General features: G+C 38.8%; 1 protein-coding gene across 1 annotated transcript; it reads left to right on the top strand.

The window, feature by feature from the left end:
• The first annotated feature begins 18621 nt into the window (after positions 1-18621).
• Positions 18622-39568, top strand: CRLF2 (cytokine receptor-like factor 2). Its single transcript, XM_014960209.1, has 10 exons — positions 18622-18684; positions 19586-19650; positions 21518-21613; positions 27850-27961; positions 28738-28910; positions 30500-30639; positions 31355-31517; positions 33152-33266; positions 34291-34375; positions 37153-39568. The coding sequence occupies exons 2-10, from the start codon at positions 19647-19649 to the stop codon at positions 37423-37425; spliced, it is 1161 nt and encodes a 386-aa protein (XP_014815695.1). The 5' UTR covers positions 18622-18684; positions 19586-19646; the 3' UTR covers positions 37426-39568.
• Positions 39569-71116: the final 31548 nt, after the last annotated feature.

Raw genomic sequence — 71116 nt, 5'->3', positions numbered from 1 at the left:
TTCCAGGGCTCCATCACCCTCACCGTGAAAAAGTTCTTCCTCATATTCAAGTGGAACCCTTTATGTTCCAACTTGTGTCCTGAAAGCTATTCAGTTAAAACAACATATGTGGGTTTATAAGTGAGAGAGGTAGCCCAAAGGAGGAGCAGTGGAGGTGGGAAGCTTGTATTTATTGCTTCCAAATAACTTAAAGATAGAATTTGTTCCCTTTAGAAGTGCTTCTCATCAGTAATGCAAATTGATAGAAGTATGGTATTACCAGCCACTTCTGAGTGTATGGTCCCAGGAAGCCATTTTTACTTCATCTCTCCAAGACTAGTTTTTATGCCTACTCCATAGCACCAAGCACCTTCTATTGTAAGGATATAACTGAGACTGGGCAAGGGGATGGTTCAAACATTATTTCACTGCAGTTATCCCTGGATTGCTGAAATTCTCTGTAACCGAATGGAGAAAAGAAAAGCATGGAATATCACTATCTAGCTATGAAACGTCAACATAGCATGAAAACTACACTGCTTACTTTCATATGCACTGGGGATCTGTCATACTCAAACACTGAGTCAAAGGAGAAAATTTTCTGGGAAAGCAGATATAAATTTTAGCATGATTTTCCATAACTACCTTATTTCAAACTGAAATAAAGAAAAAATCGTCTTGAAAAGTTGTTCTTTAACAAAAGCAGAGTCCTCCTTTCCAGCCCCAAAACAATATGATCTATGAGCCCCCCCAGCTTCTAGTTGCCCTTTCCAGATTACTTTCTAAAAAACACTAAGAAAAAAAAAGAACCTAAATACACATTCTTCCCCTTTAGATCTAATTTGATAAAAGCTGCCACCCTCCATTCCCCATATGCCTGCTGGCCATGGCCATCACAAAGTTAATACTGTTACCAGAAATGAGCTTAACTTAACTCAAAACATGTGTTTGCCTGTACAACAGCATTTTAGAAAACTTTGCTTATGTTTCCCCATCCTCAACTTTTCTATGGTTTGTTTGTTTGAAAACAACATTTGAAATTCAATTACATTTACGGCAATTCTGAGAAGGGCCCCTGCTTCCTTTTTAAAACAACTCACAGAGAAAACAAAATGGGGACTGTCAAGAGAAAACCAAAGCTGCTGCTGGTGCAAAAGATTGTCTCTAGAGGCTGGTTTTCCCCTTCTTCCTTTAAGCAGATTTACCTATTTAAGAATATTGTGCATACCTCACTTCCAATTAGTCTTATACTGAAGAGTCCTCTCAGCAGTCAGTAGCAGCTGCAGCTGAATCACATGGTAACAAAGCAAGAAGATGACCTGACTGAAGACTCCCTTCTCCCAGCCCCAAAATAACATATATTTGTAAAAATATAGACAAAGATCTAACGTCCACCTAGACACGGTTGACCTAAGATGTCACACTGCTTTGACCATACAGTCCTCTTTTAGAGTATTTTTATATGATTGCTATCTATATGATAGATACAGGAAATCTTCAGTGTAACTAGTTTTTAAAAGGCACGAGAATTTTTTTTTTTTAATTAATAGCTCAGAAAGCAAAAAATGAACACCGTGAGGTACATTCCCTGATGCAAAATCCTCTTTCTTGAGGGCAGAGGATTACTAGATCTCCAGAGTCTAGAACTGCGTCTTTGTCGCCTTTACTGTAGGAACATCATCTACAGAAGATATAAATAAGTCTTTTAACTCTCACCTCCACATATAAGCAGTTGTCCCCTCAAGACCTGCTTTAAAGGTTCAGTACTACTTGAGGCTCAAATAACAGTAACAGAACAACTACCACCTGAAATTTGAGATTCTGATACAATTTTCCAAAAATACAGGTAAATTGGGGCCTGAGGGAGCATAAACCTCTTTAGCTCATTGTATGATGGGCAGCCGTTTGGTCAGTGCAAGGGAGTTTCATTTGTCTCCCTGCTTTCTTTGCCACCACAAAGTCTTCCACAGTTGCAAAGAGCTTAAGCTTTCCCCAGACCAATATATCTCATTCTGGTATACTAGACTAAGCTAATGGCAGGCCGGATAAAAGGCTTTCACAAAGTGTCCAGCAACATCTGTTGAGTATTGAGAGAGCATCACTCTTAGGGACATCCCAAAATTTCGGATAGATAAACATGTTTTGGTACTTCTTATTAAGGCATTACAGGTAGATTTGAGGAGTTTCAACTATACTAGAAATTCCCTTCTAATCAACATGAGAAAGAAAACCAAGAAATGAAATCTTCTGAAATGAAGTACTTTTAAAAAAGAGAAATAATTAAAACAATAGGCATAAAATGCGTGGCATAAAAACATATTGAATTATTTAAATTAAAAAAAAAATAAATTGTAGGATTGCGACCGCTTTTGACAATGGAAAGAAAAAATCTGCTTAGGAATAAAATTCTGATGTTGAATTTTCATCACATTTTTCTTCTTCTGATAAAGTTGAATTTTGCTATCACCAATGGAAGCAAACAAATAGTTCAGATTACAGTTGGTTAGGGTTTTTTTGTTCAAAACTCAAATCAAAAGAAAGACTGAATGAGTGAAGTTAACTTTCCTTTGCAATTTCATGTTCATAAACTTTTATATGGGTTCACTTGAGAACAGATGAAAGAAGTTGTAAAACACCACAAGACTGACATGAATCAACATAATTCTGCATCAACCAGTAGTGTGTAAAAGAGAAGTCTGAGGTTAGTGAAAGCTCAAGACACTGAAAAAAGTAAGTTTCACTATGCATTTATATTTTTGCTACTTTCCCTATAACTTGAAATAGTACTTTTTAACAATTTAAAACAAATTATAATATATGACAACAAAAAAATAGACAACACTAACCAGAGATCTTGATCAAGCAAAAGGCAGATGTTTACATATAATCCTCGAATATTTTTATGAAGGCAGCACTTCTGGGTAAACATAGACGCTGGAACTTCTATAACCAAAACCCGGTCTGGAAAAGCTGCCAAATGACAAAACCAAAAACTGTACATTGACTTACCAAAGTGGTAGTTTACAAGTGTTCAGAAGATTTACCTGAAATATGATCTTTCACATTTAAAACAATACTGTCTTTGTGAAAAACACATCAATGCAAAATGTTGTGGGGAAAAAAAAAAAAAAAAAAAGCCGTTTTAGATTTCATTTGTCATTTTTCTACAAGAAAAATAACAAAAAAATGGTAGTTACCCATGGAAAAAAAATATTTCTGTCATAGTACCATTTTGAATAGAATCTTTCGACATTAAAAATGCATCATTAGATCTATGCAGGAATATGCAGTGACAGAAGGTCTCTCAGGAAAGACATTGTCTTTTATGAAGGCAACTCATGGATCTGGAAAAAACACAGAGAAGCTTTTAAGCACACAAACCTTTTACAAGTCTGAAGTGGATGCAGGAATCCTAAGGCTGCACAAAGCTTGCAAGCAACTGCTATGGGTTTAGTGTAAGTACGCTTATCAGAAAGATGTAGTGAAAAGAGATGTATCACAGAAGGAAGTGTTAAGGTCTTAAATCCTGTCATAAAGAGAGGGAACTGATGTCAAATATGAACTTGAATGAATAAAACAGATTGACCGTTACAGAAACTCAAAATAGATGACTACTCTTCTCTGAAATCACAGTAAGCCTGGGTGAGTCCTTCTTTCCTTGACTTTGCATAGACGTGAAATCAGGATTTGAGTTAATCAGACCCAGTGTGTTTTCCTTTGGGGGTAGAGGAAAGGAAAGGAAAGAAGAGTGGTGGGTGGAGTGTTTGGAGGGTTTGGTTTTGTTTTGTTTCTCTTTGTTTTGATTTTAAAGAGAGAACTAGATTGTTTCCACATCCTTGGGAGCCCACCAGCATTACAAATATAATTGCATAACATGAAACTCAAGGGCTGAAACTCTGGAGCAAATGGTCCCTCTCCACACCTGGAGCAGAAAAGAGGACAGCTTAGGTGACATACTTCAGGCCTCCTCTGCTGAGCTTTCCATGGGGTCTAAAGGATTGATCCCAAATCCTTCCACCTTGTTAGTTATTCCAGGGAGTTAGTTTTTGCTAATATAGTCTCTTGGTTTTACAAACATTTAAAGTATAAGCTTCTAATAGCCCAAATAATTCAGTTATAATCAGGACCTCCAGGCAATTTTCTGAGTATGTGACTTGACTTACCCTTGTGACTTGCACACCCTCATAGCCTTACACACGCACGGAGTTCAATTGAAAGGAATGATACGTCCTCAGTGGGAAAAAAAAATATTGTGAGATTGAGTCTGGAAAATATATTTTACCAGTTCTGTGATCTTCATTTGAGAATTCTTTAAAGACTACTGAATTATTGATTTTATCACTTGGAATTGTTACAAATGTCTATAAAATATCTAGTTTATCCTTTGAAACAATTATAAAATAACTGTTTTTTAAAGTATGATCTATTAATAGGTTATAAATGTACAAAATATGTTGATCTGAGTCTTCTCTTTATGTAGACATCTCTGTTGAAGAATTATTAATATATAATTCACATTGGGACTACAGACACAGCCACCACCAGGAACAATTAAATACAAACTTTTTTTTTTTCCCCAAGTTAACAAATGCATATTATGGCTTCGTTTGCAGCAAATGCAGTAACAGAACTGAGGTTTTTATATATGCATGCCATTTTGAGAATTAGTAATCACTGATGAGTCTATACAGACCAGCCACTGGTCAACACACTCCGAGAGACTATGGATGATCCAGGAGCTACCACAACTGAGTGGGTGGTGTTGTGGCACCAGCTGACAGCATGTCTCAGACTGGTCATGAAAGTGCAGCCTGGTAGTCTCAAGCCAAAATCCAAAGGTAGAAAGCATCAGCCATCGCTCTGGCTAAAATTTTGGTTTCAGTGTGTTGGGTCTTCACTCCCTCCTCTGCCCTACAGCATGTGGGGACTGCTTAATCTGCCAGTGGGGCAACAAAAGTTCAGTAGAAAATTAAGAGCTCTCCACCGATAACTCTGCTTCCTCGAGATTTGCACAGAAAACTTGAGGAGTGCCAAAGTAATCCGAATGACCATTTATATGCTTAGCTAGGCACGTGCCTGATTTTACTGAGCTTATTTAATTTTCTAAATCACTTTGGGGCATAAGCTGGTATAAATGCAAAAAATTCATATAATGAAACTAGAATTTTATGCCTAGGAAAAATGCCAAGATTCATAACCATTCCCCCAGCTAAATTCTGCTTTGCCTGATTTTCTGAATTAAGTGGTGGTAATTATGTGCCTAATATGCATTCCTAGTTAACATGCTTGTCTCTATAAATTCAGTAATTGCTTATTCAAACAATGCAACAGGCATGTAACACATAATTGGCATGCACAATTACCTCATTTGCATCAGCAGTCACTGTAATTTCATGTCACACTGATTATGCATGAAATCATGAGTGCATTTTGGAAGACATTTGAAACCCAAACGCAAAACAGAGACACAAAATAAGTTTCTAAATCAATAATCATTTCCTCTCTTTAAAAATATTTTACTTCCACAGTGCTCTTCTTCATTTTTTGCATTTACTTGTGTTTAATTATTTATTTTTACTTTGCTTAGCTCACTGTCCTGTAATCAGGTCTGTAGAAGATTGTGAACAATTAGTTCCATGAAAAGCATAGAGCTCCTGGATCTGCCTGTGTCACTTAAATGGTGCTTATGTTCTTCCATGTATGTTCAAAGAGGCCTTATGTTTTCAATAAGCAAAGGCTGAAGCATTTCCATCCAGACGTGGTTACCTTCTGAAAAGTTTTCTTTAAACGTAGTTGATATTATTCATAACTATGTATTTGGCCTTTCCAATTATTGACATTCTTATTGGTATTTTTTGACTAAAAAACATTTGAGTATGTTATCGCAATTATAATTTAATTATTCATTTAATGAAATTGGAACTTGGAGAAATTACCATTTTAACTTCTAAAAGTTTTACAGTTGGTGATTTAAATACTTTAATAATTTGAATAGATATAAGTTTAAATAATTTTTTTTGTACAAATTTTGTTTGCTAATTTAATAAATATATTAAATTACTAAAAAAAATACTAAATCCCTTACTGAGTTAAAGGAAACTGTGCTCTGTTTTTCAGAGTGGAATGTAATATAGGGGGAAAGCAGAGCATTAGAGTAATTTAACAAGGTGAAACACAGGTAACTGTAACCTTGCTGGTGTCTCTAGGATGGGAGAGCAGGAGCCAATTCAGCTTTTTCAATGCCTGCACCTGGCTGTATCACATTTCTCAGCTCAGCATGAACTTAAATGATCAGTTTTTAAATTTAGTTGGGTTTCAACTTTTCAGTTACTCAGGCATTCAAGCCATTTTATTTCTCTGTATTCCCTCGAGCATCCCTGCTTGAGATCCACGAAGCTGCTACTCATTAGTCCAACATCTTAACTAGTGACAGCAGACTATTAACTTAAGTAGATGCTATTTTTTTCAGAAAAAGTCTGTTCAGGACTTTATCCTCATGTAGTTTGTGCCCGTTCTCACACTTGAAGATGTGTATTCAAATGGCTGTGTCCTCCTGTGGAACACACTGGTTGAAGCATGAGTGTGGAGCTGGAGCTCTTGCCACACCAAAGCTGCTCCTGGCCCCACACTGGACACGGTCCTGAGGTGCCGCTCAGGGATGGTGATGCCTCCCTGAGAGGACTTACTGGTACAATAAGTACCAGTGAGTCAGAACACTTTCCAGCTAGTGCTAACCATCTGGTTAAACCTAGGAAAAAATGTATTTTGATTTAGTCTCAATCTGTGATGCTTATGTTATGGAGTCAGTCATCTAAAGGCACCTCTGCGTAGACAGAAACTCCACCTGCTCTGTGAGTTCTCTCATTCTCTTTGTGCGTATAATTTATATGACGTAAACCAACCCCAACTTGGAGTGAGAAAGGAAAGCATGCTAATTGCTAGGTTAGTCTCCCTGGACAGTAGAGGGTATTGATTAAGCAATATTTTGAGGGGTGCACTGAAATCACTTTTAAAATCTGTTTTCATTAGATCCAGAAATAAGAACAACGCGTCTGATTCATCCCAGGGTAAAATACTAATGAGCGCATATATGTTCATATGTATTTATAGCAATAATTTTGTTATAGAATATGAATATGCAGGTATTTATGTATCTATTTATATAAAACCTATACATAAAGAGGAGGGTGTGCGTGTGCGTGCGCACACACACACACATGCTCAAGAGCATAAAAACGCCAGGAGACAATTAAAGGTCCTTGCAGTTAGAGTGACATGTAAATGTATGTTCTTTCCTCCTTGCTTGTGGCAGAGCTGCGGTGCGTGACTTGGAAGCTGCCACCACTTTGGCACGTTTTATTTCCCACAGTGATACATTTTTAGAGAGTGATTTCTTCTGTCAGCAGCTGACTTCCGTTCTGCTCTGTGCTGAAGCTGCTCAGCACCACACAGGTGATTGCCCACAAAAATTGAGCTTTCTATTGCCGTACGTAGGAGGTCAGGATGAACTACAATGCTGAAAGTGCAAAGTATGGTGTCTTACAGTTTATTATGACAGCAAGCTCTAGTCATAGGTTTTAGGACGCCGGCTAAAATCTTTAGTATGAGCTCTCCTATCACCTCAAAAAGAAAAGCCAATTTACAGTGGAATATATATTTACCAACATGAGATTCACATCTTAATTATATGATCTTCAGGGCTATGCATGGCTGGAGGAGTCAGATGCAGCTGCATGTTCATACTGAATAGTTGTTTTCCCAGGCTAGAGACACCTTTATGGCTCTAAATTCCTGCATTCCATCCCATTAAATAGTCCTTAATTCTTGGTTTTGTCCTGTGTTCATTAAGTTCCAAAGTGAGTACTGGAGCACTGTGGTCTGGGACCACAACTAAATAGGGAAAAAACAGGAAAATATATCTCCTATGCAGACAGAAAAGATGGAAAGAATAATATCAATAGCATTACAGAGTTACTTTACAAATATGAATAATGTAGAAAGGTAAGACTTAAAAGGAGGAGCAGTGAGAAAACTTTGAAATATAAAGGCATGTTCTTCTTGCTTCGCTAACTGCTATTATGGAGCACATTTGAATTATTTTTAATGAATTTTATTAGGTTTACTAACTGCATCCTTTATTCTTCTGAACAAAACTGCCACTTTAGTGTCTGGGAAACTCTAGTTTCTACTCTTTGATCTCAGGTGCAAAAGCCACAGTTCAGTTCATATGCCTTCTATATTTAAAGAATATTTATTGTTTATCCCAGCTGATTCTCACTTGGGCACCCAGGTACTCTGACTCAGAATATATTATTCTAGTATTAAAAGTGGTACAGTCGGTTTTAGGGTTGCTGATCACGTGCGTGCTCCAGCTCCTTATACAGGAGTCAGATGAAGGTTATAGGTCACAATGCTGACCTATAACCAGAAGAAGCTGCTGATGTGGAAGGTAGGAAAACATGGAGTGGCTTCACTGAAGGAGGAAATGGCCAGCAGTGCTCTCCGGCTGCTGCTGACACTCTGGCAGTTTCTTTTCTGGTGCACCCTGTCAAGAACATCAGATGGAAAAAACAGAAGAAAGCTTTAATTCTCACACCCTAGCCTTATTTTCATGCATTTAGGACATTTGGCACCCTTCTTTGCTCATGCTTATTACTGCAGAGTGACAAATACATGTGGAAGTGCAAACCTAATACCTCAAGAAACAGGCTGGGCAGGAACACAGGCTAAAGCCAGATGATACCATCAGCTTGTCCTTCATCTTGTGCTGACTGCAAGACACAAAAAACTTTATTTTGTGTGTTCATAATCAAAAAACTGCCTTGTCCCTGACACAATGTGGAAAGATGTGTGTGCTGTTTGGGATGCCTTAGAACATCTCATTTTTAACATAGAGGGGACAAAATTTCTTGGGGTAAGTTATAAAAAGTGTTCAATTTACATGTTTCTTTTGTGAAAATTAACAAATCTTACTCTTGATATTTCAGTTCATTTAGATCCAACCTGGCTGGCTTGTAAACCAAATTTTCAGAAGTTCTCTATTTATTAAAACTCCTTTGAGACACATCAGAATCCAAACCTGCTTCCATTTAGCTTTCCAAATGCTGGAAGCTTGCCTGGCTATTGCTCATCATTGAAAGACACGATTTCTCTTGATCCCTGCAGTGACAGCTCTGACACCAGCTTGCTCCTATAGAAGAGCCTCTGCTCCTCCTTGGATAGCCTCAAGCAATGCTTCAGAACTGGGCACTTGCTAGAGTGCCTTGAGTGCTCCTTTTGAGAATCACAGCAGGCTTGCGTGAAAACTGCTTGCTGTTAGTCAGATCAAAATTACCCTTCATTAAAGGCAAGTTAAGTTAAAGTGGAATTATGTCTGTTCTGGAGGATACAGATTCTTGTAAAAGAATTATAAGAAGTGAAGAAACTAAACAATATGGTCTTCCTAGAGTAAGCACAATACTTAAAGGTTTTCTTTATGTCTCTTTTCAAGTGACGTGCTGTAGGTGCCTTCCTAGCCTGTGAGATCAGGGCTCTCTGTTCCCTGCTTGCTGCTCGTTGCAGATAGCAATCTTCAGAGTGAATTCTTTCCTGATAAACACATTATCTTTTATAGCTAATCTATACCTTTGCTCAGAGTCCTCCAAAATTTAAGTATGATTCAATTCCTCTTCCCAAAGCTCATACTCTAGCAAAAGTCAGTAGCCTTCAAAGTCCTGGAAAACGGAGGACTGTTGCTCTCTGTAGCAAACACTACTAGTACAGCACAGGTGCTATTTGCGTGAAAGGATTTGTTCGTATTTCCTTGAATCAGTGTGGGGTACAAACTCACCACTGTGACCGAGGTGTATTTTTCTTTGGGTAGCAACATCAATATAAGGAGATTCTATTCCCTACAGATTCTGTTTCCCCTTCACGGTCCCCTGCTCTCGTGTTCTGATTCCTGCACTACCCTGTAACTGACCTAAATTCTCGTTGATTTTAATCTCAATTTAAATTAACTCAGTACCTGACTTCAATCAGATTTTGTGCCAGATTTAAACTTGAGAGCACTAAAATATATTCGAACAATAATTTCAGTCTGGAATATTTTTAAAACTGTGTCAACAACAAAAGTGGAATGTGGGAGTTTTCAGGAGTAGCGAGTTCAGTTGGTTATGAAAACTAGAATGAACTGCTCAGTGCATCACAAGTCCACAGGGCTCATTTCCAAGTACCAGCTTTGCAGATCTGTCTGTGATTGAATTTAGGTATGTTAAGGTGAAAAATGCTGATTCTCAGTCAAACTCTATGTGGAAAAAGAAATGTAACGATTTGAGAAAGCAAATAAAAATTCTCCAAAAGAAAGTACCAACACAGATCAGTTCTACTTCTGAATATAAAATCCTATGTTCCTAGAAGTCTTTGCTCAGTAGTTTCAGAAGAATGAAATAGTATGTTGTAATTTTTGGACATTTTATTTTTTTGAAGAGTTAATCTTACCTAAAAAAGGAAGACCCAATACAATAAACTGCCTGATGAATTAAATGTGTGGTACCTGCATCTTTCAAAAGAAATACCTGAGACAAGGACTAAAATGCTTTTCAAAGATAAGAATCTGCAGTCACCTCAGTACATCCTGAGATTACTGACTACTCAGTCTATCATTATTTCCCACTCATCAGTTGATTTAATTTTTTTTTTTTTTAATAAGTTTGGTTCTAGATACCACAGAAGTTTGCAGTTAACAGTTGAGCACAGGCAGTAATTGTGGAAAACATTCAGCCTGTTTCAACACACCCTCCACTGGCAAACTCTGGAAACACCAATAGCATTTCATATCAGCAATAGGTGAATCAGGCGGGGTTTGTTTTTTTCAAGGAAAGTCAGTGCATGTTGTAACTGGAGACCAATATCTTGAAATAAACTGCTAGCTGGAAAGTTATAAACACTCCTTTTGCTGTTGCTGCAGCTTGCACCATTGCAGCCACAGAAGATGCATCAGGAAGTATCTATCACTTGATGTTTTCTCATGAAAAGCACAAGCAACTGTAAACAACAAAACAGATCTATTTCATGAGTCTAATTTGACTCAGAGCATCAAATTTAGTACTTGGCAACAGAAAAATGCAACAACTGCATTTTGTCATAACGCCTGAAAACTACTACATTCATAAGAAGTTAAAAGTAGTATGGAAAAAAATAATTCTTAATGTTGTTATCTTAGTTTCAGTATCTCCTATACAACTGCATATGCAGATGCTTCTCCGGAAGAGCTCTTAAACTTTGTCCTTATCTCCTCCTCATCAATGTCTGCAACAGTGAAGGGAAGAGGGGGAGGGAAGCCAACTGGAAATTCCAGGGTGAGGGTGCTTGTCATGGAGTTTCCCACCCATTTAGGTCTCACTAGTATGCACAGGGGCCTGCAGTGCCTTATGAGAACACCCACATGAAATCAGTGCCTACCCTATGCTCATCTGGTGCCTATCTTCTCCATGCCCGAGTGACCACCTGCATATTGCAGGCAAAATCCACTTGCCCACTTTCCTAGCAGGCTCATCCCTCACACACCGCCCTATCACCATTGGGGATGATTATCTATTCTCTACGAACACCTAAGAAAATCAACACAAAATCTTATTCTTTTCCTCCCTTACCCTTGCTAACATCTTACCTTCCATTAAAGATATTTTTCACACAAATTGGCTAAATGAGAACCAAATGCCATTACGAGCTCCAGAAGCTGAAACCGTGACAGCGATAGTTATGAACCTCTGCAATAAGCCAATGCACAGTTTCCTCATGTGTGGGACATAAAAGTTTATTTTCAGAAAAAATGCTATTTCTCTCATGATTTGAAAGGCAGGGTAGGATCTCAGTACTGTATCCCCAGTCAGCAATACACAGAACTGGCTATGAACCGATCTTGAAATTGTTGTTTGACCCCCCCCAGGTCTTCTCTGTTCGTCCTATGCTTTCTAAGAGGTTTTCCACCACTTTGCCTTGCAAGTGTTGTTGAATGTGTTCCAAAATAGTTCAAACTCTGAAAGATTAAATAATGCCGTGATGTATTCCTGGCACAGTTTCCTGACTACTGCATGCAGCAGGTGAGGACTTGGGGAGAAATGAGATAGATGGCATGAAATAGTTGTTTGGTGGGAGAAGGAAAGATTACTCATTTTGCATTAGCTCCATTACTTGCTCCTTCTTTTTAGCAGAGGAAATACTGGTGGCTAGTTTGAGGATGCTTATTTTCTCCTCTGTTTTGCGGGGGGGGGGTTGATGTTTTGTTTTAAAATGCAGGGAAGGTGCAGAGAATAATACACTTTAGTAAAACATTTTTTCTTCCAGACTGCAACATATTATTTGCGTTTCTTCTCCTCTCCCATCTGCCATAATTTTCTACCTATTATTGGTTATGCATTTTTTAATAAGTCGGACCTTTGTGCCATATATATGTGTTGACTATCAGTTCAGGTTGCATTCCTCTCAGCTCCTTTACCCTGTTACGAAACAGAAATAAAGCCTCGTGACTGCAATGCAAGATTGTTTCAGGATGACAGGAGCTCTTCCTTTTATCAGGAAAGAGCAAGGGAAGCTGTGCTGGGTATTTTGGAAAAGAATGTGTCAGAGGATTGGAATTTTCAAAATAGTTCAAAATATTCAATTATGGGAGATGGAAGAAGCAGTGCTCTTCAAAGAAGAATAACTGAAAGTCCCAGAAATTATTTTTCACCTGAAATCTTTCCTAGCATTACATGACTGTAATCGCCTTATTGTGTAATTGCATTATTGTATTAATTATTATTATTTATGTATAAGGATCTTAATTTTGCATAATCTTAAGGATTATGCAGTCAAATGTTCATGACAAATGCACTTCTACATAATTATTGTGCCATCTTCTATAGTTTGTTTTAAAGATCATATGGTAAAATTTGCTTTGCCATCAGTTTAGATGTGGGACTAAGGCAATATTTCGACTTGTAGTTGAAGGCTACCACACATGACCTTAAACATAACTAGATGAGAAAAGAGAATGAGAATAGAACTATAACTGACTGCCAGGTGTCTATTTGATGCAAAATATTCCAAAAATTAAGGATGTCCCAAAAAGAGAAATAGGTTCAACTGAATTTCTGAATTTATAATTCTATTATTCTCTTCGACAGAAAATAAAAGCATAATACCATGAAAAAAATTGTACTGCTTATTACAAGTGTTTTTAAGGATACACATGACAAGGATGAAATGTAACAAAACAATATGGTGAAAAATTAAACATGCATTATTGACCGGAATAATGAAAAGACTTTTTCTAAATGAGAAGTATAATGCCTTCTAATAGGCAAATTGTTGTATATTACCCTTTAAAGTGTTTATAACTTGAACTGCTCATTTTTAATTTTTATGTTATGTTGTGTACTTTTTTGTGTATGATTTTTTTTTAAAGGTGGTTAGCTTCAGCCAGAATATTTATTTTTTCTTTTAATTTTTTTTCTTTGAAGGTTCACACTTGACATTGTGAAACATTTCTTTGCAGAAAGGGTGGTGAAACACTGAAACAGGCTTCCTGGAGAGGTGATTGATGAGCCAAATCTGTCAATGTTTAAAAGGGATTTGGACGATGACCTTAAAAATATGCTTTAATTTCTGCTCAGCCCTGAAGTAGTCAGGCAGCTGGACTACATGATCACTGTAGGTCCCTTCCAACTGAAATCTTCCCTTCCCTTCCCTTCCCTTCCCCTCCCTTCTTTGCCTTTTATAATAACTAAGTTTTTTAATTGCTGACATTGAAATATTTCATCTGATACATTTCTTTTTTTGCAATGGCCAAGCATGCTTATTCTTTTAGGCAAGGATTTGAAACTTATATGGGAACTGTTAACAGACCTTATCAAAGTTAAGAACTTCTAATGTGTAGACAAAGGTCCTGCACAGCACATGACTATTCTTATCGGGATACCCTCTTTATTTTTGTGGTGCCCAGATTCATTCAGCATATACCTTCTATATTCTTTAACACATAAAGAAAGGTCCTAAAAGACTCCTTCATGATCCAGGTGTGATCCATTCAAAAAGCAGCTTCTCTCTGCTGTCTGGACTCACCTCTCTGTGATTAAGTTGTATGCAGTGTGCAGACAAAAGGAGTTGAATAAAGAGTTTAGCTTATGCATCATTCTTTATTCTGACTTTGGGATACTTCACCTTGCAGCTCTAATAATGATCTCCTGAAATAATTTTGTGTGAGACAGCTTTACCTACTGGTGCAGTACATATGGAGTCTGGTTGAATGTCACCTTTCCCTTGGTACAGGTATTGTCACTGGTGGCAGCTAAATACCAGGCAGGTATGTGACAGTGCTGAATGAGAATGGCACTGGTACAAATGACTGCAGATGAGGCTTTTACACAGTGCTCTCTGCAGTATTTTTGGTGAGCTCAGTTTTGAATGCTTGCTTATTGACACTACTACTAGCTAATAGGCAATGCCTGAGAATGAATGAAAGAGCATTTTCCAATAAGTTCAGAACATAAGTATTGATGGGCAGATTGTAATGATAACATGCAAACGAGAGAAAAACAGCAGGAAACTTTCAGTCCTTTTTAGTGATAAAAGTCTGTAGTGCAATCACGTATGGGATCTGAAAGTAAGCTTACTTGCATTTTAAAGCTCGAAAGGTAATTTTCTTGCACACACACAAGATAATCGTTACTTCATCTAGAACATCCCCTGTTTTCCTGCTTCAGAGCAAGTTCCTGCAACAGAGAAATCAGCCTGCCAATTTAAAAGACTCAGATTTTAATTTGACTCTCTATACACATTGCTTGGATGTAACTGTTGCAGATCCATCCAAAGAAGGAAATATGTGAATATTTGTTGAACTTTAGACACTGAATATGCCCACGTTGCCAGTCCAGGATTTATGGGGTAAAACTGACTGTTTTTTTGTGCACTAAGAAGTCATATCTTTTAATAAAAATCAGAGACTCAAATATATTAATAAGTCCAACTTTGTGCAATTTGTTCCTCTTTCTTACCCATAGTGATTAAAATCTCAGGTTTCGGAGCATGCCTCTTCTGTTCATGTCAGATTCCATTTCTTCTGAACAAACAAGTGATATTTCTCTCTCTTTTCTCTTTCACCCACTGTTTATTGCCTCTTATTTCATGCTTACTGGCGTTGGCTGTGTCAGCATTCCTAGACCTACCAAAAATTTAGTATCTGCTGCCAAGATGCGACTTGCTCACTATGAAGCACACTCTACTATTTGAGAATATATTATCAGAAATAGTGTTATTTGATGGTTGTTCTAATCTTGATGCCTCCCTCATAATCTCATTTATTAGGTCAGGAATTCCCATGTTATGAGATAATGCAGACAGTCACTCCTTAGTTTCCATCTCATTATTCATGAACTTCTAGACCTTTATCAATTCTCCACTCTTCTCAAGTTGCAAAGCACCATTCTCTCAATTTTTCCTTCCTACAAATATTGCTCCCTGTTTCTGGTTGACTTTGCAGCTCTTCTCTCTCTTTTCTAACTTTACCACATTCTTGGAAAATGGGAGATAAGGAGGTACCAGAAGTCCAATAATTCAGATGTGTGAATGGAAAGTGGTGTGACATTTCCTGTTTCCTCAACACCACAGAACAGTTGAGGTTGGAAGGTAGCTGTCAAAACCATTGAGTCCAATCCCACTGTTCAAGCAGGGTCAAACAGAACCAGTTGCCCAGGACTGTGTATGCTTGGGTTTTGAATATTTCCACGGATGGAGACTCTGTAGCCTCCCTGGGCAACCTGGGCCAGTGCTCAGACATCCTCACAGTAAAAAGTGTTTTCCTGTGTTCAGGTTGAATTTCATTTTTTTAATTTCTGCCCATTGCCTTTTGTCCTGTCAGTGGACATTAGTGAGGAAATCTGGCTCCATCGTCTTTACTCCCTTCGACTACTTATACACATGGGTAAGATCCTCCTGAGCCCTGTCCAGTCTGTCAGCTTCTCTATAAAAGGTGCTCTGGTCTCCTAATTATCTTTATGGCCTTTCACTGGACTGACTCTACATCTTTCTTGTACTGGGGAGCCCAGCACTGGACCCAGCACTCCAGACAGGTCTCCCCAGGTCTGAGTAGAGAGGAAGACTCACATTCCTCAACTTGCTGGCAGTCCTTGCCTAATGCAGCCCAGGAGGCTGTTGACCTTCTTTGCTGCTACAGTGAGTTGCAGACCCATGTTCATCTTGTTATACATTGAGACACCAATGTCCTTTTCTGCAGAGCTGCCTTCCAGCCGGTCAGCCTTCAGCATGTACTGGAGCCGAGCATTCTAGCTCCCATGGAGGACTTTATTTCCTCTTCATGAGTTTCATGAGGTTCCTCTCTGCCCAACCCTCCAGCCTGTTGAGGTCCCTCTGAACAACTGCACAACCATCTGGTGTATCAGCCACTCCTCACAGTTTTTTTTATCATCTGTGAATTGGCTGAGAATGCACTTTGTCCCAGCATCCAGGTCATTAATGAAGATATTAATCTGCATTGGCCTCAGTATCAACCCCTGGAGTACACCACCAGTTGCTGACCCCCAACAGGAATTTGTGCCATGAATCACAACACTCTGGGGCTGATAGTGCAGCCAGTCAACTCAACTCCTATCTAATCTGTACCTTGTAAAATTTTCTGTGAGGATATTGTGGGAGACAATGTCAAAGGCCTCACTGAAGTCAAAGTAAACAGTATCCACTGCTTTTCCCCATCCACCAAGACAGTTGCCTTGTTTTAGAATGCTATCAAGTTGGCTGAGCATGATTTTGTGTATTTGGAAATGGTTTCAAGAATTAGTTGCTCCATTACTTTCCCAGGGATTGAGATAAGGCTGATCAGCCTGTAGTTTCCCAATCCTCTTTCTTTTCCTTTTTGAAGATAGGAGTCATGCTTGTTTTCTTCCACTTCTCAAGAATCTCTCCCATCTGCCAGCTCTGTCAGCAGTCATGGATGTATCTTGTGAAGCCAAATGGATTTACGTATGTCTGCTTTGTTAAAGTGCTCACCAAACTGGTCCTTCTCTGCTAAGGGTAAGCTCTTTGCTCCAGACTTTCCTTCTAGTCTCAGGAGCCTGAGATTTCTGAAGGCTGGTCTTCCTAGTAAAAACCGAAGCAAAGAAGGCATTGAGTACCTCAGCGTTTTCTGTGTCACTTGTCACCAAGTCCCCTGCTTCATTCTGAATGTTTTCCATAGTCTAACTGTGTTTTCCCATGTTTTCCTTAGTCTTACTTTTACTGTTTATGCAATTGCAGATCCCTTCTTGTTGCCCTTAACATCCCTTAATGAACTCAACTCCAGATTGGCCTAGACTTTTCTAACCCTGGTTAAAAAAGAGCAGCTGGTTAGACCAAAGAGCAGTCTTATGCTGCTAGGTTCCTGTTTCCACCTCTTCACCTCTTGTACACATCCTTTTCATGTCTGAGTTCAGATAGGAGCTTCTTGCTCATCCATGGTGACCTTCCATCTTTGCTTGTTTTTTTCCTTCCATTGCTTTTCTGCCATTCATAAAGAAGGCTGGGACAGGTCAAGCCATGGTGATATGAGGAAAGACCAACAAGTGACATGGCAGGATTGCATGAATTTTGGCATGATTGCATGAATTTTGTGAATGCCAGAGACCCTTGAGGATTAATCCTCTAAGCTTTATCCATGGGTAGAAATCCAAAAAGTACAGTAAAGTCTTTACACGTGCACTTTGCAGCATATTACAAAAGGGAATCAGGTTCTCCTATCAGAACAATGAGCTGTACTGACTCAAGTTGACTAAGCTGATTTGTCATGGAGTGATGGGACTCACTATTTTCCATATGTGTCGTTGTTCCCTTTATCCCACCCACTCAAAGCACACTGAAATCATTTCTTGTTAATGCTAAAAATTACAAGGGATCATCACCACAAAAAAAGAGATAATCTCTGCTATTTTGGGGGCTTTTTGTGGAGTCTGTTACTAAGGACATGAGTAAGTGAATAACATTAAATGGAAGTTACACACAGGCTGTTGTTTGTTTAGGTTCTAGATGAAAGAAGAAATAATCTAAGACAAACTGATTTGCTGAAATATGTGGTGATCAAAGACTCATTTTACACCACTTATGAAATAGGAAGGGGAATAAAAAGAGAGGAAGGAAGCTGATGAAAGTCAGTAAGGCTACTGAAGGTTGCAGCTGGTAAGTGAAGCCACCTCTGAGGGCTGCTGTCATGGGTGGAGGAGGTGGCAGAGGGCCAAGGGCTGTTTGTGTGGTTTGATCCAAAGTGCAAAATGAAGTCAGAAGGGCTTCTTTTGATTTACTTGGTTCACTTGCAGCATCCTCATTCTCTGGGTATCCTGTTAACAGTTGTCTCTACTGGCAGTCAAAACCACAAGCCCTGACTGCTAGTTTTCAACACACCCTCACTCTTCGCTTTCCCTGCTTCTGTGTGAATTTGCAATACTAGGATGGATCTTGTTTTCTCAGGCCAAACATGCCAACACTGCACTACGTGTAAGCCCTGAAGAGGGGGCACACTGTGACAGCACTCTGTCCTTGCCCTCATGGGACCAATGACCCAGAGGATGTGGGCAAGTTAATCAATTACACTCCTGCAGAAAGGCAGGAAAAGACCTGGGGGAGAACAGACCCCGTGGCTCACAAGTTTCTTTTCAGTTCATGGACTGGGATCTTGCATATTTGAGAAAATTGAATCAGGTAATCAGAGTTGGCTTCCAGCAGGCAGAACCTAAGCCAGGTGGTCGGGGTAGTGTGTGCTTGTATGGGGGGAGGTGGGAGGTTCCTAGGCACAATGTCCCTCAAATGTCAAATCTGATACGTATTTCAGCAGCAGCAAAAATAGCTAGACAGTGCATCAGGTTTGTGCAAGCAGTTTGTTTGGCCCAGTCATTGTTGTTTTATATTCTCCAGGGCCTCAGCCCTAGGTTTGGTTTCAGAAGTAGTAAAAGGAGTAATTTTATTTGGCTTCAAGAGGCCCTCAGTATTTTAAAAGGTAGTAGAGGCTGGTGGGAGGAACAATTACTTGAGGTACCAAAATATTTGGTAGAAGGAAAGAGTCAGTGAAAATGCACTGTAGTCACTTGAGAATTAGATCTTGTTTTTAATGTAGTGTCTCAAAATCAGAATAATTATAAGCCAGAAGGTATTTTAGGTACCTTTTCTTTGCATTTTTTCTCCCCACACCTCAATCCCCCAAAGAATGAACTGTCTTAGAAGGTCTGTAATCTCCAGTGTGTTTTACCTGTATAATAAGCAGACAGGGACAAATTCATCTCCATCCCACCCTAGTGAAGACAAGACATACGTTCTGGAAGGGAAATGTGTTTTTAACTCAAATGGGGACATGTGAGAGTTGCCCTGTCCTGGGCAACCAGAGAATTTTGGCTCTCTGCCTTCATTTGTTTGTCACACTGGCTTCTGCAATGCTGACTGTGGAAACCGTGAACGATTTCAGCTTTCCATTAGCTGTCGCCTACGATCTAGTTTAGTATTTCAGTTCTGTGCTGCTTGTTATTTTAATTTCAGGAATTAATGCTTCCCTGGAGGAAGTTGATCAAAGAAAGGCTAGACAGTTAACGGAGTACTGTATGTGTTTCAGGTCATCATGCTGGGGTTTCCAAGAGTCACTAGGATTTGAATAAGTCTTCCTGGGACATCCAATGGATAAGCCAGTGAAAACAGCCAACCCAAAAAGATCAAAACTGGTACCACATCATCTGGCTGGAGACTTTGATGATGTGATAAAGCTGACATGGGTCTCATTTGACCAACAGTACTGTTGGGTTAAAAAGGACAGTGAACACATTAGGGAAAGCTCTGAGAGGAATGAAAACAAGCTTAAACAGAAATCACAGCAGAACTTCTGGATGTATTCCTAGCCACAATCCAGCTCCATGTCTAGGACCACATGCAACAGACAAGCTTCCACTCTCCCTACTTGAGAAACTTGAACCAACAAGTCATCTAGGGGACAGGGTCTCCAGGCCTTATGCTATGTGTGACCAGGCCACTTCTCATGCAGAGTGACTGAATTGTTCATGTGCCTAAGTATGCCCCTGCATGAGAAGAAGGTTCCTATGCTTTTTCTAATGCAAACAGAGAAAAATCTTGAGACTGTCTAGGAAACACAGATGGGAATTGAGGTCTGCTGTTTATATTTTTACCTTTTGATTTCACGAAGTAGCTTATCTTGTGTGATGTTTAATAAGGGGAGAGAATGGATTTGAAGTAAGTTGATGTACTTGCCTGTTTCACATGTCCCTAGAAAAGTAAACAGTAAACCTGTACTAGGACATGAAGGGAGCAGCCAGTAAGCCCAGGGAAGAGAGCACTTTGTCAGTCTGGGCTGTCTTCCTGAGCTCTTGCTGGAGAAGGGTGGCAGGCTGGGGCCAGACTGACTTTTAAGTTCAGATGAGGACCACGCTTGTGAAGTGATACTCGCAATTGTCATGTTTTTGTTCACACAGTGGAGCATTGGGCTCCTCTTGGGTGACCCTAGCCTGGAAGCTGGGCTCCAGGAGGGCATTTAGCAGACTCTGACTGCTAGCAGGCATTCAGCCCATGGGGCTGAACTGTTGTTAGTATAGGAAAGACTTCCTCCTGTCCCCATGCACACTGTGTGGCTGTTAGGTCCTCAGCACCAACTGCTTCATCCCACTGCTTCACTGCTGCCAAAGCCCAGTTTACTGCAGATCTATAGATAATAGGTTTCTTTAGACATGACCATTGTGATCATGAAAAGATTTTAATCTCTACTATTTCTAAAATATGTTTAATGTCAGGTAAAACGCTTTCTATATATAATTTTATGTATCTTGATATATAAGGTATAGGTATAATACAGATATATATGTAATGTTAGGTATTTGGATATATTTGGAACCTATAGCAGTATAGATGTGTCCAGGTAACACAGGAGGAAATTCATCTTCATGCTACCTTTTGTGTAATAACCTCACTGCCCCTGGCAGATCAGCTCTCTCTGTCACAAAAGGGTCCCAAACTTCTGCTTCTGATTTGGGGACAGAAGTGATTCAAGCCAGCTGAGGTGCAGCAGGCATAGGGAGTGGCAATATAAACATCTCCTATCAACAACAGCTCCTGGTTTGTGAGTGGGAAGGAAGACTGTTTGCACCTCTCCTGCCCTCAGGTCATTGGGCACTTTGGGATTGGTGTCTTCATCCATGATATGATGTGGTGACAGTTACACACAGCTAGCTGGTCCCTGTTTGGATCAGTGCTGTGGGCACCTCTGATACAGATTTGAAAAGATAAAAAAAAGTGCAGACAAGACAGATACTGTAATTCTGTGATTCTGTGATACTCCTATTCTGAGAAATTAATTATTTTTTTTTTTAACGTAGTATGAAGAAGGTGTGCATTCTGGAATCCTGCACTTCTGATTTGTTTATAGCTAGAGACATGTCAATTTTTTATTTCCTGTAGTCATTTCCTTCAGTTCCCTCCAGCCTCTGGTATAAAGTGATCAAACGGTAAAGTCCAAAGATTATGATTACTCATCTCTTCACAGCCTGTTGTATCATTCCAACCATGAGACTCATCTTTCAAGCATGTTCAATGATCTTCACACTGAGCAATCTGGTGCCTTCTCAGTCACAATCTCCTGGTAAGTTCAAATCCAGAGATATTTATTTAAGAAATTGACACATTAATTTGTAATATTTCTGTGCACACTTTACCTCATGTGTTACAATATTCAGCACTTTTTTTTTTTGGTGAAAAGAATCAAACAAACAGAAATTGATATCCAGCAGAGATGAAAGTGGATTTTTTAAAAGAAAGTTATGATGGAAATAAGAACAGATTTCTATGACAGTTTTCTAATTAAAAATCAAGGTATTACTTGGTAAGCTTGTGTCTATTGTCAAAAAGAGAAGTACTCAATTTTTTAAGCAGGACTACTTACTAAGGCATAGGTTCTACCAGAGTATGCTGCATCTGAAAATGACTAGCCTTCACATTGAACAAAGATGGATAAAACAGATTCCAGGAAATACTTCAGCACTTAGTCCTCCAGAAGGATGAACAAGGTGAAAATATCCAGCAATATCTTGTGCCTGAGAAAACATCAAGGTAAAAATACTATTAAAGAGCAAAACTAATAAAGACATTAAGACTGGTTATTTGGCTGCCTAAATATAAGAACATCTCTATTTCATGTTTGTCTGCAGTGCCATTACTTATAGCTTGCCAAAGATAAATGGATTCTTACAGAAATCAAACACAAAGCCCAACACATAGACAACTAATATAATTTTCACTCTTGCTAATTTATCACAAGTTCCTTGTCGTTAATTTTATAAGGAGAAATAAATGCTTTAAAGTTACACCCTCATCTTATCAACCTATAAATCATCTCTCTCTTCTGTCGTGTGCATGGCAAGTACCTTTTCCAGGCAATGCAGCACCAGCTGATTCTCCAGTGCTAATAGTTTCTGTGAGTCACTGGCCCTCCTGTTACAGAACGTGACTCCTACTTCTCCTGAAATGGCAACCACCTACATCTATGCTGTACTGATGGGATGACTTTGTGAAAAAAAGTGGAAAATTACAGTTGTGGTGTTTCTTTGATGCACAGTGTGGTGATGTGTAGCAATGGTTAGTGATCTGAAAAAAACCACAGTTTGATGGGCTATAAGAATTAGGCTATAAGGATTGTGTTTTGCCACAAAATGTTTATAAAAAATATCTCTCTTGTGGTCCCATTCCTTTTCACAAAAAAAAAATTAGATTCGGTCTCTGTTCTGCGCATTCAATTCAGTAGTCTTGTGCTCGAGGAGCTGCACTTTCGCCTACATGTTTTCCTATTAATGAAATGAAACTATTCTCATAGATAAGTATAATTAAGGGTATCTAAAGAGTGTAGGCTCAGATCTGGGTCTTGCTCTCCAGTGGTTTCTATACAGTGTGCTGCAATATGTGGAAGTTCAACATGTGGTTACTTATCAGGTTTCACCAGCGTAAGGAAATCAAAAGTGGTTTTTCTTCTTTGTTATGCTTCAATGAGGTTGCAACAGTTCCAGTACATGCATGTTCCATTCTGTTATCTTTGCAGATTGACATTCTGCCTCTCTTTTTTCTTTTTTTTTTTTTTTTTTTTTTTTTTTTTTTTATCTGTTCCATGACCTTCAACCTTTTTACTATGTTCCCCTTCAATAGTATTTTTTCTCAGTAATAAACCTTGAAAAGTAGCTTTGAGGTGGAATGTACTTGCTCATAATTTTCTCGTGGTTGTATCTGCATAATTTATTGCTCAAGGAAATTTCTTTTTTTTCCCCCTGTAAAAGTAATTTCTCCACACAGCTTAGTGGTACTTTCCACTCTTCTCTGACCTGAGAAGAGCTAGGTGCTCAGCAGTGCCTGTGAGGTTAATGTCTTGTGTGGAGCCCTGGCAGTCCCCCCCTGGTTTTACCAAAGATGTAGACTTGGATAATTCTCACTGAAGCTCATGCTCCAGAGAACCAGTATGTGTCCTACCACACTGCAACATACTGCATACCTAGCTAGACCAGCAGACCGGACTACCTCTTCATAATATTTTTGACCTTTCCATCTACTCATTATCATAATATAAAGAACATGAAAAATGCATTACTTTGCTCTGTTGCATGCCTCTAGGATCATGAAGAGAAGAATGCTTTAAATAATTACAATTACTGTGGAAAAGCTGGCACATTAGCTGAGAAAGATCCATGGTGTTACAGGAGGATTCATAAAAGTTCCGTCATAAAGAAAGGGAAAGAAATGGTCCCCTTAGTCTCTTTCTCTCTTTCTCTCAGTCTCTTTCTATTAATAAAAGATAGGAATGATGCTGCCTCCAGAAGTATAGGTACTTAAAAAAAGGAAATGAAACATCTTTTCAGTTAAAGGCAAATGAAAGATCATCAGAAGGAAGTACCATATTTCAGATAATCTGTACAGATCCTCAGAGGATCCAAATTTATAAAACCTCACTTAGACTATGCATCTTTTCATGTTGAAATGTGAATTTCACAATATATATGTACGATAATTTGAAAAGATGCATGCAAATGTTTACTGAAAATGCACATAAAATGCAACACATACCACATTCAAAAAGGCTACAAAACTAATGAAATTAGAAAGTACAATAGAAAAATTCCCTGACCAGAGCTTTAGAAGTACAGTCATTAATAATAAAAGATTGGTAAAGCCTTTTCTGTCCTACATAGCTAGTTAATTATGTTAAGACTGATTTCTTATGAAGTTCTTAAAAACTAGAGCACAGGAACGAATATGTATATATCACCAGATAGTTTATTACAATTTCTGTTCCATCTCTATTAAATGGTCCTATTTATTTTTCAAGTATTTAATAATGTATTACCTTTCATTTTAGTACATAAATAACTGCAGTTGCTGGAGTTTATATTTAAATGTGAAAATCCCAGAGTTCCAATTCATAATATGTAGGTTTTCTGCAGAAGAAGGATCTGATCCTAGAAAGATTTATATGTGTTGCTAAGTTAATGCTCTCTGAGTAATCCTGCTGAAGTCAAGCGAACTACTTAGAGTGTGCAAAGTTAAGTCCATTCATAAATTACTGCAGGATTCAAGCTGAACTGATATTCTTCTTTGTCATCTAAAAAAAAATATGCATTGCCAAACCTAAGAGCATGCAATACTGAATTGCAGCCTTTAATTAGTAGGATAGAGCTATCACAGTATAACTGAAAAATAGAGAATAATGAGTGTCATCCACAGATCAGAATGAATTGGTGGTTTTTGTTGCCTTCCAAACAGGCCAGTCAGATCATACTCTCTGCTTTTACTTAGTGTCCACTCCTTAGAGTGTGTTAATCCCATGCGGTCTGTCTGATTTCTTTATTATCTCTAGAGCCAATCACATCTTGACTAAATCACTGCAAGCCTGAAGAGATCAAACACCCCATTAAAGGAACTTTATGGGATTTAGGGTTTTGATGCCCGTGTCCTTCTTGCACATTGGAATTGAGGGAAAACATGGCAGCCTGAAAAAGGATTTCAAGAATTGTTCTTTACAGAGAGGGAAGACTGGGTTCTTACTTTACCAAAATATTTACTACCTTGGTCTTTTATTTCTCTGCTGGCAATGTCAGGGTTGTGAGATACCGAGTCACAGGTTCAAGGAGCTTCACAAGCACGCATCTTCTATGTGAAAGACAAATTCAGTCAAAATATAGGCACGACAATTTTTCTCGGTTGTGTGCAAGAAATTTGTATAGGCAAATCCTGGAGCAACTGCTGCAACCTCACAGCTGGAGAGCAATGGGATAAATGCTGGGTGTTGAGTCCACCCTCCAAATAATGGAAAAAACACTGCTACGTTTTTCAATGGGGCTGCTCAGGTGCCCAAGTTCAATTGAGGGTTTTGAGCTGGCACTCCTACTCCAATAAAGGTCTTGGCACAGCCTGGATTAGTTGTCTATGCCCAAGATAGGACTTTCAGGTACCCACTCTTGTTATGTCCTACTGTCAAGACTGTTTGCCACTCTGCTTAGCACGTAGCCTCTTTGAAATCTTTTCATCAAGCACAGGAAGATGCATGTGCAGGGCACTCTGCAGAGATGCTAAGCCACCTTCTGAGAATAAACTGAAGAATTTCCTTCATGTTTGACTTAAAATTTGATTCAATAATATGTCCTACAAATGGCATTTTGCCAACTGTCAGTGTGCCAAACTATTGTCCACATAGAAACAGCATTGTAACTTAATTTTGAAATTTATTATTCTTGAAAATATGTGATTAAGAAAGCAAGTACTCTTCCTGTTTTATTTTCATAATTGAAGCATGGACATTAGTAGTTCTTTCTCAAAGCAAATATATCAGTCTAATTATCAAAAAATGGCAAATACATATTTTGTTGCTTCTAAAGAGAATTGAAAGGATTCATTCTCTACCCGTAAGAATGATCTCAGGACAGTACAGTATTCTCCATTCACTAGCTTTTATATTTTTTTATAAATTTAATTTTATTTAAAGATTTAGAACATGTAATTATACACTAAAATATGCATCAAATACACATTTAACTATCTTTATAGAAAATCGAAGTCCAAATAGTCATACGGATTTCAGTTACACTAAGCATAACATACTGCACAGCACAACTCTGCAATAATTTAGTCCATAAAAATTAAAAACTTTTAGTGCAATTGCAGACCAAGGATCCACCGTTAGGCACTTTGCCATCATGTTTCTTAGTGGCTTTAGTTAAAGACAAGATCACCTCTTAGACCTGCTGAGGGGTCTTACAAAGAGCTTCAGGAGTTAGGAAACAAGGGCTAGGTAGTCTCTTGTAACAGAGGTAGAACTGCCTGGATAAATTCCTTTTTATTATAGCTTTTGAGGTTTTGAAGTTATGATTTTACTTCACTGTGTAATAGTACTGACTTCTCTATTCTTCAGAAAAACACATGAGACTTTCAGTTTTATAAAAGAATACAGAACAAGCCTGTAGGCATCAGTTAGGAGATGGAGGAGTTAGTTTCAAGTCCTTCTCTGGAGTAAGAGCAGAATCTTTTTTACCAGAGCCACATGAATCACATAATAGGGACTTGCAGCTACATCTACTCAGTGTCTCTTGAATGATTTTGACTAAACAATGACAAAACACAATTACATCTATGCAAAAGTGTTTTGACTTACAGAAGTAATGAAACACCTACAAGCAGAGATAGAGCCATGAAAATAGGCAAAACAGCTACATCAACCCACATGCTTTTCTCACGTTCTTAGCTTTGATTATGGAGCAAAAGACAGCAACCATGAGAATAGTTAGGTCTGATTCCCATGAACATTCAGGATCTCTGTATGTGATAAAAAGCTCAAAAGAAATGTTTTAAAATTTTTCCATTCTAAACCCCTTCAGAAGTCCAGCGTTCCATAAAATGTAGAGGGCAATCAAAGCTAAAATCCTCTACAGTCCTGCTAGACAGCAATATTACAGCAGAAGTTTTTAGTGGTAAAGACTTCATGTCTGGAAACAGCAATCTGCAAATTTTAGCCTCAAGTGGTTTCTTGCTGATAATCAAGATACATTTTCTTCCTCTTTGTTCATTCAAGTAAATATAATTTCACATCTTATAGAATGAAAAATAAATAATTTGTCCTTCTCCTTGATGTAGAATGGATTTCTAATCCTGCTTTCTTAATTTTTGCATCTTTCAATGTCAGCTTTGATGGAATCATGATGGACACAGAATTAAAATACCTGTGTCCCTAGCAAGAGTTATAACAAGGAGAAGGTCAGAAGGGGAAATAAAATCTGCATGCAGTCAGGGGACATCGAATTATATTTCTTGTCTGTAAGGTGGAATTGACCAGAACTTCATAGATCAAATATGCATTACACTTAATTGTGCTGATCTGCTCTGGGTTCCTATGGGTCTCGACCTGATCTTAACCTGTGGTGTCAGTCCCTTGTTTCTTACAGTAAACATTTGACAGTTTACACACAGGGTCCATGTGGCATTATTTTCCAAATAGTTTTCCTAAGCAGGAAAACCTTAGCAGGTATTATGGTGGGAGAGCTAGCCTCAAGGTATAGGTCCTATGCACGGCATACCCAACCAGTCTATGTCTTTTGGTCCAGAGACGGTGGGGTGCTCTCTGGTGTTGCTGTGCATTATTTCATTTTGCTATTTGGAGATTCTAATCTCAACCTCTCTAAGCTATTTTACTCTGTTTCCTTGCATTTTAGATATTCTTATGTCTTCTTATGTTATGATCACCTGAGTCTATTGCATACATATCTTTGAAATACTGATTTCCTACCAATGTCAAGGGATGTTTTTCGTACTTACTGCTGAAATCATATTCTCTGTCAATGTCCTGGGCAGGTGGGAGAGATGCCATCAGCACCACAATAATCAATTTCAATAATGAGAAGATGCAGATCACATGGGCAGCATCAGAACTATTTCCCGGCAAGAATGTGTCATTTTCTTATACGTGAGTATTGACAATGCCTATTCTTCTCTTCTTAAAGGATTTACTATGGGAGGCTGAAATATCTATGTCTATTTGAGTCTACTGTGAACTGTACCTGAGAATGCTTTTAACAGTTGTTAATCATCCAGAATGAAGCCTGTTTATATTCACCAGCTGCTACAGAAGTGTACAAATCAGAAAACTTGCTGAGCAGTCAGTCACAACAAACATTATATGAAAGATTTGTCCTTTTTCTGTTGTTGTACCAAAGCCTAATGCTAGTTACACCATTGAAAGAGCTTTTTTCACATATGAGTGTATATTTTCCTTATTAACTGATGTCATCAATGACCAACAAAAATTTAATGTTTTGTTTAAGGACAGGAATAGCACTTGATCTTCCCTTTTCTCTCTGACTGGTATACATAAAAGAACTTTTAGCATACAATCTTGGAAAGAGGTTAATGAAAACATCTGTTTAAGCAAGTCATTCTCTTATTAGAAAACAACAACAACAGCATGAAGGAAACTTGATAGTTCCAGACTGTGTCAAAACCCAGGGCTGGAAAGTCAATGAGGTTTGGGTAACAAATTCCCTCACACCGCTATGAAATTTGCTGCTTCAAGAAATTCCATACACGGACTTCCCTTGGTAAAATAATTTGAAAAAAAAAAAAAAAACATAAAAAGAAAGAAAGAAACAACAGTGACAAAAAGAAAAAAAAAGAAAAAGAAAAGGAATGAACTTGTGTTAACAGGTAACAGTGTTCCATTCATGACTACCATTTCATTTATAGATTTGATGAAGGCAAGAGCAAAGTTTGGAAGCCATGTCCCACCTATTTAGTGGATCAAGATTATAATTCTGGATGTCTCTTTAAGACAGAAGGACCCACCCTTGCCATCTCTATCAGGAACAACAATGGAAGTGAAGAGCTTTTTTCTAAAGCACTAAAATCTGATTTTTATAGTAAGTACATAAGATCACAGCTACTTTGATAGTCCTAGAGACTTCGTTGATTCTTTAGTTTTTCTTTACTTTGAGAAGAAATCAGGTATATTGGTGTATAAAATGTTATTAGTATGTGTGCCAAAACCAAACTATAGTAATTTCATGTTAATTTTCACCCCTTTTTTCACCCCAGTTTTTACCCTGGCCTTTGTGCAGCTGCAGCTAAGTGAGATTACATAGGGCAGCCATATTTGTCCCAAAACACAGTTTCAAAATCAGAATGAAAATGCTAAAATATGTGGATGTGCTTTGTCTAGTGCAGGCCTGCTCAGTATCCATATCAGGAAAATAAATAAAAGTTGGTAATTTCTCATCTTAGTGTTAGATGTGTGATCTTTCTTGTATGTTTAACCTTCTATTTTTTGTCATCTTCTATGGGATGTGAAGCAGCAAACTACTTATCCAAGAGGCTGGCATAAAACCATCATTGGATGTCAACAGAAATTAGTTCAGTGGCTCTGGTATAGTCTGATAGTATGAAAGATACTAGTAAAGAGACAAAATTCCTGTTTTATTAAATCCTCCTGCCCCCAAATACATATTCCACGTCTAGTATGAGATTAGTTTATTAAAATCTTCTGGAATTGCATATAGTTACAGCATTTAAAGCTGAGGTATTTTTTCTGATAAAAATCACAAGAAATCATAAAACGCAGAATTTTCTGAATATATATATATATATTAAAAAGACATTATTAGCATTTATTAATAATGTTTTAGCAAAGGGGATTAAACAAAAACCTGTCAAGGTATTGAACTTCGAGAATACTTTTGTATCTCATAGTTTTACTGATGTCTGGTAAACTATGGAAATCTGCAGCCTGATCCTTGAATTTTGGCTATTAAACACTCACAGATAGTAAAATGAATTTCAAAAGAGTTAGGTTAAAAAGCATAAGTATCAAGGATCAGATTTAAGTCTTTAAGTTAGGAAGGCGGAATTTTCATAATACAAACCATACATTTCCTAATAAGACAACTAGAAAGATTGAGAAAGCAGGGAACACTTCTCAGCCCTTTATTTCCCACTGAAGACTAACCAGCTACATAGATCAAACCATGGTGTGCTCTTCAGACTATCTGAAAGCAATGAAGGGCAGATTTAGTTGTGTGTGGGTAGGCATCCAGTGCCTTTTTCAGACTCTTCACCATATCCCGCATAGCCTTCAGCAGCTGCACAACTGTGTCTTGTAGCTTCTATGGGACTGAATTTGTCAGTTCCTTTCCAATGAAGAAGCCTCTTTCGATTGTGGGGAGAGTGGGGAGAGTAGAGCCCTTCCTTAATTACTTGAAATAGGTTTCTGACGTGAAATAGTATCTACCTTTGAATGTAGCACTTTGAATGGTGAGAAGTGTCATGGTGTAAAGTTCAATTTTGGTGTTTAACAGGGAGGTCAGCTACAAAAGTGTGTCCTCCAAGAAGAAAGCCCAATTTCTTCACTTATTACCTCAAGAAAAATTGAGATAAGGAAGAAATAACAATAATTTTAACTGTAAAGTGCTTCTTTTTAAGACACTATAGCATAATTTGTTGTTTTTCTTCTTAGTAAAGCCCAATCGACCAGAAAATGTGACTTTCTTCTGGAAAGCAGACACTGTTACTGTAAGCTGTAATAAACCAGAGAGAGCTGTGAGGTGCTTGATTCTTGAGCTTCAATACAAAAGCAAGTTTGACAAAGACTGGCAAGTGAGTTGATGTGCCATTTTTTATCAACATTGGAAGGAGCTGGAAGTAACTTTTCCATATAATGTAAAATAGGGTTGTTATCAGGTTGTTCTCCCTTCCTATAACTTCAAATTTATCTGGTAGCAGAAAATAGATTTTTAGGATCATGGATCCCTGTAATGCCAGAAAACATTTACTTTTTGAGTTATATCTAGTTCCCATGCAAAAAGCTGAGGAAAATTTAATGAAAAAGTCATATATTCAGAATAGAGGAATTTTGGAAGACAAAAGCAGAAAGCAGGGTAGTTAAGAGAGAAAAAAGAAGAAAAAACCCCATGAAATAGAATGAAAAAAAAGAGATAACACAGGATTTTAATTTATTCCAAAGTTAGTTATTAAGTATTTCTGAATATTATTTCATTGACTTAAACTTTTCCAGTCTCAAATATAACTTGTAATTATTTTGTGGCTCGAGGTGTCTTTTCGTATTGTAAATATGCAACTGTAATATAGTGTATTTTGTAATGATTGTTGTGACCTTCACTCAATATCAATGAGGAATGGCTATGAACTGTGAAGAGCCAGTCAAGAAGCAGAATTGTAACATTTTGAAACTCAGAGAAGTTAAAATTCAGTTCTGAGTTTTTAGGTTGACCTATCCCTTACCCTAATTGTTACCATGACTGAGTGTGGCAAATGAACACCATAATTAACAATTATATGCCTTCTTTCTCAGTCCAGAACTTCTAAGTGTTGCAGTGTTGGAGACCAAGGCTTTGATCCAAGGAAATGCTATTCTTTTCGGGTCAGACTGAAGAGGCTAGTACCCTTCTGCAACGTAGTTAATTACAGCAGTGACTGGGAAGCAGAAACATTTTGGAGGAATGGCAGATTATTAGGTAATACCAACATTCATGTATTGTCTAAGTTCAAATGAGGAAGGAGCGACTGCAAAAGAGGCTGGGAACGTGCAGCAAATTAATGTTGCGGTGTTGTGCTCCATCTTCTGTTATCAAAGAAAGTTCATGTGGATGTATAATTGTCCACGTTTAACTCCTATTCACTTTGTTCCTGATGACCCATAGCACTATCAATTTATCCCATAATCAGCAAAGTTAAAAGCGTCATTGTTTGTGTTACAATATCTCTAGGATTCACCAATAACAGCTATGTGATGGATGGTGTGTGCATGTGGTGGCGGGGGTGAGGGTAAAGGGGTAGGAGGGTGACATATACAATAGGTGGACATCAAACTTGAGCCCTAAGAAAATCCTTGATGCCCGATTTTTGAAGGTAGATGATTTTGAAAATGCATCCAGTTGAACTACAGGACCAGAGGTTACAGCAGTCTGATGCTTATATGTGCTGGATTGATCGAAACAGGGAGGATGGGGGAAAGGATATGAAATGGAAGCAAAGTGAGTATCAGCACTGCTTTCCCACCAGGCAGACACATTTAACTGAGTGTGATTGACTTTGATGAGATCTTTGATGGAAACAGTATTTCTACTGGTTATCAAAATTTAAAAAAGAAACAACCAAAACCAACAGATTTGCTGTAGTAAAGAAAGACTGTACACCATCCCAACACATTCGTATCATATCAGCTAAGCACACAATGCCACTCACTAGGCTTTATCAGAACTATAAGACACCCAGGTGTCCAGTGTGCCCAGATCCGAGTTCTCTAAAATGCAATGGGCTATTAGTTCACCTGAAAAAAAATCTATATACAAAAATCTGGGATGAAATCCTGGAGCATAGCTATGTGTAGCCTGTGCACTAGTAGTAGCCACAGTGCTGACCTCCAGAGCAGCCTCATCCACCATGCAAATTGTGAACCTTCAAGCGTGTCCTCGGGTGTGACTGACAAATGCCCTAAGAAAAGCACAGAGGACAATGTCTCCCTGTGCACCACTGAGAGGTGAGCAGATAACAGCCCTATCTGGACCATTTGACCAGAGGCTTCCAGCAGGTAACTGCAAGGAAGGAAAGCACGGAGGAGACAGATTAACGGTTCAGTTGCCCTGGGTGCCCCTGGATCAGAAGTGACATTGGTACAGCCCCTTCACTGCAGCAAGCACTTCACTTCAGGACTTCAATGAGTTGTTAGTGAGCCCAATTTTATCATCAGAGGAAGCTATGAACAAAGCTGTGCTCAAGAAATCTCATAAATTCTGAATATCTTACTTGGGGATCACAACTTTTCTTGTGGCTTTCCGGCAAGCTGAACAAAGCAGGCAGGGGGAACAGGCTGGACATTTGCTCCCGTATGAATAATTACTTAGTTTTTTAAAGTATTTATGTGGAGACCAGAAGCCCAATAGTAGTAGGAAGAGTTTTCAGGTGGCATTACAAAAGCTTCAGGAAGAATGCTGAGAACGTGGAAAAGTGCACAAATGCATTCGTTTTATATACCTCCATGTTAGATATCCTGCCACTAGTTACTTTCTGGTAACTAATCCGATTAGGAATATTTAGTGCTAAAGCAAAAAATATTTTTTTCACATACTTTTTTTGTGGTTATTCCTAGATTCATGTGATGATGATACAAAATCTCACTCAAACACAGTAATAGTTTTAAGTTGTTTGCTGGCAGTACTTCTAATGATGCTTATCCTCTTGGTTCTTCTGTGTAAATGGCAGAGGTAAATACAGTTTTATTGGTTATTACTAAATAATCATGTCATGAAAATAGAGCCATCATTCATTATCTCAGGGGTGAAGTCACTATGAAGATGTAGAAGTCAGTAGCTTAATTACTGTTTGAGCAATAATGTGTCCTGGCCTTACAAACACCAAAGCCTTTCATTTTCAAAACTAGAACAATTCTGGCAAAAGACAGATTTTCAGGGTAAAATTCTGTCTCTTCCACTTAATTTCTTCTTATTCTTTTCAGAAAACTAGTAAAATCCTGAGAAAGCAATTATTTTGGATATTTCTTCTGAACTGACAATCTTTTGTGCAACTTTCGTTAGACTCAATTTCTGTTTGCAGTAGGCTGAAGTAAGCTTGAGTGCATTCACCTTTACTAAGACTATATCAATATTTGGATTTGCAGTTGAATGACTCTGTTCATGTTTAGAATCCATAATTTAAAAATAACCCCCAAAAAAACACAAAATAAAACACCAAATACCAAATGAAACCCTCAAAGACCCCAAATTTGAGGCTTTTGGTGGAAAAAAAAAAAGGCAAAAAATGCAGTATTTTTAGAGCTGAAAGTATATGGGGCTCTGATATTTTTAGAGCATAAGCTGAAATTTTTATCCTATACTTCTAAGTTTCATGTTTACGTTTGTGTTTACTAAATCAGCCAATACAGCTGGCTGCTGCATCATCTTCCCTGTCTAGGGGAATGTGGCCAGGCAACGCAAAGCTCTGCCTACTGTATGGAGGAGAACGGCATTTGCTGACTAGCCAGAAGTTTGCATAGATTTTCCTAGGATAGGATTAGTTGAAAATCCAGCAGAAAAATCACTCTTATCCTGGTAGTGTTATCATATTGTTAGAGCTGCTTGTTGCCTTTAGAACACATTTAAAAGTAGTCAAGCCTTGAGTACTGACATATAAAATATATTCATGGCTACAGAACTGTGCTGAAGTAGATTTTTGTATGAATGAGTACACTATAACAAAGCATCCATTAGTATTTTTCTTTCCTCTCTGCAGGCTTCAGAAGTCAGTCATGCCTACTATACCAGATCCAAAATATGTATTTGCTGATCTCTTCAATGATCATAATGGAAACTTTCAGGTAAACGTTCCCTTCCTACAACGCTGTAAACTCTAAAATGTTGAGAATAATTTAAGAGTAGCTGCTGGTACTTGCTCTATACAGAGATCAACATGAGCGCGCTCTGACCCAAGAGAAAAGCTCTTCCCTCATGCAACATCACCAAGAAGATCCACAGAGCAAATACCGGAGCTCATACAATCAGTCTAGTGCTGCTTCGGCACTGTGAAAAGACACTTGCTATAGAAAGAGAAAATGCTGGAGAAGAATTAGAGGGTGTCCAGCTGCACAATATTCAGTGAGGTGCCATTGTGTTGTTTGCTTCCATTCCTGTGCACGATAGCTCAGGGAGCTTGCTTCAACCTGACCTGGCCCTTGATGTTTCTGAAGTGCTGTGAGACTTAGTGCTGAGCCAGCGATAGCACTCATGCCTTTGGAGGCATCAGTCACAGTAGGAAGCACCTTGTCTTAGCCACAGAGATATATGGTCGCTAAACTTTTAGACATGAAATGGCAGTGAAATGGATAGACCACAGTTTTTGCTTTTATTTTCTTACTGCCTCTTGAGTCCATGACATCACACATGCAGTGAATTTTCTGTATTAGTTAGGCTGTCTTTATCTTAATTACTACTAAGTTTACTATGAATGGAGACAGGTCATATATTTATATGGCTACAGAACTGTGCTGAAGTAGATTTTTGTATGAATGAGTACACTATAACAAAGCATCCATTAGTATTTTTCTTTCCTCTCTGCAGGCTTCAGAAGTCAGTCATGCCTACTATACCAGATCCAAAATATGTATTTGCTGATCTCTTCAATGATCATAATGGAAACTTTCAGGTAAACGTTCCCTTCCTACAACGCTGTAAACTCTAAAATGTTGAGAATAATTTAAGAGTAGCTGCTGGTACTTGCTCTATACAGAGATCAACATGAGCGCGCTCTGACCCAAGAGAAAAGCTCTTCCCTCATGCAACATCACCAAGAAGATCCACAGAGCAAATACCGGAGCTCATACAATCAGTCTAGTGCTGCTTCGGCACTGTGAAAAGACACTTGCTATAGAAAGAGAAAATGCTGGAGAAGAATTAGAGGGTGTCCAGCTGCACAATATTCAGTGAGGTGCCATTGTGTTGTTTGCTTCCATTCCTGTGCACGATAGCTCAGGGAGCTTGCTTCAACCTGACCTGGCCCTTGATGTTTCTGAAGTGCTGTGAGACTTAGTGCTGAGCCAGCGATAGCACTCATGCCTTTGGAGGCATCAGTCACAGTAGGAAGCACCTTGTCTTAGCCACAGAGATATATGGTCGCTAAACTTTTAGACATGAAATGGCAGTGAAATGGATAGACCACAGTTTTTGCTTTTATTTTCTTACTGCCTCTTGAGTCCATGACATCACACATGCAGTGAATTTTCTGTATTAGTTAGGCTGTCTTTATCTTAATTACTACTAAGTTTACTATGAATGGAGACAGGTCATATATTTATATCGGCCAAGAAGGCCAACAGCATCCTGGCCTGTATCAGGAACAGCATGGTGAGTAGGACCCAAGAGGTGATTGTCCCCATGTACTCGGCACTGGTGAGGCCTCACCTCGAGTACCGTGTCCAGTTTTGGGCCCCTTACCACAAAAAAGACATTGAGGTGCTGGAGTGGGTCCAGAGAAGGGCAACGAAGCTGGTGAGGGGTCTGGAGAGCAATTCTTATGAGGAGAGGCTGAGGGAGCTGGGGTTGTTCAGTCTGGAGAAGAGGAGGCTGAGGGGAGACCTTATCGTGCTCTATAACTACCTGAAGGGGGAGTGTAGAGAAGCAGGGGTCAGTCTCGTCTCCCAAGTCACAGGAGATAGGACAAGGGGAAATGGCCTCAAGTTGCACCAGGGGAGGTTTAGATTGGATATTAGGAAACATTTCTTCACAGAAAGGGTTATCAAGCATTGGAGTAGGCTGCCCAGGGAAGCGGTTGAGACACCATCCCTGGAGGTGTTCAAAAGACGGGTTGACATGGTCCTCAGGAGTATGGTTTAGTGGTGTGGTTTTTTTGTTTTGTGGTGGTTTTTTGTTTGGTTTTTTGTTGTTGTTGTTGTTTTTGTTTTGTTGGGGGTTTTTGTTTGGGGTTTTTTTTTTTGGTTTTTTGGGTTTTGTTTTTTTGTTTGTTTTTTGTCAGAGTTAGGTTGATGGTTGGACTAGATGACCTTTAAGGTCCCTTCCAACCTAGACAATTCTATGATTCTATGATTCTATGATTTTATGATTTTCAAATCCAATGAAAATATCAAAGAGTAGTAATAACGTTTCAATGACAAACTGAAAGCTTTCTATATACAAAATAGCTTTAAACTGAAGAAGAAAGATATAAATGCAAATGAATACTGAAGCTTTAATACAGAAATGCTACATTTTATAAATCTCCATGTAAAATCAGTCTCAATTTAGATTAAGTCAGGGCTTCAGTTAAAGAATGCATGAATCTGTCAAAGAGGGAACACCAGCTATTTAATACATCCAAGATTTTCTAAGGGCCCTGATTAAATACGAAGATGTATATAATGTGGTCTCAATAATCAGTAGGAGTTTGTATGCATTTGTGGAATCCTGTCTGCTTTCCTGCCATCCTGCCTTTCTTCCATCCTGCTATCTTATGTCCTGCTTGTCTATATTACTTCCATTTCATCTTTGCTGTGGCTTATCCTGGAAAGATGCCATTACTAAAGGAAAATCAGTGTCTCTACAGCCAGGTTTTTTTTGATTGATATCTCAGTCCCTGCCAACATCAATATTTTCATTTTCCTAGGAATGGATAGACAAAAGTGATCATGCAGCGGTACAACCCAAGCTAGAATATGAAGAGCCAGAGTGCATCATTGAGGCAGAAAGCCAGCAAGAAGATGAGAAGAATAGTGACAAACAGGGGCCTCAAGAAAAGATCTTCAGTTTTTCAAGAGCAGCTGAAAATAATGACCCCAAAGCAGCTCAGATTGCCTGCATGATGCCAACATCCAACACTATAGCTTCTTTTGCTGGCTTCCGGGTTTTAATGAATGATGACATGTATGTGATGTTATAAAGTCTGCATAATTACATAAAAGATCCTGATGAGTTTAGGGGAGTGGCTGAATAGAAAAGTTTGTCATGAAGAGACTCACATCAAGAAAGACACTCGGCTGTGTGAGCTAATTTCAGATCAGTTCTCTCCCAGCACATATGACCACTTGGGCAGACTCAGTGTTTGAAATACCCACCTGATAATAAATAGGGTTAGGATTTGTTGCTTTGATTGGGGTATATCTCTAAGACTAAACCGAGTCTCCTTTTCCTGCTACGAACAGGAGAGAACAAGAGCTCCTCCATAAAATACATGTTCACAGAGCTGAGACTCAGTCCTTGAAGAGTGAAAATGAAGGGATTTTTCTGATTATGGTCTTTGTCTCACAAAGACCAGGCTATATAATCCTAATTTTCACAGTGCTAGGATACTGCTTTGCGATCCCTTTTTAAGGGTAGAAGAATTGCTTTTGTAAGCTGCTTCTCCTAGTGTGAAACTTTTTACTGCATGGCAAACATCAAAGGTTTTATAAAGAGAAAGAATAAACCCCATGTCTAAGAACAGAAGAGTGAGGATGTACAGTATTGAGTCACTTTTTATCCTGCAGGTAATGCTGTGTAGGCAGCTTCCTCCAGAAGAGCAGGGACCATGGGTCTCCTCTGAGGTCAGGTCCGCAGTATCTTATAGGCTTTGTATGAGTAAGCAGCTTCTTCTGGAAAGCTGAGGTCCATTTTGAACAATATTTATGTTTAACTCAGTTGCATTTATTTCAAACTGGTTTTAGTGCAATCAGCAGCTGACCCAAATTAGGATTTCTTATTCATACTGCATAGACCAGTCTCTTGTTCTCAAACGATGTTCTAATGTTTTCAAAACATATCATCTTCTAAAGTATGTCTTATTTTAAATTTAATATGCAATATACTATGGAATTATATCTCAGAAATAAAATATTGACTAGCCTGTGAGCTTCCCTGTATCACTTAGGTTATTTTCTATTTGAAGGCAAATTTTGTAAAAAAGGTTAAGTGCCAGAAACATCTATGATATGGGTAAAGTCTTGTAGATATACAAGACTTTATGTTGAATGTATGTTATTATATGTTGAATTAACCTCAGTTATTTACCTGGATATCAGTCAATCATTAAATGCCTTAATCAGTTGACTAAGCTTTGTCATTCTGTACTTTCATTGACTAATTTATAGTGTAACTTGGAAATGGCATGTATCAAAAAATTGCAATTATTAGTAAAATAACTTTAATTCAATGTTTAAAAAAATTCAACTCCAGATCTCATTGGGAACAGTAAATGTAATATGAATCATTAGGTCTCAAAATCTTTTTCTAAGTGACCCAGTTTGCTGTACAAGGAAAAATCCAGAAATTTTCTGGCCCGTGACTGGGAAACTTAACTGGAAGTTCAGCCACATTTTCCAAGTTTTTCTTGACCTTACATCAGATTTGATTGTTCTTTCACAAGATTAACATGCTAAGAAAAAATTTCCTATAATCTTGAAGAAATTTCTGCCTTTTTCTATCTAAAATAGATGTGTGCAAGTTTTGGGGGGCCTTTTGTACATCCCATATGTCTGGAATTTTTTTATAAAGGTAACCATGAAAGTTTCAATAACACTGTAATGTAGTGGATTTTAAACTAATGCAAGCTGCGTGTAATTTCATGAGCAGAATCTAGCTTAGGTCTTCTCAGCTGATATAAATCGCCATTATTACATGAGAACCAAAGAAGTTACAGTGGCTTACAATACATAAGAAGCTGTTCCAGTAATGATTCAAACAATACAGTGGGAACTGAATCTCAGAACATATTGCTTAGTTACTTCATGTTTGAACCACTCATTTATATAGTAGTCTACAGAGCTAGACAGATACCTTAATTAAACCACCTTCTGTTGAGAAAATACTTTTCTGTCTGAATTCAAAATCTTTTTGTATATTTTCATGAAATGCTACTGGGGGTGGGGGGAAAGAAGAAAATCATGTTGAAGTGTACTATTTAAGCAGTGTTCCTGAACTGAAATGTTGTAGTCCTTTAAGTTCTTAGTGCAAAGTACAATATCTTGTGTGATATTTTATAGACATGAAGGTTCTTTTTGTGTATGTATACAACTATATTCACATTGTTTATAAAAAACTAGAAATAAAACAAGTACAACACCCAAATATCTCAAATATTTATTTTAAAAAACATCCTCTTATGAAGAAAATAAAACATAGGGAATTATTGACATGCACACCAAAACATATTTCAAAAAAAACCCAAACCCTTCAATTCCTGGAGAACTCTAGAAGAATGTCTATAGAATGATGAAGAACAGGATTTAAGCAACAGGAAAGGTCTTCTCCCAAATATCAAACACGGCACAACAAGACACATACCAAATTAGCAACACTGATTGCTTGTGGGTATTGAGGGTACTGGGGGAACCCAGGCATGTCCCTGAGCTCTGCTCTCCTGGCACCTGCCATAGCCTGTCTCTGATGAGATGTAGACACTCACAGCCCTCAACCACAGCAGGCACCGCTCTCCCAGCAAGGATGCCTGCTGCCTGTGGCACCCTCTGCCCCAGCTCCTGGAATGAATTGTTGGGAACCAGTGCTCCTGGGCACACATGGCTTCGGGCTGAACCGCTGTTCAGTGAAAGCTCAATGAGAAGATCAGAGAAGCTGGACCCAGACTAAATGCATCTGAATGGTGGAACAAAATGTCGTCATGAAAATATGATTGAATGCTTTCTACACCAAATCTAAGAGGGTTTGGACAAATCTGGCACTTCAGAGAATAGTATGAGCAAGTCAGATAAGTTTGAGAACACAGTTTCCTTTCAGTTATGTTGTATACCAATCACCCCATCTTCATATCAGGATTCGTTTCTCCTTTATGACATATTGACTGAGATAATGCCTTTAGCTTATGTAGGTTATAGACTTGCAAGGCATCACTTTGGTCCCAAGCCATTCAGGAGAGACAGCTGCCTCCAACAAAACTCTTGACCTTCTAAGACTGTAGCATAATGATGCATATTACCTTGCTGTTCAAAAAAAGGCACTTTCTTTACATTATTAAAATAAAGCTTTCTCACCCGTCTTTGCTTGTTGGCCTAGTGCTGGTTTTGCAGGAGAGTACTGGGCAGTTTTGTAGCAAAATTCAAGAATCATTTACTGAAAGGAATAACAGGCTGGCTTGCTGCTTTCAACTACTGTCACAGCGTCGAGTTGCAAAGAGAGTAATGTGAGGCTTCCCTTATCACTCATCTGACATTTTCCATCATTTGTTATCTCTTTCTCTTCTGTCTCCTCTCTCCTCTCCTCTCCTCTCCTCTCCTCTCCTCTCTTCTTGTTTCCCAGATGGTCACACAGCTGTGCAACCCGTCTCTCAGAGCAGGCGTGCAGTGATTCATGCAAGCTTAGCTACAAATGAGCAAATTAAATGGCCAGACAGGAAAAGGCCTGTTCAACTCCCCACAGTGAGAAGAAGGATACACGGCAACTTTCACATCTTCCGTCTTATTTATTCAAAAGTTGTCATGTTCTTCAAAGGCATGAGTCCCTCAGATGCTACATCTTGTTCCTAATTATATCCCACAGAAAGGGAGAAACTGTGTATCATATGGTAGTCCAGACTAATTGAACTGTGTTTTCTCAACAGCAGAACAAACAAACCGTATATTTATTCCTCATGCAATTTATGTGCTAGCTATACCAGCTGAGCCAATTTACATTGATAGATTGAACATCTATGCTGTTTGCTTTGCTTTTGATGTCTGATTTTCAGTGAGAGGAAAAATAGGAGGAAATCACGTGGTTGTTTTTAAACAAGTAACAGTAATTATTGAAGCCAGCCTTGCAACTTCTGCTTTCTCTCTTTTTTTCTTTTTTTGTTGCTTGTTTTTGTTGTTTTGTTTTTTTCTTATTACATTAGTGTTTTCCAATTTATTTGGAAATATGTTTTGCACAATTGTCAAACACATAATTTTGAGCAGAAAATGGTGCTTCTTTTGTAATGAGCCTAGAATTTTCTTACAGTGTATTCATAGAAACTTTCAAAATTATCCTTGCTTTTTGATGTGTGGCTTAGATTTTTACAGTCACTGAACTCAGCCATGCAAACATAGTTTATTTTGTTTTGCCCTTTCCTGAAATCAATGTCATGAAAATGGAGGGTCACACCCACTGAATTCTTGAAAGACTGGACTAGATACAACCATATTTTTTTTTTAAAAGCCACGCAGGTCTAAACTTGTCAAACCAAGGGCAAATTATCAGCATTTTCTGTGGGAAAAGAAAACATGGCCCTAATTGACCTTTTGTCACTGAGTATCTAAGTAGTCATCTATCACCAACTAATCCAGTGGCCAAAAGAGCGTTACACAGTAAGAGAAGAAATGCAATAATAACTCATCCCATCCTGAAGATTTCTCATAACCCTTATGATTTGTGAGCTGGACTAGTGTCATCTGCAGGGCTTGTTCCTGCTCAGTTTCTTGCTGGCAACTGCCAGCACTAAGTTTTGTAGAAGGAAAATAGCAGCTGCACGCTTACTCTGGGCAATATCTGGTCCCTGCGTACATCCACGCTTGCCATGTGGCAAGCTTGGAGAGGAGCCCACAACTTGCAACACGAGAAGCTGCAGCTGTTTGGGGTTCCTCTCTCCTCCTCACCTGAACACGGAGCAGGCAGAGACAGAGCCCAGCTTTCCTCCGTGCCCCAGAGCCCCACAGGAGATGCTTTATCACAGGCTGGAGAGCCTCTTTCCTACTGAAACAACACCATTTCTTTCTCAAATCAAAATGCATGGGATTAGTGATAGGGTTCATATCTACTTGCTCTGTAGCTGGAGCTTCTGGTGTCCAAGCCTTAGAGGGTAAGTGTGAGAAAGACAATACGCACCATATTTAAAAAAAATGTTCCTGCATATATGTAGGCAGACTTAAAAATGTTACCAGAAGAGGGACCAAAGGAATATCTTTACCATTCTGAATTATATAATATTATTATTATACAGAACAGAAGAGGAACAGATATTCTCTCATGGCTTTATTTTGCTTTCCCCTTATGATTTGTGAGCTGGACTAGTGTCACCTGCAGGGCTTGTTCCTTTCTGCATTCTTTGTATCAATATACCCAAGGATCACTATTTTTTAAAAAATGTTTCCTGTTCTATATTGCTCTGCAAAAGACTTCTGTTAAAAAGTAGCTTCTATCCCTGTGTTCTTGGAAGGTTGTTAAAGGGAAGAATATAATTGGTTTCAGCTTTTTAATAAGAAAACAAGAGAGGTTGATAAATTGTAGGCAATATGTCTTGTAAGGTCAAGATACAGAGTGAGCTATATCCTAACATTAGCTCTTTGCACTGCTAGGTGATTATATAAGTAAGAGGAAAAAATTCAGCACAGTCCCCTGAAAGAATGCAGAAGCTCGGATATCCATAGAAGGCATACAGCTCTCTTAGAAAGTGTCCTTAGTATACCTCTTAACTGGGGAAGAGATGAAAGTCACCAAGAGTAAGATGGAGAGGGACATGTTACCTACACTGCTGTGTCTCAGCACAAACAGCTCTGCTTTGTCCAGTGACTCTTTAGCATGATGAGGCCCATGGAAAAATGATCAGCCCCTGCTTTTTGTTGGGCCTCTAAATCTCTGGGCTGCTTAGCCACATATCTCTTATCCCTCTGAACCAGCCAGGCTGGAAGGGTAAAAGAGCTGAGCTTCAAAAGAAGGGTGTAGAACAGCATATGCAAATGCACTGTGGTTTTTAATGAGTACAGGAGTGACCTTTTGTCACTGAGTATCTAAGTAGTCATCTATCACCAACTAATCCAGTGGCCAAAAGAGCGTTACACAGTAAGAGAAGAAATGCAATAATAACTCATCCCATCCTGAAGATTTCTCATAACCCTTATGATTTGTGAGCTGGACTAGTGTCACCTGCAGGGCTTGTTCCTTTCTGCATTCTTTGTATCAATATACCCAAGGATCACTATTTTTTAAAAAATGTTTCCTGTTCTATATTGCTCTGCAAAAGACTTCTGTTAAAAAGTAGCTTCTATCCCTGTGTTCTTGGAAGGTTGTTAAAGGGAAGAATATAATTGGTTTCAGCTTTTTAATAAGAAAACAAGAGAGGTTGATAAATTGTAGGCAATATGTCTTGTAAGGTCAAGATACAGAGTGAGCTATATCCTAACATTAGCTCTTTGCACTGCTAGGTGATTATATAAGTAAGAGGAAAAAATTCAGCACAGTCCCCTGAAAGAATGCAGAAGCTCGGATATCCATAGAAGGCATACAGCTCTCTTAGAAAGTGTCCTTAGTATACCTCTTAACTGGGGAAGAGATGAAAGTCACCAAGAGTAAGATGGAGAGGGACATGTTACCTACACTGCTGTGTCTCAGCACAAACAGCTCTGCTTTGTCCAGTGACTCTTTAGCATGATGAGGCCCATGGAAAAATGATCAGCCCCTGCTTTTTGTTGGGCCTCTAAATCTCTGGGCTGCTTAGCCACATATCTCTTATCCCTCTGAACCAGCCAGGCTGGAAGGGTAAAAGAGCTGAGCTTCAAAAGAAGGGTGTAGAACAGCATATGCAAATGCACTGTGGTTTTTAATGAGTACAGGAGGTCCTTCTTACTAAAAACAAGGGCAGTAAGAGCCTGACTTCATGGAATCACAGAATCATAGAATGGCTAGAGTTGGAAGGGACCTTAAAGATCATCTAGGTCTAACCCCACTAGACCAGGTTGCTCATAGCCCCATCCAACTTCTACATGTCCTGTGAGTCCTCTCATTGCTGAGCTATAAGGTTAGGCAGAGAGAGGATGAGGGGAGGGTCTCTTACCTCACTGGTCAGACAAGTGTTGCCCAGCATTTCATGGATACTCAAACAAGCAGACAGCAGAAGCAGGCATACTGGTCTGCAAGGTAAAAAAACACATTTCCAGTGCATTAAATTATCATAGTCCAGGTGAAACTATTAGATACAGACAAAAGTTTGCCTCTACTTTACGGTAAATCTTGCCATGAACGATGACGTTACCGCTAGAAAATGGACTTGCTTGGGGAATTATCTCTTATTAGGCAGTCAAGACTTTAATCTTCATTTCCATCCAAAAGATTCTTCATCTAGAAGCTGAGAAGCTGAAGCAGGTTTACTGTGGACCTATTAATACCTGCTGCACCTCTGAGTATCTTACCTTTGCGTACTGAGCTTGCCCAGGGCCTTTTACATAACAAAAACCGAGAGAACGCCCGAAAAGCCTGGCTTCAGTTTTACATATGAGTCATTAGAAAGGCACAATACTGCAAAGCCACTGGAAACAGATGTTTTTGTTTCCTATCATATTCTGCAGATGTCCATAAAAAAACTAAAGCTGATTTGGGGGGCTTCTTGTGCAATTCTCCCTCCATTCATTCCAAAATATTTGAACTTCAGTACAAAGAACAGCAGTAAACAAAGGGTCTAGCAGACGGTTGAGAGCAGAGTTATCGCTCATGGTATCTCAATGCGTGCAAATGTCTCATGTCTCTTGCATGCTATTTTGCAGAAGGTGTTAGATCACAATCAACAACAAAAAGGATTTGAACACCTAGGTACTGGAGAAGATCTCCACATCAGAAAAGTCTCAGTGGGTTATCGCCACCCAGACTAAAACAGGTAGCACAGCTAACATAGTGTACATTGAAAACAAGAGGTAAAGGAGGCAACCAGAAAAGAGTCTGTACTTCCTCTTAATCTTGATGAAAACCTCAACTGTGAAGTTATTCCACATCTTGGATTGAAATCAGTCAAATCAGAATTATTTTCAAAGTCTACATCCTGGCTGAGGTGCTGCTTCTGCTGCCACGGGACTCAGTGAGAGGACTGTCCTCAGCAGTGAACTCAAGGGAACAGGGAGAAAGTGGGAGCATCTAGGTGTCATAGCTTTAAAAGTCAAAGCTCAGGCAACTGAATGATGTGTTTCAGCAGTATGATTTTACCCCAAATGTTGTATATCAGACTTTTATAGCACCATTTGGTTTGATGTGAAAGTGTCTTTAAAGAAACCAAGCAAAAAAATTTTGCAACATACCCATAAAGCTACCTCAGTATTAACTGGCTCTGCTGTATGTCAAGGAGGAATTTGGCAGCGTTTTCCCATATTCTTCTGAGCAGTTGGCAGAATGCGATATCTGTTGAAGGCTGAAAGAAAATCCAGTTGGTGTTTGTTCTTTTGCAAGATATTTTGATGTGGCTCTTTGAAGCTGAGAAACCAAAGGAGTTGAAAGACAGAGAACTTACACAACCTTTTGTTCCAGTGCTGCTTATGCAGCAACATGGAAATTCATAGAAAAATTAAATGACTCTTTTATGAAAAAGAAGAGCAATCTGACTGGAAGGACACTTTTGAAAATGATGACAAGTCTTGCTTATATAAACCCCTGTGGGATTTTGTACTGCAAATACATTGACTGTACCACAGAGTCAGAAAATTTGTTACCAGTGCAATATAGACATCTTCCATGAGTTGTTAAAATTTAAATTTTATTCCAGACTTCCAGATATTGTTAAGGAAAGACATTTAGACAATCATTCCTAGAGAATAATAAAACCTGGGAAAAAAAGGATGAAAATCAGAGGATATGTTCCTCTTCTTTCTTTCTCCTTCTGCAAAAAGGCAAAGAATATTTTGTTTTCAACCTATGGCCTTGCTTAGCTAGAAGAGAAATCACAGATCCACACAGAATCACAGAAGGTCTGAGGCTGGAAGGCCTGAGGCTGGAAGGCCTGTCTGGAGGTCACATAGTCTAATCACCTGCTCAGAGCAGGGTCAGCCACAGCAGGTTGCCCAGAACCTTGTCCAGTTGGATGTTGAGTACTTCCAAGGGTGGAGACTCCACAACCTCCCTGGGCAACCTCTTCCTGTCTTTGACCATTTTCACAGTAAAAAGTGCTTTCTTATGTTTAGATTGAATTTAATCTCTTTTGATTTGTGCCCATTGCCTTTTGTCCTGTAACTGGGAACCACTCAGCAGACCCTGGCTCCATCTTCTTTCCTGACCACATCGGGTATTTATACATATGGAAAAAATTCTTCCTGAGCCTTTTCTTCTCCAGGCTGAACAGTTCTAGCTCTCTCAGCTTTTCCTTGCATGAAAGGTGCTCCATTCCCTTAATCATCTTTGTGGCCCTGCTCTAGACTTGCTCTGGCCATGTGTCTCCTGTACTGGGGACCGCAGAACTGGACCCAGCACTCAAGATCTGCCTCACCAGTGGTAAGAAGGGAAGGATCACATATCTCTACGTGCTGGCAAAGGTCTGACTAATGCAGCCCAGGATGTCATTGGCCTTCTTTGCTGCAATGGTTCACTGCTGGGTCACAGTCAACTTCTTGTTTACCAGCTTTCTCTTCCCTGCCAAGCTACTTTCCAGCTGGTAAGCCCCAAGTCTTACAGGTAAAGGAATTTTCACTTCTTTTTGCTGAACTTCATGAAGTTCCTGCCACGCTATTTCTTCACCCTTTTAAGATCACTGTCTAAAGATAAGCAAATTATTTTGCACAGGTAACACTTCTGTGAAAATGCAAAATGTGTGGTTGTCCCATTGTTTTCACCCGTGCCAGCGTAAGAGTATGTTTTGGAGAGCAGCAGACAATAACAGCTGTTTCTATAACACCCATTTCTATAACAATAGGGTAATACATTATTGTTTATCACGTTTAATAAAGTAGTAAGTCACTATTCTAAAGTAAGACACAAATGGTGTACAGAATTATAGGCAGCATCCACAGAAAGCAACAAACTGAACTGAAAAAGCAGCAGAGAGGTAGGTGGGCAAGGAAGGGATAGACCACATGCTGTAATAAACTTAGCTCTCAAACAGTAGAAAACAAACCTTTTTGATGTCTTGATGTGATTTTACTCTCAGGGCTCTAAAAGAAGCAAGAGCTGAAGATGGAATACAAATGCTCTGACGCCATTCACACATTCTGTCAGCATTTATATAGACATTTGCAGCTCAGTCTTTGAAGAGAAGGAAGAAACTTTGCAAACAAAGTCAGCCTGAAGGGCAAAATGATTTAGCAGATCTAATAAAAATATGTCCTCTAAGATACAGATAAGCTATTGGACCACACACCAATGTAGAAAGCATCTTAGTAGTATCAGATGTATTTCTGTCCTTGTAGTACCCTGACAATACAGCCAGCTGCCTCCAGCTATTTTGGAAAAATATCATTGTCACAATGTCTTATATTATTTCACATAGAAGTTCAGTCTATTGCTTCAGTACATTAACTTTTTAAGTGCAAGAAGCCTTAAGGGGTCTTATAGACTAGATAACATGAGCATGCACATCATACAAAGGAGGGCTATAAAAAGTGCTAGATAGCTGAAGACAAAGAATAGCCTTGCTGGACAGAAGAACTGACACTGCAAATTGCAAAGTCTGATGAAGATAAGAAGAGGCAGTTTGATTTCTGTAGGTTTCCAGTGAACACTACAAATTGCTTAAAACATCAGCTCAGTAACCAACATGCACATCATATATTCTCAAAATAGAATATAGCTTTCTCTCTGGTTACATGATGAGAATAGCTTGAAGCAGACTGTGTTTCTTCCACCGAAACCAACCCGAAAAATCACTCAGGATGCTTTCCCTCAGAACATCCTCCTAACATGTGGTTGTCCCTGGTGCAACAGTCCCATCAAGTGCCATGAAATCTTCAGGGATAGAATCATAGAATCATAGAATTGTCTAGGTTGGAAGGGACTTTTAAGATCATCTAGTCCAACCATCAACTTAACTCTGATAAAAAACCACATCACTAAGCCATGTCTCTAAGCACTATGTCATCCCATCTTTTGAATACCTCCAGGTATGGTGCCTCAACAACCTCCCTGGGATAAAACTTTTCATGCTGCTTATGTTTACAGTCCAGCAGGCATGTACACAAGAACACTATCTTTCAATCTCTGCCTGGCTTAATACTATTTATAAGCTACATAAATATGTGAAAGGTTTCAAGTACAAAAACATCACAATGCTTTCTCTAGACAAATATTGAAAAAACAAGGCCAAAATAATCTTTCAGGTGCTTATAAAAAAAAAAAAAAAAGAGAAAATGAGTTCTCTGTTTGTCTAGTGTTACTTCTACCTTTCTCAAAAAATGAGAACTATGCTTGCTATTATTCCTCTATATTGTATTCCAGGAGAATACTTTTTTTGCTTCCTGATCCCTAGTAGTTATCCTTTTTCAAAGTCTCCAGTAAAGATGCTTCACTGATATTATCATAGTATCTGTAAATTGAATGGTTAGTTTAAGAAATTGAAAAAGTGTCTAAAACTAAATTCACACTGCCTATTCTAAATTTACATAAAAGCATGAGTTTTAACAGCGTACCCTTCCAGCCTACTTGGAAGATTTTTCACCTATCTCTGAAAAGTATATACTAGTAACAACAGAATAGGCTAGCAACATTTTTTTATTTGATTCATTATGATAATTCCTATATTCTTTTTCTTTCTTTTTTCAGACTGGATTCTGAAGGTAGTTTTCCATACAGTGTGGTGAGGCATATGGTTCAAATACCCCAGTAGACATCTATCAGTCTCATAGGACCCCAAACAATGAGTAACCAGCTTTTCTGCTCATTAGAAACTGCCATCATCTGAACACAAGTATGAAAAATCTGTTTGAGAAAAACTGCATAAATATTCCCTGGGATTCTCTTACTCATGCTGGTGAGCCCGTACACAACTGAAGGAATGAATAAGTAGTGACAAAAGGTAGCAATTGCTGCTTGAATGAGACTCTACTGTTTCTTCCCTGAAGAGGTTAAGGACTGGGCAAATACAGCAAACTCACCTTTTCTGCTGAGCTGACACTGTAACTTTTAGCTGCAGAGAGAAGGCAGCTGTCATAGCCTCCCTCCACCAATTTCAGGATGAGGGATGCCTCTGTAAAGCAGGCTCTGTCTCAGAAACCATTTGCTGGGTGCTGCTGAGAAAGCGATGGTCGGAGCAGGTGTGCTTCATACCATCAGATATGGCCAGCTACTGCAGATGTCACCCTTCATAGTCAGCATAGAAAAACCAGCACTTTTAGGGAACAATTCATTTAATCCTAATGAAAACACAAAAAGTACATCAGGTGAATTATACCCCAGAGTTCTCCCTCTCTCTGTTGATGTTAATGTAGGTTCAGGGAAATTAACTCAGTGTGCACACTGTAACCATTTAAACAGAGTTAGGAAGATTTTTACCTGAGGTCCATTTTTATATAATATCATTTCTTTGTGCCCACTGTGTGTTTCAGAGGATACATACACCTCCAGAATAAGGTGACATAATAAATGACAGATCAAAGTAAGTTTCTTCTTAATGCCAGGTGAGCAGTGCAGGTCAGATTGAGCACCAAGCTGCAGGTATCTAAATGCTGGATTTAATTGTACACACATAGGTATCTGGCATCACCTGAGATGCTTATATGTTGTGCCTGGTCTCCAGCTGTCACACCAGACCTCACAATTCTTCAGGAGGGAGGAAACAATCTGCTTAACATCTAATGATAAATGTCAGTAACAACCCATGAGCTGCAGTAGGATGGCTCTTTGAGTAGTACTTTGCCCCTTCATGTCTAGGAGCAATGTCCTAGACAAAGACTATCACATCCTTAGTAGTCTCTCCAAAAGTAATTTGGTATGAAAACATGGCATTTAGCTTGCTGAGCTGACCAAGTGTTAGCTGTCTCACATTGGCTCAAGGAAATGATCCAGTGTCTCCCTATGGAAAGCAACAGGTATTTCTAGAAAGCAGTTCACGTGGTCTGAGATATCTAAGTCAGTTTGGATAACTTCTGGGGGTTCCTGTTTCTCTCCATTGACTAGAGAGCAGCTAAGACAGCCAGCTCAAACTAGTCCACTAACTTTTATATGGGTGAGTTTGAAATGGATAAATCCTACCTGAATGTCCAAGAATGCAGTTGTCACTCTGGTTATTGTGTTTTGCTTTTTATACAGGAGGAACTGGAGCCCTACACAATCATGTTAAATAAATATTGAAAATGGTCCCATATAAACTAAGAGGTTATCAAGAGCTTTTAAGAAATATGTACAACGAATCACAGAATCATAGAATGGTTCGGGTTGGAAGGGACCTTAAAGATCATTGAGTTCCAATCCCCCTGCCAAGGCCAGGGACAAGTCAATAGCCACTGTACAAATCTTTCAAAAAAGAGATTCCTGTATGCAACAGCTACTCATTAAAGAGACCTTCAAAACATGCCTACTCTCATAGGCAAAACAGTAAAGAAAGCATATGGAAATGTCAAATTTCCCCAGGTCTGTCATCAGGTTCATCCATTAGAACCAAAACTTCTTCCTAGCAGTCACATGAAGGAAGTTCCTAAATAATCATTCACACACAGTGTATGTTTTGCCTCCATCCCATCTTCAAAGCATCCCCTGGTGGTCCATTTATAGGTATGAGATAGTCTTTTTCTCCTCCTCCCACATGAAAGTCAGTCCTGAATGTCAACCAATAGCTTCCATGTGAACATGGGATCTGCCCAGGGGGGTACTAGCAGAAATCTAAAACAAGCTTTGATGTTCCAATAAGATAATGTGAGACCACACGGACAATCGCCCCTATGAAATATTAAATGCAGATTCTTTTGATCTCAAGAAATAAGATACTATTATAATCTAATACAATTCTCTGAAAGATGAAAATAAATAATAGTAAATGAAAACATACGAAATATGAATATTTTTAATGTGGGTAGAGACATTCCACATTATTTTTACTTGTATTCTTTTCAGGCAGGACTTTTCTGGTCTGGGTTATTCAAAATATTTTTATCTGAATAATTTATTTTTTCAAAGCTTTCATAACCATTCAAAAATTTTTAAAAGCTGAAGATCTACTTTTATGAGTCTGTCTCCATATTTGGCCATCTAAAACTAAATCCATGACATCAGAGATGGAATACTTTTCAAGCTTATTAAAAAAGTTGCTGGCCAAAAATAAGATCAATAAGTCTGTAAAATGTTCAATATAACTTGTGTGACAGATCTCACTCTTACAGAAGTATATCCTGGTTATAAATGACATATTCATAGGTTGAATATATGACTTCACTTACTTTATCATGTTGCTGTGACAGAAGAACCAACATAGTTTATTATGATAAGGGCATGGAGCATTTTGCCAAACCCAGTTTTAAACATAGGGATCAAGAACATGCCATCAATGGACAGGTCTTCACTAAGTACTTATTTAAGCAAACATCTGCCACTGATGTTATTTCATGGTTTGGGGTAACTGTACAAAATATGATTGAAATATTTTTATTTTTTTTTTTAGTTTCTAATGGACCTCTGGTAAAGTTTAGAGTGGGTTTGTGCAGGAGGTATGCAACAGATATGATCTTAGTTAAAATTCACATCACTATACAGTTTAAAACTCACTAGCTATTTAAAGCTTGGCACACTGCAACTATAGAGCTGAAAACCCCCATGCCATAGGACTGCTGAAGAAAGGTTTTGTTTCTGTTATGCTTTGTGTTTTTAAGGTTTTTGAGTAACAGAGGTTACTTTGCTATTCAGCATAAATGGTGCAGCTTTTTCTGGGGATGATGCTACATAAAACATTGTTTAAATCACATTAAAAATGAAAGAGGAAAATAGAAAATTGTGCCTTGGAAATGTTCTGGCTCCTCCAAAATTTGGTATGAAGATCATATTCATGTCAGGACAGTGCCTATATTGTGTAAATTTGCCCAAATCTGGCCGAGTTATAAACTTGTGACAAATCATACACCTCCTACCTTTCTGAAACCTCACACACACTTTAAAAAATCTTGACAGTCACTCCACTAAATAGGATACTCCTTAACCATGTGGCTGCTGCTCTTTGGGCAGCTCCATCCCAAGCACAGCAAAGCATGGTCTGCCAGGGTTGGTGAGGAATCCACATGCACCCACTCTGAGCCCACACCACATTTTTCCATCCCTGCAGTTTGCAGCAGGAGAGCTGCACTTGGAAGTTGAGTAAGAAATGAGGAAAGGGGTGGGAAGGTGGGGGAATAAAAGGTAGAAGTCTGAAAGAGATGTGGTGAAAAAGGAGGTGTCAGGAGCTGAACTGAACTGAGAGATGGAAAATCCATCCCTGAGAGATGGGAAATCATTAAGGAGGAGCATTAACAGCAGATAATGAGAGTGAGCAAGAAGAGGTGAGGCAAGACACAGGAGGGAAAAAAAACGAATCAAGGAAGACCTGGAACTAGGAAGGAGCAAGAACACAGAATATATTGTATCCATTAGGACATATTTCCCTTAGGACCAGGGCAAAGGAAAGCTAGGTACAGCTATATCCAGTGAAGGAATGATGAAGCCACTACATAGCTGTCCTGTGATCAAGAACATATAGTACATGTATATAGGAAAAAGGGAAAATAAGAGTGCCACAGCTTTCTTACTGCTCTTCCAATACATCCACACCCCTTAACAATTCCACCTGTGTAAACCCACGAGCTTTTGAATCTCAACATTTTTGCTTTGTTATGAGGCTCCAAAGTCACTGGTCAAATGTGTTCCTCCACCCCCCTCTAGTGGGATGTCCACACAGCGGTTCCTCCCTTTTCAAGTTTCCACCATGCTTTGAAGAATAAAGGGCTGCTCTGCACACCTGACAACCCCAGTTCTGCTTCAGCCAGTTTGCTTATGTGAGGACACATGTATATATGGACGCTGTTCAATTTTTCCCCACATCCTCTGTGTTCAAATTAATTAGTTCTAAGCCACAAGGATACATTGAAAAATCTTGAAACTGCAAAATTGCCTGGTACTCCAACATTAGAATCTCTGAAAGATGAAAATAAATAATAGTAAATGAAAACATACGAAATATGAATATTTTTAATGTGGGTAGAGACATTCCACATTATTTTTACTTGTATTCTTTTCAGGCAGGACTTTTCTGGTCTGGGTTATTCAAAATATTTTTATCTGAATAATTTATTTTTTCAAAGCTTTCATAACCATTCAAAAATTTTTAAAAGCTGAAGATCTACTTTTATGAGTCTGTCTCCATATTTGGCCATCTAAAACTAAATCCATGACATCAGAGATGGAATACTTTTCAAGCTTATTAAAAAAGTTGCTGGCCAAAAATAAGATCAATAAGTCTGTAAAATGTTCAATATAACTTGTGTGACAGATCTCACTCTTACAGAAGTATATCCTGGTTATAAATGACATATTCATAGGTTGAATATATGACTTCACTTACTTTATCATGTTGCTGTGACAGAAGAACCAACATAGTTTATTATGATAAGGGCATGGAGCATTTTGCCAAACCCAGTTTTAAACATAGGGATCAAGAACATGCCATCAATGGACAGGTCTTCACTAAGTACTTATTTAAGCAAACATCTGCCACTGATGTTATTTCATGGTTTGGGGTAACTGTACAAAATATGATTGAAATATTTTTTTTTTTTTTTTTAGTTTCTAATGGACCTCTGGTAAAGTTTAGAGTGGGTTTGTGCAGGAGGTATGCAACAGATATGATGCCCCCATGCCATAGGACTGCTGAAGAAAGGTTTTGTTTCTGTTATGCTTTGTGTTTTTAAGGTTTTTGAGTAACAGAGGTTACTTTGCTATTCAGCATAAATGGTGCAGCTTTTTCTGGGGATGATGCTACATAAAACATTGTTTAAATCACATTAAAAATGAAAGAGGAAAATAGAAAATTGTGCCTTGGAAATGTTCTGGCTCCTCCAAAATTTGGTATGAAGATCATATTCATGTCAGGACAGTGCCTATATTGTGTAAATTTGCCCAAATCTGGCCGAGTTATAAACTTGTGACAAATCATACACCTCCTACCTTTCTGAAACCTCACACACACTTTAAAAAATCTTGACAGTCACTCCACTAAATAGGATACTCCTTAACCATGTGGCTGCTGCTCTTTGGGCAGCTCCATCCCAAGCACAGCAAAGCATGGTCTGCCAGGGTTGGTGAGGAATCCACATGCACCCACTCTGAGCCCACACCACATTTTTCCATCCCTGCAGTTTGCAGCAGGAGAGCTGCACTTGGAAGTTGAGTAAGAAATGAGGAAAGGGGTGGGAAGGTGGGGGAATAAAAGGTAGAAGTCTGAAAGAGATGTGGTGAAAAAGGAGGTGTCAGGAGCTGAACTGAACTGAGAGATGGAAAATCCATCCCTGAGAGATGGAAAATCATTAAGGAGGAGCATTAACAGAAGATAATGAGAGTGAGCAAGAAGAGGTGAGGCAAGACACAGGAGGGAAAAAAAAACGAATCAAGGAAGACCTGGAACTAGGAAGGAGCAAGAACACAGAATATATTGTATCCATTAGGACATGTTTCCCTTAGGACGTGGGCAAAGGAAAGCTGGGTACAGCTATATCCAGTGAAGGAATGATGAAGCCACTACATAGCAATCCTGTGATCAAGAACATATAGTACATGTATATAGGAAAAAGGGAAAATAAGAGTGCCACAGCTTTCTTACTGCTCTTCCAATACATCCACACCCCTTAACAATTCCACCTGTGTAAACCCACGAGCTTTTGAATCTCAACATTTTTGCTTTGTTATGAGGCTCCAAAGTCACTGGTCAAATGTGTTCCTCCACCCCCCTCTAGTGGGATGTCCACACAGCGGTTCCTCCCTTTTCAAGTTTCCACCATGCTTTGAAGAATAAAGGGCTGCTCTGCACACCTGACAACCCCAGTTCTGCTTCAGCCAGTTTGCTTATGTGAGGACACATGTATATATGGACGCTGTTCAATTTTTCCCCACATCCTCTGTGTTCAAATTAATTAGTTCTAAGCCACAAGGATACATTGAAAAATCTTGAAACTGCAAAATTGCCTGGTACTCCAACATTAGAAAATGTCCAAATAAAGTTAAGTTTAATTCATCACTGTATGAAAATGTGTTATGCCTGAGGACTGAAATGAAAGATCACAAGACTCCCACTTCATTAAAAGTATAGGATAAACAGTGCTTAGGAGTGAATCAGTTTTGTGTCATGAGTGAAGATCGCTTGATGCTTTGGAGATGGGCACTGCATGAGGCAGATGAACAAAAAGGATTGTGATAAAAGTCACTGAATGTTCCTAGAAAACCAGATTCCATCCTGTCTTTGTCAGGGATTTTTTATGAAAATCATATAAATTCTCTGTTCTCACATTTGGACATACAACTTGTGATCCTGCAGTCTTTTTTGAAGAATTGCTGAGCTTTTGCAGCAGTGACTAAGATAAATAGGAGCACTACTCTGAGCATACATACTGCTATATACTGTGAGAAATCAGACCTCAGGCGTCTCAAATTACCACCCCATATTAGCTGGTACTTTTGACAATTCCCTATCTGTAAAATGGGGAGAATGATACCACAGGGACATTATGAAGATAAATTCATTAATTTCTGTTAATAAGTAGGATACTATTAAAAAAAAGCACCAGGGAAAAGCCCATTAGGAAATGAATAATTACGTATTCAGTGCAAGGTTTGGATGGTGTGCAGTGAATTAGGCATGGGGACATATATTAAATGATGAGAAGAAAAAGAAATACTGCATGGCTGCTCATTTTGTGAGCACAGTCTGCCTTGTGCACTGAATGAGGCAGGGGTCCTGAGGGTGGACATGACTGTGTAATTAAAGACTGTATCATAATGCATGTGCACAGGCCACCGTAATTCTCTTATTTCCCTCTTTGCGTCATGACTTTGTAACCATAACATTTCTTTACAAAATATATTGTGGGGAAGTAAACATATATTTAGAATATGATATAAATTGCTTAATTTTATGGGTGGGAAATTGTTAGATGCCAGCTTAAGAAATGCTGGGGTTTCCCTACTTTCTTTATCCCTAATTTCTTACCAGTATAACCTGGTAAGTTTGTCGGAGAAACAGAAGGACTACCGCTTTGGACACCACTCAAAATGCTATGGCCTGTCACAAACATTAATTCTTTTCTTGCATCAATATCGTTTGCTTTGTCAGTGAAATCAAGTGCAGGATGGCCTGTACGTAGCTGTGGTGTCCAAGAAATCTTGGTATTCCTCAGAAGCTGAGCAAGGTAAGCAGAGCTGCCACACAGAAAGTGCCGCTGTGGGCATAAGCTACAGAAAACTAAGGTAAAGAGTTCTTTGAGGCTGGAGTTCATATGAGCCTTATTTTCCTAAGCAGGTGCACATGGTTACTCAAAGATTAGAGGAGTCAACCTCTTAAGAAGTTCTGAAGAGGTGATTGCCTGAGTATTACAGCCTAAGCATTTATGAATTAATTTTCTTCTTTTCCCAGGGAGTATAATAATTATTTCATTCTATTTTCTTTAGGTTTTCAAGCCATCTCACAGATTAGAATAGGGAAAATTAGTTCCATTTTCTTATCAAACATTTGAAAAAACTTTTTACAGTAATTCTCATGCTGAACTGTCTCTGTCAAACTTCCTGAAATCTCTGACTGAAGGGGTGTGAACGCCTGGGCAGAAGTCAGTGGGAAAAAGTTTAGCAAAATTCAAAGTGACTGAAAACACTTATTTCCAGGGAAAAGTAGTGGACATCTGTAATTGTGTTACCTCCAGTGCCACCTGCAATGTGACGGTTGTGAAACATCACAGAAGCTTTGAGATATGTTGTATAAAGAACTTCGAGTGAATCTGAGGTCTTCCCAGTAAATGTGGCTGTTCTGTCAGCATCTCAGTAGTTGATTGCTTTGCCAAGCTACCTTATGAATACATCTTTCTGCTAGGTTAACTGTTTTTCAAAACCTGCCTTAAAGTTGTCAGAAAAGTTGGTTCAAAGCTCATTATAATCAGTAAAAAGAAGTTAAAGTGGATTCACTTCAGATCGTATCAGTTGGCACAGATCTGCTGAACACGGGCCGAAGGAACTCATCCATCCAACAGCAAGCTGGCAATGCACAAATCATAATATTCCTCAGCTGAATAATAATTCAGGTAGGAACGTACAAGAGGGTCATTGTGCAAGTCGGTTCACGGTAGATTTTCAGCCCTAAATGCTGTGGACAAATTGTTTGATTCTTTTTTTTCTTTTTTTTTTTTGTCATTTGTTCACTGTCAATCTCCATAATACTCTCTCCAAAATGCAGTGGGGAAAAATTTGCTAATAGGAGTAAGTATCTAAGCATGAAGTAGTCACCTCCTGGGTGTAACAAAAAACTTTTAGAGAGTGAAGCTGATTAAATCTTCTGAAAGTCCTCAACTCACACCTTTAGGTGCCTGAAGCAATTGGGAAATCCAGTTGTAATAATATTCCTTGTATGTATATTCTTCTGGAATTGTTGATACCTGAATTTCTCATGGTGCTGAAAGTGCAAATGATTTCTCTGTTAACCTAATACAGTCCCTTCTAGAAAAAATTATTTAGCATGAGTTCTGTTTTTTTCTTAGGAGGAAATGAATATACTTTTCTCTACAAATGAATGTGTGTGTGAATGTATGTTTGAATATGTGTGTGTATACACATTATATATAAAAAGCCTAATTTCATCTAGTAACTTATTGGTTAGTCATCAAGCTTAATAAAGATCATACAGTCCATGCTGAAGAACAGCCTTTATTACTTTGGGTATTAGTAGCCAAGTTAAGTACCTTTGGCAGTTTGGATGGCATTAGACTTCATCAAAATAAATTCAAGACTATATAAGCCTGACAAAGGCCGGTGTTGGCTGAAATGTAGAAAAGTTGCAACATGGAGTGACAGACAAGCTGATTTTCCAACATAAAATGAAGATTCTTTTGTTGAGCTTCCTGACTAAACAAGTTAGCACCAATGCAAATTGCCAAGTAGTATGCAGGGGAGCACTTTCTTTTTATTTTAAGCTTATTTTTTTTATTGCTTTATATTTGGTAAGTTAGGGACTTCTGCTTTATATGAAGTTTCACCCTGTAAACAAGCTGATTTAACAATTCTCAGCTGAGTGGCATATTTCCCTTGAATGACCTCCATTTCTCATGTGACATGGTGTGATTGTTTTCCTCTTTGTCAGGAGACTGTATAGTGACGGTCATCGGCGCTTAGTCATAAAATGCTAATTCAACAAACAGCAAATAAGACAAAACTTTTGGTGTGTGTACAAGGCCACATAATTAACTGAACTGCTGCATTAAATGTAACCAAATCACAGGAACAGGCCAAACCCAAAGGTTGTGATGGATGATGTGACAAAAGAATCTAACTAAATAAGGAGTCTGTTCAGGAAAAATTAGGCTCCAGTGCTACTACTGTTTATTAGGCTCAGATTGGTGTCTCCGATCTCAGGAAAAAACACTTGTGGAGGAGGGATGGAGGATGAAATTGGGCTCCATTACTTTATGGTGAAGGAAATTGAGTTAGCAATCCTAATGGATATAGCTGTCAGCATGGGAACCTGAATTTGGTGGCGGAAGGGTGAGAAGGTGCATGAGACTCCACCGTATGCACAAACATGGTGAGTTATGTTGCCTCTTGGAGATAAAGAACAGTGGAAGCTTTCCATTGTTGCCCATGGAGAATCTCTTAGAGATGCTCTGAAATACCTCCTAAGGCCCCCTGGGCACATGTGGCACATGGGGATGGTGGGAAAATGACCAAATGTGATCCATCATGTGTGCATGAAACAAGTGTTGCCTTGTAGCCTCCCCTGCACTTGTTCACGTAGCACTTGGTGTGTTAGATCAGCATTCAGAAAGGACCACTGGAGGTGAGATGCGCCATGTAGAAGAGATACAGTAGTACCTGCTGCAGAGGAGAAATGGGTCATTTAAGTCCCAGTAGTCAATCAGGGGTTTAACATTTCCACATCTGTCCCTCTAACTGTTCAAACTGGCCCTTCTGAATCTCTGTTTCAGTGTTATCATTTTATATCAAATTTGACAACACCTGAAGCTTGGTCACTTACTATCTTTGTTCTAGAGTGGGTTACTCAGTGCTCTGGACATTGTGCTGTTGCTTTAAGACAATTTTTTTTATTTCCTACAAGAACTGTTACAACTTTGAACACTGATAGTTGTCAAGAAATGCATTTATGCTTACATAAATGCAGCAGAGGTGGTTTTAATGCCATCTGTATATTTCAGAAGAGGGAAGAAAGAGGTCAATAATTCCTTGATAGTGCATTAATGAAGTTAAAAATTCAGCAGTTGTATTTTAATATTGAAATGTTAATACTGAATGTATTTTTCTCAAAAGTACACAATTAACAAAAAAAGAAGTCTGTATTACAGAAGAAATCATTGGTGACAAATTTTCTGAAGTTCGAATCACCTCTATTGTCTAGGGAAACTTTATGTCATCCAATATTACTACTACTATTCAAAGTATCTGAGTTGGGATTTAGTAGCATGTCATTCTACAACAAGCATTCTATATTTCTAAAAATCTGTGCCTCTTTTGCCTCTTGTTTGCAATTTGCCTTGATGGAATCATTCCTTTAATATCAGGATATCTCGTATCATGTTTTTATGACTAACAGCAGAGAGAATAATGAAAATTTCCTTACACATTTAAGCAGCATCTTTACCAGTAGCTATTCAAAGGAATGATAGGTGAATTTTTTGTTTGTTTGTTTTCTTTTCTATTCTGCACATTTCTTTACATGACAGCTTAGGAGATCTGTAAGCACAGTGTTATCCACTACAATGGCAATTTCACTCCAGCATGCTTGTACTGCCGAGCGTAACCACCAGAGACAGAAAAAAGAACTCCTTTCCCCACACCTGTTCCAGAAAATTGCATAGTTCATAGGAAATGCATTGATTCTAACTGGAGACAGCTTTAATTGGGGTATTATTTCATACTATTTTCTCCATGTAAAACAAGTCTTACTCCAAAGAAATTTAATATATTGCCTGTAACAGTGAATGCCCTTGAAAGATCTTTCTTCCTTCCCATTACTTGAAGACTTTTTTTATTTTAAACCTGCACCAGGTATTGGGAGAACTAGTTTGTCAAACTATCTCATTTCCAATGTTACTATTGCATCATAGTTTGTCTTTATTTGTCACTGAGCACAAAATGGTTGTGGTCTTCATTAAAGATTTTATTTTTCATAATACGGCAAATAAGAGTTAGTCAGTGTCTCTTCAGAAGGCTGCAACAGGTAGATGAGAAATTTTACATGCTCCCATGCTTTCCTGTAAGGTTTTTATTTAAGCATCTTATTCTATTTTGAACTCAATTGAATTTGTAGGTTTTGTTACGTTTTTTTGTCTATGATAGATAAATTTCTTTTAAAAATGCAGCCATCTAAATTTTGGGGATTGTCATTTATTTTATATTGAGAAGCACAGGTAAATGTACGTTTTTATAGTACTATTGATTTTAAAGAAGTTGACCTTGTACAGAGAATCACATAGCCTGTGCATATTGAATTACCTTCACATTCCCTCCCAGATCCATGTTCTATTGCTTTCATATGAAAATTACTAAAGCTGAGGATTCTGTGGGCAAAGTGCATTACTTTCATTAAATCTGAGAAGGTTTCCATTTCCTACCACAAAAACACCCAGACTTCTATAAAAAGTAGAAGAATGTAATTCTTCATTTTATCTCCAAAATCTTTAAAGAAATATTTATTCTTAAAATTATTTTTCTTCACAAACAGACTATCCCTGAAAGATACACTTTCAGTTTTTCCAAACTTGTTCATTTATTTGTGGCTTTGAACTCTGACAGATACCCTTCTTGCTTGGAAGGGAAATAATTTGTTCCTTAAACCATCAACTTCCTCATAAGTTTGTAAAATTTTGTTATCATGTTACTCTTCAGGTTCCTAACAAGAATGTCTTGTTTAATACAGTTCTCCAGAGAGTCTCTATTTTCTATTTGTAAGTGAAGCAGGTATAAAACATGAAGACAACCTCTTCCCCTGGCCTTCAGCTTTGAAAATTTGAGATCCACAGAATTGCTCAAATAATATGCTGTCTCTTTTGAACTAGATACTAGCTTCTTACTATCTCTAATTAAAATGATTGCCAAACCAGGCACTTTCTCTGAAGCCCTCTTGTTACAGATCTGTCTGTCCTTTTCTTTGTCATGTTCTTTGTTTTAACTGTATCTTAAAGTTTGTTCCATTTTACTAATTTGCAGAAGGTCCAATTTCTTCTCACTTCCAGTAATTCCTTATAATTGTTGGACTCCCTAAACTTAGTCTAATTCTAGGATTCTGACAGATGCTGTCTCTTCTTAGTTCTTGTTTTCTTTTTTAAAGCTAGAGAACTTCAGTAATAAAGATTTCTCTCATTACTGCTTTCCAGAAGGCCACAACATTTTTTAATCTATTCCATCTTTAGCATTTTCTCTTTGAAATTTCTGAGAGGCGCCTGTATAGTTCTTCTACTTTTATGAGGTCACAGGATATAATTCTGCTCAGTCTCCACCTGTACTGTTTGCTTTTTGATTACTAGTGTATTAACTCCAAGTGTAAGTGATGATGGCAGCTGATCGTTGAGAAGAATTTGTGAGGGAGGATATCCATATATTCTGTATTGTGGCAGTGAACAGTATATGTGAGTTGTAATTTCCAAGTTCCTCATTTCCCAAATAATGTTCAGATCTCATATTTCTAACGCTTTACTAGCTCTTTGTGTCACTTCCTTTGTCCAGTTCTCAACTCCCTTGACCTACAAGGGGCAGTTTATGGCATTTCAGCAGTGTCTTGCTCTCTGAATTTATTAAGATACCTTAAAAACAATAAAAAGAAAAGAAGTGATTCTGCCTATGGGTCGTAGGAAAACTATAAGTTTTCATTCCTCTTTAGATGACCTTTAATCTGCCTCTTCATTCTTCAGACTATGTCCTAAAATAAAAGTGACTTTTAGCTAATAAAGTGGCTTTCATTTTCTCATGTAGCTCTTGTAGAGACTAATGTGCTGTGTGTGTATTTTGTTCCTATTTATTTTTTATCCCCAGCTTGCAAATATGTTTCTTTTACAGTATATTACCTTGTATATCTACCTGTATCGTTTGTAAAACCTTCTTTTTCCTGAAAGGGTCATTTTGACCTTTAACTTTTATAGATACAATTTTCATTGACCCACAAATCCACAGTTTATCAGCCCATATTCTCTTAACCTTTTTGTTTCTACAATGTAATTCCAACCCTATCAGGATAAGACCTGCCAATACAATGTTAAACTGTAATACGGAGCATACAGCTTAAAACTGACTTTCATTTTTTACAATGAAGAGATGATAAATGTACCAGTTATTTCTCAGTCTCCTAATACATCTGTTACTTTTTTTTTTAATACTCTTTCATCATTTTATACAACCTACCTCTAAAATTAACTTTCTTAACCATAGTCCCAAACAGCTAAATGTCTCCTCACATTATTCCTCAGCCCTTGCTGCTTCCTCAGTTCAAATGCCGATCCAGGTGGACTCCCAAGTAGTCCTTTCCACAAGCCTATTTTCCTTTATCGCTAAACTTGGAAACTCACTCCGTGAGGTAAGGAACACCCATCCCCTCTTCACCTTCAGGGTAAAGTCCCACCTGGAGGGTTCCAGTCTTCCACCAGCATGAAGATGCAGCATCATAGTGTTTAATGAGTGTTTGGGAAGAACCGGGAGGGGGACTACTCCATATTTCAGGTCATTGTCCTCATTTCCTTTGTTAATCTATACCCACCTCACTTTTCTTTCCTCTTGGGTTTAGAATTACACTTTTTGATAACTATTTTCTTCATATTTCTGTTACCAAAAGTACTATTTTTACTGTTTTACATATTACTGTTCAGTTATACCTACATTCCCTCAAACAACCACAGCTTCATTATTCTTATTTACCACTTTTCCTTCCCTTACTCTGGGATGACTTCTTTGGTTTATATTTTTAAAATTCCAGTTCTCTAAAATGGTGAAGCTTTTGACTTTCTGACAAATTTCATTCATCATTTTCCAGACCATTTCCACGAACTTCAGCTTCTGCGGGATTGCATTCCTTCCTTTCTCTTCTTTTTGATGTGCTTCTGCTCTGGATATGTAAAATCCATTGCAATATAAATTGCATTGAAATGAAAGCGTCCTCTGTCTTTCACTTAAAATTTTAAGATGGGCAGTAGTCTTACTCAGTTCCTTTACTTTCCTCATAGTAGGCTATGGTCATGAAGCATTTGTGATTCATGCATTTCCAGAATGACTTTCCAGGACTTTTCAGAATATGCTATTTTGAGCAAAATGACTATTGTGATCTTCAGTTTGTTTGGAAAGGACTGTGGAAGGTAGGAAGTTCAGAGACACCTGTGAGCATCGGCATTTATTTTCAGATGCAGAAGAGAGTAGATCATTATTTAAAACAGTTAACAGAATCTCCCTCTATTCTGTGCCTTGTGAGAAACAGCTAATTTTTAGATTATGTCTTCCTTCATGTTCTAAATAGACTTGATTTTATTTTCTAGATCCATTTTTGGATCCAGTTTGGCAGGTTTTAGTCAGTATCTGTACAGGGCTGATCCTATTCCCAGTTCTTTCTAGTTGATTTTAAATTTATCAAATCCTGATGGCATTGGCAATTTAGGTATCAGATTACTGAAGTTAAGCCAGATGGGAAGTGATAGTGCATTTTCTCTGGGATATCCATTTTAAGAGGTTGCAGGTCATGCATTTTTTTTCAGCTTTCAGTCACAATGTATTTCCTTAAGTTGTATGAAGTCAAAGAAGCTAATTTTTGTATAATTCTGACAGTATTTTTCATTTTGTGTAAATCAGTAAGTAAAGTTTTTAGAAACAGCCTGTCTTATTCGTTACACTCCCCATGATTTTGTTTACTCCTCAGCAACAAATCAGAGAGAGAATGGATGGAAGAGGAGCACAAAAAAGAGAACACAGTTTGTTTTATAAATTTCAAGACACACAAATAAATATCTTGGTAATGGAATTCTGTTCTAGTTTAACCAACTGCATTCAATATGGTCAAACAGAAAAAATGTTTTACATGAATGTCCTATAAATGGACGTGTTGATTAACGGCTCTACAATTGCTTGGTGGCATAAGAGAAATACTCACAACTGACTCATCAATATTCTGTATCTTCTATTTAAATTTCAGCCAGTACAGTATTTTTTACCTCTTCTTTCTGCACAAATGGAACATATTTCTGTTTCCCTCAGCCCCCAGCTCAAGCTAGTATTCTGACCAAATGGATAGCTCTGTATCTTCGCCTGTCCTACTAAACTCCTTGTAAAGCTGATGGAGAGAAACAAGAATTTCTAGGACACAATTCCTCACCTCCTAATGGAGATACCTATAGTGAGGCAGGTGAATGATGAATGAAGAAGCCCATTTCTCTCTATTAATTATAAGGAAAGAAGAGGATGTCCAGACCAGATGTAAGCTGCAAGAAGGATTTCCCAGATCCAGAATGTCTCAGCTATACTTATATCCACAACAAATAAAACACATTAATTGCTGATAGATGCGCATGTTCTTGAAACTAAAAAAGATCATTACAATCATAGTCTGATTTCCTTCATAACCCTGCTATTTTAGACAATAATCCTTTGACTGAGCCAAATAATTTGTAACCCAATGAAAAAAGTCCATGTTTTTCTTGCCTGCCTTCCTCTCCCTCTAACATCAAACTCTTGGACCATCCGAAATTTGAAGTCAATGAACAATATTAAAAATCTGTTTCCTAAAGTACAAGGCATTTTCAAAACACAATTAATAGGTTTTCTATATGTCCACAGTGTACCCCCTACCCAAAAATGTGTACTGCTTGCTTACTTTATGGTTGTCTCTGTAAAACAACACAGCCCAGTACTCAATGTCCTGAAAATCACTTCATATTTCCAAACTTAGGGGGAAAGTAAGATTGTTCGGGGTTTAGAGTTACTCTATTTTTGGTATTTTATATATATTTCACTATATTGTGGAACTGCTTTTGTTTTGTCTTTTTATTGTAGCGCTAAATTTGGCATTAGGTTTTAATAACTGTGCAGTCCTTTGAGACCATGCTGAAAGGTATTTTATCAATTTATGTTACTATTCTATTATTGCTTTGCCCCAAGGCTCACCTCATTTTCAGCAAAGCCCACTCGTTTTTTGTGGAGTCATCACTTTTTCCCTCTATTCACTCACCCTCCCCTTTCTCCAGCCTTTTATTTCTCATTGAGAAGGGCCAAATGAACAGCTCTTTCTAAAGCATGGCTCCATCTGGTAGGATTATTCTGCATTGTAACTTGCCTGATGCCACCCTCTTCAGAGGGGAAATGTATCAGGTATCACATCTGCATGTATCCTGACTCTAGGAAATGGGAGTGTACGAGACACATGAAGGTCCATTGGGTCCAAGATTATATTGGGTTCAAAAGTACCCCAAATATACATCCAAGCTTTTGAAGTGCTCAACCTTTGCTTTCATGACTCTTCCAACCGGCAAAGCTAGACCTGGAGAAGGTGGGAGAGTGTTTAACCTAGCAGTGAGGGATAGATTTCTTACATGTCATTTGTTTTAAGGGAAGGAAAGTCTCACTGAACCACAAATCTCATAAGTGTTTTCAAGGGAGAAGAAACCTTTTCAGGTCCTTGCCTTGAAGCTTTTAACTAAACTCTCCTGAAGTTCACCACTGGGCCTATAAATTGTGAGATCTGCTGTGGTCACTAAGGACACAGCTTTTTAGACTGAAGATGAAACTTTCAGAGACTTGGAAACTCTGTTTTGGCCCTGACAGCATGAGGCAAATATCTCTCCATGGTATCATTCTGGATGAAAGCGAAAAGTCAGCCTCACACTATCAGTCTGTCTTCAAATTACATATACTGAAGGGCAACTACAACATAATGACAAAGATCAGAGGTGAGGGTACAAAGGGTAAAAAACAAAGGATATGAGCTTTTAAAGGTCCTTTTTAAAGAGGGGCCACAGAAATGGCTGTTGGGAAACACAAAGTTCAAGTCCATTACAGAAAGCAAATAGCGTGCTGGGGCCCATCATTCACCATTCTTATTGTAAATACAAAATTGCTTTTAAACCTACATCACTAACATTGGGCTAGTTTAAGTGGGAAGAGAATCCATCAGATAAGAAAAAGGTACAAATTTATAATTCCTAAACTAAAATTTTCTGACATCACCAAAGAGTCACAGAATGGTCGATGTTGGAAGGACCTCTGGAGGACATCTGGTCCAACGCCCATGCTCAAGCAGAGCCATCTAGAGCCACTTGTCCAGGACTGTGTCCAGATGACTTTTGAATACCTTCAAGGGTGGAGACTCCACAATCTCTCCAGAGAACCTGTGCCAGTGCTTGGCCACCCTCAATGTGACAAAGTCTTTCCTGATGTTCAGATAGAACCTCCTGTGTTTTGTTTTGTACCTATTGCCTCTGGTCCTGTCACTGGGCACCAGCAAAAAGAGCCTGGCTCCATCTTCTTTACGCTCTCCCTTCAGCTATTCACATACATTGAGAAGATCACCCTGTCAGCCTTCTCTTCTCCAGGCTGAACAGTTCCATCTCTCACAGCCATGAGAGAAGCTGCAGTCCCTTGACCATCTTTTTGGCCTTTTGCTGAGCTCTCTCTAATACGCCCATGTTTCTCTTGTACAGCAGTGCCCGGAAATGGACCCAGCACTCCAGATGTGGCCTCACCAGTGCTGAGTAAAGGGGAAGGTTCACCTCCACTAACCTGCTGGCAACACTTCTACTTCTCCTAATGCAGCCCAGGATACCATGTGGTCCGAACACTGATGGGGTTTGACAACATGTTATAAAACAGACTTTATTGAGGCAGTAAGAAAGAGGGGCAATGAAGAACCCACATTATGACTCACCTGATCACCGACAGCAAATGCAGGATCATAAACAATGTCATGGCTCCAGCAGATTATGAGGGACACTTAATGTCCAGGTCATCTGACAGCAGCAGACAATTGTGCAAATGCCTTTTGAATGTGGGTAAGTCATGCCACCCCTTGGCTCCACCAATGATAGTGTGATTTAAGAGGATCCCACCTCACATGGCAGTAGCATGCCCTATGTGTCATTTCGGATGAAGTGTGTGGCACCTCGCCTACATGCCAATGCTGGTCAATGTGCAGGGTGCCAAGGGGCAGCATGTCATACCATTAGCTCACTAGCCTTCTTTTCAGCAAGGGCACATCGCTGGCTTATGTTCAACTTGGTATCCACCAGGTCCCCCAGGTGCTTTTCCACCAAGTTGCTTTCCAGCTGGGCAGCCCCCAGCATACATTGGTTCATGGGGCTGTTCCTCTCCAGGTGCAGTGCTTTGCACTTCCCCTTGTTGAATTTCAGGATGTTCCTGTGAGATCATTTCTCCAGTCTGATGTGGTCCCCCTCGATGGCAGCATGACCCTCCGGCATCTCAGCCACTCCTCCCAGTTCTGTGTCATCAGCAAACTTGCTAAGGGTGTGCTGCCCCATCATCCAGATCATTAATGAAGGCGTTAAACAGGACTGAACCCAGTATTGATCCCTGGGGTACACCACTATTTACTGGCCTCCACCTAGACTTTATTCTGCTGATCACCATCCTCTGGGCTTGGCCATTCAGACAGTTTCCAATCCACATCACTGCTCATCCAGCCTACACTTCATCAGCTTCTCTATGAGGATGCTATGGCAGACAGTGTCGAAAGCCTTACTGAAGTCAAGGTAAGCAATAACCACTGCTCTCTCTACCAAGGGGAGAGAAAGGACTTTCAGGAAGTTTTTCTCTAAGTCTCTGATGGAAACCAGTCCATCAAATAAGCTGTCTTATGGTGTGGAATAAAAAAAAAAAAAAAAAAAAAAGGCAGTCATAAATTATCTGTTATTACTGCAAAGAGAACAGTCCTGCTGGCACTTCTTTACCGAGAAAGGGAGAAAGGTAGACTCTTCCAAGGTAGTCTATTAATAGATTGCAAGTGGGACACTTAGACTTGATTACTTACCTTCTACAAACACTTTTCTCTCTACAACAGCTACAAAGACAGCCTGGAGTATAGTTATATTTTTGGAGCTCAGCTAATTTCCTAAAGCTAGATTGGCTGAAACCAGGCTAAAATTAAAAGTGCATTTTTCACCACTGCATACCTTAACATTTCGCTGCCTCAGTGTGTTTGAGTAGAACTGTTTAACATAATTGCTAGTCATTTGGGTATGATGCTGAGTACTGAGATGGTAATATTTGCAGATGATGCAATTACTTAAATGACCAGGACTGAATTATCTGTCACTAGCCTTTCTTGAAACAAAATACGAACTACGTAGATCGCTGATCTGACTTGGCATTTCCTCTACAACATTGTCCCTGCCTGATGCCTGTACTGAGTTTTTATCACTGTTGACTAAAATCCATAAAAGAAACCAGCAACAGCAGCAAAAAAATGTCCAGTGGATGTCATGCATTGCTCACTCTTATGGAATCAAAGTCCTGCTGAAGAGAAAACAGAAGTCTGGGAAAACTGGGGAGATTTAGGGTTTGAGAAAAGAAGAATGTAGTTGTATTGTGAACCTGATTTCTGGTCAAGCGGGGTTTTATTTCCAAGAGGAAACTTTTGAAAAGTTTCCTGATCTTTGTTGGAACATTGATCTATAGAAAAATCTCCTAGCTGCGTTCTCTCATTGAAGAAAGCTCTATTCTCAGTTTTCACACATTTTGCTTTGGATCCCCAGCTCAAACAGAGAAAGGAAAAGAGGCTCAACCACTAAATTTAGTCCAGGGAAGAAAGACAGCAAAATTCTTCCTTCAATATCTCAACACCTGTGCACTCAGTGCTGGCCAGAAATCAGAAATGAAAAGGCACGCAAACAGTTATCAGTCTTGAAAATTGTTTTTTTTTTTTTTTTTTTTTTTATTTTTTCCTAAAACTTTAACAACTCATAAGCTTATGAAAGAGCTTTTATTTTGTCCACATCAGTTTTCAAGTCTCAAAGCAAAATTAGCTGGCAAGTCAAGAGCTGTGCAAACACTGGACGTTTTTTGTTTGTTGCAAGTCAAAAACACAGTGGGATGAGAACTAAAAGAATACTCTTACTTATTCTCTGCAGCTTAAAGACAGGTTTATCTTTGGCATGGAACAAGCACGGAGTAACTTTAATAACAACACAAGACCTAGTGCTGTAACCCAGGTTCATAAGTTTCTTTTTCGTTGCCTTCAACAAAACCACCACTTAAATCAAACTCTCCTTAAGAAATGCTGATCTGCAGAATATTACCAGATGGGTCTCCTGCCTTCTGAAGAAAGGGGGAAATGAGAGAGCCTCATGTTTAACGGCATATGAAAGAAGAAATACAATGTGTAAACTTTCCACTGACGGATATAATAGTGTTCTCACTTTTAAAGAAAAACAGTACTTCCTAGCAGGAGGCCTGCAAGAAATTTAACAATTACTCAAGATTTAGTTGTACAGCATGGTATTTTCGAACATGTGCAGAGTCTGTTATTTTTTGTAATTAAATTAATTTAAATAATAAATAATGTAATTAAAATACATTTGGACTGTGCAATCCCTAGGGCTGGAACTGTGTGCAGAGAAGTGATGCATATTCAATGTGAAGTTTAATGAGTAAGAAAATGCAGAATCCTGGAAATCTGGTAATGTGTAATATAGTTTTGGCACCCTCCCCCTTCTCCCCCATTCCTTTTCAGAGTAAAAGAGGGCCCAAATTACCGAATCAGGTTTTAAATCATTCACAAGTCTCTTTTCCTAAAAAGGAAACGTTGCTAGTGCTTAGGGTTTTTTTAGCACAACATGTGGTTACCCAAATGTTTCCCTACAATAGTCCTAGTGAAAAGTGATAGGAAATTGACTCTGTAACCCTGTAATAACAATGTTTACTTTACCTTCATCAGAATTTTACAGACTATAGGAAATCATTACTTGTCTCTTCGTTACAAGGCTGACCCTGATTAAAAACTCCTGCTGAGATTTTCAGAAGAGATTAATGCTGTCAGAGCTTTACTTTTAGGGATCATCATTGTTCTTGATTTTCTGAGGGTGGATGCTGTGCGTTTTCTGAGTACCAGCCTCCGTTAAGCTCTGCAACAAAAACCAAGGGTCCCTAGTCCCTCTCCCTAAATTGCTGAAGACTTTCAGTTTCAATGTCGCCCGTCAGATAAACACAGTTTTACCTCTGTGATCCAGGCTGCTGATCACATGCAGAAGGACTTGGCCCTTCAGACGTGTTTTTTCCCCTCGACTGGATTAGGCACAGCGCATGACCCAGCCAACTCTGCCTTTGGGCAAGGGGCAGAGCTTGTCTTGGAGGCACAGTGGTGGCTGGGGGCAGGGGATGTGAGGATCTACAGTGCCTAAGCTGGGATGCCATAAGGTGCATTCCTCCCAGGGTTTGTTCCTTTGCCAGGGGATGATAGGAGCCTTACATGTGATGTCTTGCCTTCTCTGCTGGCCAGGCTGGGATGGCAAAGCTCTTCTCAGCCTGAGCCCTCAGTCTGAGCTGCCATCATCTCTGTAATGGGATAGTACCCACAGTTAATGGCAGATTAAGGGGGCTCTAATACTCTGCGCGCTTTGGTGGGCTGCAAAAAAGCTTACACTCATGCTGCTGACTTCCCTGATTTCATAGCTATCCAATATTTAACAATCTCATTGGGGTTTTCGTGTGTGTGTGTGTGGTTTCCCTCCACTCCTTAAAACCCCAGTTCCTGCAGCCAGGTAATCATAAGACAAGCTGAGTTCCCCCTAAAAATCATCTGCCAGAGT

This window comes from Calidris pugnax, unplaced genomic scaffold, assembly GCF_001431845.1.
Source record: "Calidris pugnax isolate Ruff unplaced genomic scaffold, ASM143184v1 scaffold188, whole genome shotgun sequence".
NCBI lineage: Eukaryota > Metazoa > Chordata > Aves > Charadriiformes > Scolopacidae > Calidris > Calidris pugnax.
Note: the sequence above shows the minus strand (reverse complement) of the source record. Positions and strands in the feature narration are given on the sequence as shown.

Excerpts from the sequence above, each read along its gene's own strand:
- CRLF2 (XM_014960209.1), top strand. Across the intron at positions 30,640-31,354 it reads AGTTTGACAAAGACTGGCAA|TCCAGAACTTCTAAGTGTTG; the intron begins GTGAGTTGATGT and ends CTTCTTTCTCAG. Across the intron at positions 34,376-37,152 it reads ATCATAATGGAAACTTTCAG|GAATGGATAGACAAAAGTGA; the intron begins GTAAACGTTCCC and ends TCATTTTCCTAG.